The sequence below is a fragment of the Cupressus sempervirens genome, chromosome 11, assembly GCF_028749045.1.
Source record: "Cupressus sempervirens isolate cs-2001-9-10 chromosome 11, ASM2874904v1, whole genome shotgun sequence".
NCBI classification, from domain to species: domain Eukaryota; kingdom Viridiplantae; phylum Streptophyta; class Pinopsida; order Cupressales; family Cupressaceae; genus Cupressus; species Cupressus sempervirens.
Window position 1 is genome coordinate 698,981,206 of NC_143128.1, and position 72,089 is coordinate 699,053,294.

The window sequence follows — 72,089 nt, forward strand, 5'->3', positions numbered from 1 at the left end:
TAACCATCAAGTACCAAGCATGGATGATCTTATGGACTGCTTGAGTGGAGCTCAGTATTTCACAAAGATAGATCTGAAGAGTGGTTATCACCAGATACAGATTCGAGAAGGACATGAGTGGAAAATAGCCTTCAAGACCAAGGAGGGTCTTTATGAGTGGTTAGTCATGCCCTTTGGATTGACGAACGCCCCAAGCACCTTCATGTGGCTCATGAATGAGCTACTTAAGAAGTTCTTGAGAAGATTTGTTATTGTTTATTTGGATGATATTTTAATTTTCAGCAAGACTTTTGAAGAACATTTATTATATATTCGTAGTGTCCTTGAAAGGCTAAGGGAAGAGAAACTATATATTAATCTGAAGAAGTGTATCTTTGCAAAAAGGGAGTTAGTCTATTTGGGGTTTGTTATATCACTTGAAGGTCTCAAAATGAATCCAGAGAAGGTAAAAGCCATCTTGGAATGCCCTACTCCAAGGTCTGCTACTGAGGTAAGATCGTTTCATGGTCTGGTTAGTTTTTATAGGAAGTTTATTAAGAATTTCAGTGGCATATGTGCACTCCTAACTGATACAATAAGAGGGGATAGAAAAGAGGTCAAATGGACTGCAACAGCTGTGAGAAGTTTTGAATTGCTGAAGAAGAAGGTGACAAAACAGCCAGTGTTGGCACTTCCAAATTTTAGAAAGGTTTTCCAGGTGGATTGTGATGCCAGTGGCAGTGCTATTGGGGTTGTATTAAGCCAAGAAGGTAAGCCTATTGCATATTTTAGTGAAAAATTGAATGATGCAAAGAAGAAGTATTGTGTTTATGATCAAGAGTTCTATGCAATAGTTCAAGCCTTAAAGAAATGGAGGCATTATTTATTGCCAAAGAAATTTTTTTTGTATATTGATCATCAGGCATTATAGTACCTAAATAGCCAAGGTAAATTGAATCAGAGGCATATGAAGTGGGTAGAGTGCTTGCAGAGCTATACATTTGTGTTGAAGCATAGAAGTGGAAAATCTAACAGGGTTGCAGATGCACTAAGTAGGAGACAGTTGTTGCTTACAATAATGCAGGTTGAAGTAGTTGGGTTTGATGAACTCAAGAAATTGTACCCCAAGGATCCTGGTTTTGCTAAAGCATAGAAAGCTTGTAAAGAACTTGTTGCTGTAGATAGAACCAAGTGGTTAGACTATTTGATTCAGGATGGCATGTTGTTCAAGGGTAGTCAATTGTGCATTCCAAGGAGTTCCATGAGGGAAAATCTGATTAAGGAGAAACACAATGGAGGGATGGTAGGACATTTTGGTCGAGATAAGACCATTGCCATTCTTAGAGAACATTATTTTTAGCCTCAAATTTCACAAGATGTGAAGAAGTTTGTACAGAGTTGCCAGGTTTGTCAAGTTGCCAAGGGGTTTAGTCACAATACTGGCCTATATCAGCCATTGCCTATTCCATCAAGGCCATGGGAGGACATAAGTATGGATTTTGTTCTTGGATTGCCAAGGACACAAATGGGTAATGACTCAGTATTTGTGGTGGTTGATAGGTTCTCCAAAATGGCACATTTCATTCCATGCCACAAAACTCATGATGTTGTCCATATTGCAGACTTGTTTTTCAAAGAGGTGGTAAGACTACATGGTTTTCCAAGGAGTATAGTTTTTGATAGAGATACTAAATTTGTGGGGTATTTCTGGAGGACATTACGGAAGAAGTTGAGAATAGACCTAAAATTCTATTCCGCGCATCACCCGCAGACTGACGGCCAAATAGAAGTGATAAATAGAAGTCTGGGCAATTTGCTGAGATGTTTAGTTGGGGATAAGCCCAAGGGATGAGATTTGATTCTACCACAAGCAGAGTTTGCTTACAATAACTCTATAAATAGGAGTACTAGAAAATCACCATTCCAAATTGTATATGGGAATAGCCCAAGGACTGCACCAGAATTGAGGAAGATAGAACAAGGGGAGAGGACAAGTGTTGAAGCTGAGGAATTTGTTGAACATATCAAGCGTCTACATGAGGAGGTTCAAGCACACATTACCAAGATGAATCAAGAGTATAAAGCTAGGGCTGATCAAAGGAGAAGACATAAGGAATTCCAAGTAGGGGATCTATTCATGGTGCACTTACGAAAATAAAGATTTCCAGCCGGTACTTACAACAAGCTGAAAATGAAGAAATTTGGCCCTTGCAAAATTTTGAAGAAATATGACTCAGGAAATGCATATGAAGTGGAGCTGCCAGATGGTATTCACATTTCTCCCATTTTCAACATTGTAGATTTAATAGAGTATCATGATGATGGTGCAGATGAGGAGCTGGTGTTAGAGCCATGTCCAATTCCTGCTTCTAATAAGGAGGAGATAGAAGATATTCTAGATCATCATGTGGATAGGAGTACCAGAAACAAGCAGTATGAAGAGTATTTGATCAAATGGAAAGGACGACCGATCGAGGACTCAACTTGGATTTCAGCAGCTGAGGTTTCCCATTTGGGATTTCCTCTACCATTCATAAAGTGACAGAGTCACTTTTCAATCTACCTTGGGTGTCTGATGCAGGATCATCCAAAGGTATAAGGGAATTCCTGTTTCAACCAAAAAAATATACTTAGACTTAGTTTCTGTTTCATGTGTTTTCATTGTTGGATACCCATTTGGGTCAAATAAAGGTTCCAACTCTCACAGTTCCACTATCAGTGTTCGTGCAAATCTCAAAAAAATAGGAGTATGTAATTGAGCCATCATTTTGGTGAGCTAGGAGGTGTAAATTTTCTAGATGAATGTAATTGTAATTTAGAGCATTCCAGAAAAAGAATCAAGTCAAAAGGCCCCACGGTTTGAAAGTTAGTGCAATTTTTCAAGTTGTGGAGACCTCCTAAGAATGCTTCAAAGTCAGGTTAGGGGCATTAAATGACCTTGAAAAGGGCCAAAAAATGGGAGACAAGTGAAGCTTTTCTATAGGGCTATAGAGCGCTTCGAGAGCTTTCTGAAAATGTAAACGGTTCGTCAATCGGAGCTACGGTTCAAAAGTTATGCCTCCCGAAAGTTCGATTACCATTTTTGGATTCTTCTAGATTTGCGTCGACTTCTAACGCAGCTTCTGGAACCTTCTATTTGATCAGTGGATGCCTACTAGCACTTTCTAGAATGTACTCCTAGTCCTTAACCCTTTGGGGTCTATTTAAGGAGATTTCTAGCATTGTAAAAGGCAGTTCGGAGTGGAGTTTGAGAGGAGGCACTGAAAGGAGAAATTATCTCCACATTTATGCTATTGTAAGCCCTTAGGGCATGTTTTGAAGTTTATTTTCTTTGTACTAAATGTACTAGCTTATTTTTCAGTTAATACAATTTCCCCTTTTCTGTTGTGTCCATTCTGTTCTTGGGTTGTGTCTCCATCATTATCAAATCCTACCTCATCCCTATTAAAATATCCTCATAAATCCTATGTGGTTGTTGGTACTGAATTAGCTAACCAGTGCTATATGTAACCTCTTTCCATTTTATTATTATTTAAGGCATAAGTATTAATCATACCAAAATGGTGATTTGTAATCTTCATACAAATCCATACCAATCTATGCATGGGGTCCTCCCATGATCTATGATTTTATTTTCCCAACATGGTCATAACAAGGTAACCACCTCTCCTCAACTAACTTCATGGTTGGAGGAAAAAAACTAAGTTGTGAGACCAAATGACATGACAAGTAATCACAAGTAGAAAACCAACTATATTAATTTCTTGAAGATAGAGAATATTGGTTTGAGGAAATCTATGATGAAGATATTGAACCAAATATTTTTGTGAGAGTCCATTAAGAACCCTAAGAATCTAGGATAGGAAATTCATTAGAAACCATCATTCATAGCATCCTCATTTGCAAGAAAGGAGAAATTATTATGAAGGACATAAAATACTAAATGGAAATCTAGGTAAAGATCTTATGGGATCACCTACCTCTTAACAAGACCTTCTTCATCAATTCCCTTATGTCCAGAAGGTCTGCAAGATTGAGAATGAAAGGAACCTGAATTATTTGGAGTTGCTAAAGTTGGATGAGGAGGTTTAGAAGTATCCATGTTAGGATTGTGCAAAATGTTGGAGAATTCTATAGCTGATAGAGACTTCACCTAAACAATAGAGCTTCAAATGGTTCTTGTTGGAGATAAGGCCATGGAAACCTTGGGAGATGAAAGGTCTTGAGTTGTAAAAGATGATACATTTGAAAACTACTTAGGTGGAAAAAGAAGAGGATGTTTTCCCTTAAATACCACCCCAATCCACTAACATCATCTCTAGTAGGCTTTAGTCTACAACTAACAAATGACTATATAGGAGGTTTGGTCTTAGGTGCGACCATAGAGCAATCCTTAATTTTGTGATGTACATTGTAAAAATGGAAGCATACATTAGGCATGTGTAACATGAAACATTGAAAAAAAAACTATCTACCAACTTGAATATCTATAGTTTCTCTTTTAAGTCCCATGCTAGGCCAATTTCTATGCAAACCCTTTTTTAAGTGCAAGCATGATAGACACATTAAGATGTCATACACACAACCTAGCCTAAATTTTGGGTAATTATTTGTAAAAATGGCCAACATGGAAAGGGAATCATACTAGGAAACTCAAATTCAAACAAGGACTTAAAGCTTTTCCTATTACAAGCTATAGTTGTCATCGCACCAAAAGATTGACTTGCCAATGCCCGATACAATCATTAGACTTATAGAACACATGAGGTGGTTAAGCCATGTCACAAATCCAAAAGGGGAACATTGGTGGAAAGTCCAGGAATCCTCCCCTCAACGTTACACAAGGAGATTCAAACTTGTGACCAAGCTTTGATACCACTTGTTACAAGCTAGAGTTGTCGTTGCACCAAAAGTTTGACATGTGAATGCCTGTTACAACCGCTAGACTTATAGAACATAAGAGGTAGTTAAGCCATGTCATGAATCCCAAAGGGGAACTTGGCAGTAAGTCCAACATTTTCTCATTTGAGACAATGAATTCTCCTTACCATGGCTGAAACACAAGAAGGTAAGTACAAACAAACCAAGGGTCATTTCTTGAGAACACCCTCAACATGAGAGGGGTTCCTAGGGCATATCAGAAAAAACCTTTGGTTAGGTTTTGGACGTCGTCAAGGAAAACCCCATGGGGGACTGAAATCTTGGTCACCCAATCCTTTAGCACACTTTTAGAAAGGACATTAGCAACAAAGTACCAAATTAAAATTACTTTCTCAAATCATCCACAAGCTTTATCAAAATCTAGCAATGGTAAAATTACAAGAACTACAAGCTAAAAGTGGTCATGACCATAAATAATGGCTTCAATATTTCATGTAATAAATGCAAAATATTTGGATTTGTGCAAGAAAACAATATGATAACCCTAAAAGACATAAGCAAACAATTATGCAAGGATAATTGGAGAGCACTCAAATCTCCCTCATTTCAATTTATAGAAGATTATGTACATTGCTTTCCATTTCATTAGATATCATATTATAAGAAGGATTTCAAGACTGTGTGTTATCTTTAAAAGTATCATTTTCGTAATAATATTTTTAAATATCTTTTATATAAATATTTCTAAATATAATATATATTGATTTATATTCAAATCTTAAATAATATTTCTAATTATTCAACTTTATATAAATGACAAGACAAAATAAAACTCAATAATAAAGCACTATCTTATAAACCATCATATAATACTTGTTAAAAAAGATAATAAATGTTAAATAATACTAATGCATATTAACTCAAACTTTATTATATATATATATATATATATATATATATATATATATATATATATATATATATATATAAAACACAAGACAAAATAAAATAAAATAATAAAACACTATCTTATAAAACATGATATAATATTTGTTAAAAAAGATAATAAATTTTAAATACTACTAATAATTCATATTAACTCAAACCTTTTTTTCATATTATAATTAATTTAATATTTTAATAAATTTCCTTTATAGTGAAATTAGAAAGTAATAAATTTACTTTCTAATTAAGTTTTTAAAAAATCTTTGAATTATGAATTTAATTCTATAAATCCTAACATAAAGCTTGTTGAAACATAATTTAACTGATAGGCTATTTTGTGGGAACTTTGTTCCAAAAATTTGAATTTTTGATGAAAAAATTGTGAAAAAAGTTGTTAGTTTGGTCGGAAAATTGTAATCCCTTCTCGTTAATTATTTACCATTTTTTAAATCTCACTCCACTTTTAACTATTCTTAAATTGATATTTATTAGTTGTTATCTCCACTTTTAACCATTGTTTTTCTTTATTTATTTATTTTTAAAAATAATTATTTGTGCTCTCTAATGTTGTAATCTTATTTATTTAACTTTTGACTTTTAAAATTGATTTAGATTTTAGTTTTTAAATTATTTTAATTTATTTTTATATTAGTTTAGTTTTTTTTAAAAGTGGTTTTAAGTTTTTTTTTTTTTTTTAGTCAATAGAATATTTGTTAGAGAGGCTATTTTTTCATATTTTTTTTGTATTTCACTTATTAGTTTTTCATAATAGATTTTTTGATGGGTTTTTTTAACTAACTTTTTTTTAAAAATTTGATAAATTGAATTTAAATAAATAATATTTATTAATCTATTTAAAAGATTTTAATAAATATTATGTTATTTAAATTGAAAACTATTAATAATCTAATTTGTTCACATTTAAGTATTATTTTTCTTTTCATATTTTTTCACATTGAAAAATATTATAATTTAAGTCTCCACTTTTTAACTTTTTTTTTTCTTTTCATATTTATTTAAAAAATAATTACTTATGATCATTAGCTTAGGTTGCAATCTCTATTTATTTAACTTTAAATTTTTAAAATTGATTTAGGTTTTAGTTTTTAAAATATTTTAATTTATTTTCTATATTAATTTAGGTTTTATTTTAAATGTTGTTTTTTAGTTTCTATAATTTATTTAGTCAATAGAATATTTGTTAAAGATGTTATTTTTTCATATTATTTTTTTGTTGGGAATTTTTTTTTCATATTTCATATATTGAATTTAAATAAATAATATTTTTAAATCTATTTAAAATATTTTCATAAATTTTATGTTATTTAAATTTAAAATTATTAATAAAGATAATTTGCTCACATAAGAATATATTAATTTTATTATCAAACACCTATCGACTCATCGTTGTAAGCACAAAAGTATGCAACTACTAGCTAAAGTTAGTTTAAGAAATTTTTATTGCAATATCAAAGATTTTATATTTTATGTTTAACAAGACTAAAAATTTAAACAATAAAATAAAGTTTTTATCACAAATTTCTTTAATTTAGGAGCTCAATTTTTTAGTGTGAAATACAATATAAAAATTTAAAGAAAATAAAGATATTTTTTGTAACTATTTAAAAAAAATTAAAAAAATAAGAATGGTCGAAGCCTTTGGATATATTAATCTAATAAAATAAATACAACATAGTACCTCTATTCAAATGGGCACTGGTAGGAAAGAATGGAGAAGAAAACCTCCAGTCTTGCTCGGGACCTAAGTCTTTTATTATTACAAAATAAAAGGAGCATTCCCCAATTTTTACATTTGGTATTAATTACAATAGGGCAGACATGAGTCCTAATCTACATAAAACTATTATGAATAGTCCAAACTAGTTATTTTCCTATTCCGGGAGAGTCCCTCTAGCCAAAGAATTAGATTTTTTTAAGCATCTCTACTTTGTTGATTTATCTGTATCTCACAAACCTATCTGATCTACTAAAACAGTAGGTGGCTAAGAGGAAATTGTTAGTACTCTTAAAGAAAATATAAATTGGGCATCCCTAGTTAGATATTGCCATGCTTTGAAACCATATGAAATCTAGGGAAATCTGGATTATCCATAATTGATTAGAAATGCTCTTAGTCTTGACAATTTAGGCTTAGCATTCTTTTGATATGTTCTAATATAATTGAAATCCTCCTAAAACTAGGTTTTAAATTATCATTCTAGATACCACAGAGTATTTAATACTGATCAATATCACATTGAGGCTACCATGCAGAGTGCCTTAGTTGAGGCCCAATAAATAAAAATTGTTCTGATAATGGGAGTTTGATTATCTTATAAGGATACTTGATTGTATATCTTAAATTTATTTAATTACTAGTTCTTATCTAAGTAGACCTAATCAAAATTACGTATTAATCTTATTAAGGTCATGGACCTAATTACTGCCTCAAGCTATATTCTTCCCATCTTAAAAACTATCAATGCTACAACATTTAGACTAACTAGTCTACTTGATTTACCTAATGGAAAGTGAGGAATTTCAGATTCGTATCGTTTGATTCAACTAACAATTACTAAAAGCTAAACTCACTACCTTTGTTCTGCTGAAAAACTACACATACGTTCAATGTAGTGGGAGAGTGCAGAACCTCACAAGCATCAAAGACCGATAGAGACCAATAAATTGATAAAATGCCACAAATATAGTAACCATCTTTATATAATAAGCAGGATAATTACATATTGAAAGGACCAAGATGAGAATAAAACCCTATATACATCCTAATTGAAGAGAGGGGAACCAAACAAAGAACTTAAACCCATAACCATATTCCTTCCATACTCTATATCATGCTAGGAACAAAATGGAAGGAAAAGGAAGAGAAATCGGACATAGGCCCCTAAATACATAAGAAAAAATTATCCAAACAACTAGACTAGGATATCAACAGAGAACTGACATACCACCAAACTAAGAATAGAGGACACAAATAGGGTACACCCACACCCAACCTAACAGGAAACAAAACCAAAAATAAGACACCAACATAGCTCCTAAGAGCATGCCTACTTCCAATAGACCATGATGATCTCTGATATGTCATTGGGCTGCTCCAGCTGGAAGTTAGGTAGAAATTCAAACTCATACTTCTCCGTGCTAGACTTCTCCATGTTTGGGGTGCAGAAGTTCAAAGCCTCTATGTTATCTAGAACCACCCCAGGATGGATGTAGACTTTAAAAATGTTGAGGTAGTTCATAAGCCATTATTCATCCTCTACAATCCCTCTCCACTAGAGGAGGAGATGTATGCTGGCCTCCATGCTTGGCCATTCCTAGTAGAAGGCCAAGTTCTCGTAAATGACTAGAGAGGGGCGACAAAATACTACATTCAAGTTAGGGTTGCCTAGAGTGTGAGCCATATACCTTTTCGAGAGGGGAATCTGAAGCTTGTCGTTGATGCTTTTAATGGCTTCTTCCAACCCCTTTTTCCAAACTAGGTAGAAAATATTACAATAGAGCCTGATCATGGTCCACAGCTCCACCCTGGCTCTGGCCAAACAACCAATAAATGTCCCAATGATGTCACTATTGGTCCACCATGTGTACTCGTAGTTGAAAGTGCCTTCACTAATGGCTTGACTAACTGCTATCCTAGTCATGTCATTGATCAACTTCAAAATTCTGCTCCATCTCTCCGGTTTAACATTGCCCTGAAATGCCATTATCCTCACCTCCAAGCTATGAAAGAGATTGATATTTGAGTCCATCTAAAAAGTTAAGATTGATCACAATGCTAGAGAAGGAATGCAACAGTAAGGGAATAAATAGAAAGGGCTAACAAAGAAGGACCTAGAAACTCCTAGATGTTGTGACATCATCCATAGATGATACTAGCTTGGGCAGAGGTGCGAGGGAAGCCAATGACTTATTGATGATGAAAAATCAGAGAAGAGAGTTAGCAAAATAATCATGAAAAGAAGGGGAAAAATGTCAGACATAGGCTCAAAAAGGGGCAGACAATTATGCCCAAAAATAAAGCAAGGAAAAATAGAGGAGCACATAGAGGAAAGAAAAAAATGGAGAGAACAAAGCTTAAGAGATGACCTAGCAAATAAAACTCTGATCCCAACAAGTGGAGAAATGTAAGGAAAGAAACCCTAAAAAATTAAGAGAGAAGTTAAAGAAACTGCCTCATCGGTACCCTTAGAAGTTAGTGAACTATAGTTTAAATAAGGGGTGGAGAGGTAGTCCAAGACTTAGGTAAAATTACCTATCTCTAATAACCAGGTAGGTTTTGCCATTAGCCCCCTCATTTGCCAATAGGTCTACCTTCTTATTACCTTTCTGTTAGATGTGATTAATCTGAGTATCTTCAAACCTATCCAAAATATTAAGAACCTCTTATAATTTTGAATTCAAAACCTAGTTGGGCATAGCTCTTTTCCTTATAGCATTTAATATGATTTGGAAGTCTCCTTCAATGATGATTTTGGGTAGTTCTAATTTTTGGCAGAGTTGAAGCCCATCTTGCAAAGCTTCAAACTCAGCTAAGTTGTTAGTGGTTGGATCAATAGATTTGGCCCTCTTAGCTACCCAATTGCCTAACTTGTTGATAATGATGTAACCGATGCCTGCTGAGCCCGGGTTGCCTCTGGATGCTCCGTCAAAATTTAATTTAGACCAACCAATAGGCTGTGGTTTCCATCTACAATTTTCCCATGCCTCTTTATTCTTCTTTTTGTACGTGAGCATATGATTAATGATGTTAGTCCACTTTTTCTTGATGAAGCCATCCCAACTTGAGAATGATCCTTCTTCTTTCTGGGTCTTCCTGAGATGGGAGTTAAGTGTTTCAACTATGCTTGCTTCTACCTTTTTGACAATCTCTTATGGCTACATTTCTTGGTCCCTAAACAATCTTCTATTACTTTCTTTCCATACCTCCCACATGAGGATGGATGGGCATATATTCCAAATGCTACTATAAACACCTTTATAGATATTAGTGGGCCAACTTTTAAGAAGATCAACTAAGGAATTTGGCAAAGGGGCATACCAACCCAACATGTGTTTGAGCCAATCCCAACAGTGTTGTGTGTAAGGGCATCTATATAAGATGTGATTAGTGTCTTCATTGTTTTGTCTACATAAAAAACATCTAGAGGGACCTTCTTAACTTAGTTTGTGGAATCTATTTGCTGTAAGTATCTTGTTTTGCTATGCCAACCATAAAAAGAGCCCAACCTTTGGTAGACATGATAGGTCCCAACACATATTGAGTGGAAGTTCCATTTCATCCCATTTTTGGGAGTTAATGAGGGCTTTATAACTACTTTTAACACCATACTTGTCATCTTTAGATGCTGCACAAATCAATCTATTGTTCCTCTCTAATTGTTTGATTTTCCTATTTTTGATGATCTTTTCATATTTCTCTTTTGCTGAGGGTTCCAAGTCTAAATCATCCAAAGATTTCCATACCCAGCAAGAAGTGCCATTTGTTGTGATCTTAGTTTTATAATCACTGACCTTGCGACCCCATAGAGTGATTAACTTCTCTTTGAGCTCTATAGGGATCTCCAAGCTATCTATGGGAAGTAGCCCATCCCATGAGTCCTCCTAGAATAAAGCTTCATCTCTTTTATCAGTGTCCCATATGAGGTATTTACTGATGAGGGCTTTGCACCTAATAATAAACTTCTAGCTCTTTGATTCTTTAGGGAGAGTCTTCATCCTAAATATGGAAAAGGGGTCCATAGTATTAAGATACTTACAATAGATAATCTTAGCCCATTTTCTATTTCTATTTACAAAGAGACACCATATTAGTTTGGCCCCAAATGCTTTGTTTTGCTAAAGTAAATTTTTAACACGTAAACCTCTAGAATCCTTTGGTTTGCAAATGTTTTCCCACCATATAAGTGGAATACTTTTAGAGACCTCACCATTATCCCAAAAGAAGTTTTTAAAAAATGTTTCAAGCTTCTTATTGATGATCTTAGGAAGTGGAAGACAGGATAAAGGATATATAGGGATGACAGACATAACAGATTTAATCTTGACAATTTTACCCGCTTTTGAGAGCCATCTTTCCTTCTAGCTACCTAACTTGGATTCTAATCTATCCAAGATATTTTGTCAAACCTTACTAGATTTGCTTACTTTTTCTAGATCTATACCCAAGTACTTGTAAGGAAATTCACCCTTCTTATAACCCATGATTTGACAAATCTGCTTTTCTATTTTTGGTTTTTGGTTTTGGACTAATATTTAGTGCTGCAAATTGTTGATGAGTAATATTAGGAATTTTATCTATAATGATAATACCCTTGATATCCCCTTTGTTATAAGCTTCAGTGAGAGCTCTCCTGAAGGCTTTTGCCATAATGATAAATAGGAATGGGGAAAGTGGGTCTCCCTATCTAATCCCTCTTGACATTTCAAAGAAGCCCTCTGGGGTACTATTTACAAGGACTAAGATCTTGGTGGTTGAGATACATTAATAGATGAGGTTAATCCATTGGCAAGAGAAACCAAAAGCTTCAAGGGTTTTACATAGGAACCTCCAATCCACCATGTCATATGCTTTTTGAATATCTAGTTTCATGAACATGCTTGCCCTTTTATTCTTATATGTTGAGTGGATTGTCTCTTGGATAATAAGTATATCATCTAGGTTTGATCTTCCACGAACAAAACCGGTTTGTTCTTCAGAAATAAATTTTGGAAGGATTTGTTTTAGTCTATTCACTAAAATTTTAACTAATATTTTATAAATAGTGTTGCATAAGGCTATTGGTCTGAAATCCCCAGGATTATCAAGGTCCTCTTTTTTTGGGAATCAGAGTAAGAAAGGTATGGTTAATTTCAGATAGCAATGAACCACCATTTCTAGAAGCTTCAATAGCTTACGAGAGGTCTTCACCCAAGATATCCCAACATTTTTGGTAGAAAAATGTCTGGAAACCATCTGGACCTGAAGATTTATCAAGATTCATATCGAATACTACCAATCTAACTTCTTCATCTGATGAGACTACTTTAGGAATAACTTCAAGCATTTTTGATCAGGCTATCTTATTGGAATAGTCATAATTATTCAATATATTATGAAAGTGGTCAACTAAAATTTTAGAAATTTTAACCTGATCCTTAGGTGATCTTTAATTTTGACTATTTTTCTTTTAGCTTTATTATGGAGGGTGGAATTGTGGAAGAACTTTATGTTATGATCTCCTTCATCTAGCCATTTTTCTTTAGACTTTTGTCTCCAAAAAACTTCTTCCTTAGCCAAAATGTTTTCTTGTTTGGCGAGTAATTCTTCTTCCAATAGATAGCTCTTATTATTCATAACCTTTTTTATTACTTTTAAATTTAGTTCCTTCAGTCTCTCCTCGATTTCTAGTTTTTCTTTGAAGATGTTATTGAAATGATCTTTATTCCATTTTAGAATGTTTTCTTTTAGCATTTTCATTTTTGAGACAAAGATATACATTTTAGATCCTTTGAAGATACCTTGACTCCACCAATATTTTATGCGTTCTAGCAATTTTGAGTCTAAAAACCACATTTTTTCGCACTTGAATGGGTTTCTCACTAGTTTAAAAGGTTTAGATAAAGCCATTCTAACGGAAAAATGATCAGATCCAGCTATAGGCAAGATTGCAGAGTTGATATTAATTTCACTTAATTCACCTTTGAGGAAAAACCTATCCAACTTCTCAGTTATATACAAGAAATCCTTCCTTTTATTATTCCATGCATAATTCCCGTTATTAAGTGGGATATCAATTAGATTATTGGAATTATACCAATGTTTGCAGTCTTTAGAGGCTTGGGAGACTCGTTGAATACCTCCAATTTTTTCATCAATATTTAAAATCGTATTAAAGTCTCCTCCTAGAAGGATTAGATCATCCTTGTGGCTGTTAAAAAATAAAGTGATTTCATCCCATAAGCATTTCTTGTTTGTATTGTAGAATGAACCATATATGTTCACCAGAATAAACTAAAGATTGGATTTAATGCTTTCTAAATTGGTTTTCTTAACATTCGAGATGAAACTTAAACCTCAAGAAGCCCCTCTAGATTCCTGTAATTTAATATTCCAACTACCTATCCTCTTTTCTAACTTGGTTCCTTCTTCCTTATTTAACTTAGTTTCCTGTATTAGAATGATTTTAGATTCAAATAGTTTTAAATTTTGTTTTAGTAGTCTTTTTTTGCTAGGGGTGTTTAAGCTTCTAGCATTCCACGTAGTGATCTTCACGATTCCTTGGGAAGGACCTTCCCCTTCCCTATTTTGAATAGCTGGCTGATCTTTTGCTGCTCTCTGGCTTGACTCTCTACTTCTCTGAGGTCCTTGAGGGATTTTCTACCTCTTTTAGATTTCAACCTACCATAATTAGGGGATTTAACTCCTTCTTGATTCATTAGTATGCCCAACTGTTCTATTTTTTTTGTGTACTTATGGAAATCTCGGATTGATTACCTTCTTTATCATCCATGTCTTTTCTTTCCAGCTCTTGTAATATCTGCTCTGCTATGCTTCGCTGGTCCTTTATGGCTCTATCCTCTGCATTAGTTAACCTCCTGATCTCAATTTCCTCAGAGTCCTTGTCTAACATAATTTCTAAAAGAGCACTATTTGTATGTGGAGTTTCCTCTTTTTTATCATCATCTTCTATCTTTAATAGGTCTCTTTTAAGATTTTCATAGGTGTAATTATCTCCTCCTAATTTTAAAACTCTCTAGATCAAATTCTCCTTCTATGCTTCACTACTCTTATCAATGTTTTCAAAGTTGAAGACTTCAATTAATTCCCCAATTAAGGATTCTAGATTGTCTACTTCATTCTTGTCTAGATACAGGTCATCCAGATCTTCCTCCCTAACCAATTCTCCGTGCAGAAAATCTTGAAAATCTTGTGTTAGTAGTCTTTCTATTTTAGTTTGCTCACTACTCTTATCCTTATAATTGCTACCAAAGAGAGCAGTTGGATCTGATTTGGTTGGTAGCGTTTGTCAAAACTTGAAATAATAACTATTTTCTAATATTATTATTCTTTTTATAAAGTAAATTAATTTTTATAATACTGATAATTTTTTTATAATAAAATAATATTTTTATTGAAACAAAATTTTCCCTATATTCTTAGTTTTGAAATTATGATGGCTATAAATCTAGCTTTTACTATGTTTAAAATACTTTTTACAAAAAGCTCTAAATAAAAAATTAGAAATTATTTTTTTTAAAGAAAATGAATGCATGTTTTATCTAGCTGTTCCCCAATTTTGAAATTTTGTAAATTTTTTTCTTGATGGAGGGTTTAGACCTGCGAGGCACGGAGCTTGCGAGCTACCAACCAGCGAAGGCCACCACAAAGACATTTTAGGAACCTGATACGAGCCCACTCGTGCTTAAAACCTCTTTGGCTTAGAGCCAAAGACTGAGGGGCATCCATGCCGTCAAAATCACCCGAGGCATGATCCCGACCTCATCCCTTATGATGTTGGAGCCTTGCACTCAACAAGACTTGATCCGTAGTGGGCTTTTTGTGAGCCATTGAACTTCTCTAGTAGACCAAGGGCCCATTGACCTGTTCCCCAATTTATAAAAAGAGAGCTTTTATAAAGTAAATCAATTTTATACTAAAATATAATAATATTTTAAATTCAATTTTCTCCATATTTTCAGAATTCAAAGTCTATTAGGCAGGGGTCCCATGGGCACCCGCTTCCCTAAAGTAGAGTGGGTGCCGCTGAGATTTTTTAGGCATATTTAAAAAGAGAAGCAATCCTATGGATTTGTATGTGAATGCATTTTAAAAATTAGCCCCTAAATTCAAGGAAGATGATTGTCTTGTAAATTTTGAAAATAAAAAAATATATTTCTTCATAAATTTGTTTAGTGAGATTATTTCATTTTGGTGGGAAAACCAAGAGTAAGTTTGAAAAATGGTAGAAATCTTCTCTAAGCTAGTGGGGCTAAATTCAACCCCGCCCCATTTTCACCCGTTCAAATTGAGAGGGCTAAGGTTGGGGTCCCATGGAAGCTAGCTTCCTCAAAAATAGAGCTGCATCCGCTGAGATTTTTAAAGAAATTTGTAAGCTGAGAGGTCCTATGGATTTTGTAATTTGAATTTCAGCTCCCAAATTTAAGGAAAAATTTTCTAAAATTTATTTTATGATAAAAGACTTTTTAAGTTTTAAAGTCTCAGTTTTTGACAAATGGCTAGATTTTTCCCTAAGCTGGTGGGACTATTTCTAGTCCCACCCCATTTTCATCCGCTTCCTAAAAAAACGGGGCTCCTATTATGAAGGGAAACATTCTAATTAAACCTGTAGCCCCTCAAAAAAAATCTTATGGAACCACCTGTACCTAAAAAATAGACTTGTACCCCCCTCTCATGGGACCCCTGCCTAAAAATTTGAAGCTCCTAATTTGTAGTAAAAGATTCCAATTAAAGATTTACCCCCTCTCAAATATTACCATGGAACCACCCGCTCCACAAAAATAGAGCTCAAACCCTTCTTATAGGACCCCTACTTTAGTCATAAACCTAGCTTTTTCATATTTAAACTCCTCTACTTTTTAAAATACATTTGAAAAAGCCTTATAAATTGGAATGAGTTGAAGAGAATTTCTCACAATTTCTAATATTGTACGGAATTCAATCCAGATTGCGTCTGTTGGCTTATCAATTCGCACAAATTCTGGCATGGAACGCAGGAGTTGGAGTCTCGACCGTAATGCCAGAAACAAGATGGTCATAAAGATGTAATTTGTTTAACTCTCATTGTTCTTTTCTCCTTGCCTTCTCTGGGCTGCATGTTTTTGTAACAACTAGTTCTATTTACAACATTCTTTTCCCATTTCTGGAGAATACCTCTCTCTATGTTTCAGAATTTCAGTTGCAATCGTATGACATATATGGTTTCTCTATGCCCAACCCACAAAATCTGATCATTCTTTTTTGGGAGGATACCTCCGAATTTTCATTTGAAAAATTAGGTCTCCGCCAAGAATGATTTGAAATCGTGTTTTCTTATGATATGATTGTCCTTAAAAACTCGAAAATGGAGGTGCTGCTTTTTGTTGAACAATCTCTAGCAGAATTGTAATCCTAAACTGTTATAAACACAATTCTTTTCCACCTCTTTCTCATATTAGGTCTCTCTACATCCATGCACTTAGCGACGAAGTTTAAATCTGATATTTTTTAACAATAGAGATAGTCCTATTTGTCGAAGATCCATTCAAGGGACTAGTCTATTTGAATCAAGGTTGAATTCCCATGGATAAATTTCTGAGCTGACAGAAATTGGAAATTCCGTGTTCCACTAGGATGAGTCTCTACCATTTATCCCTTGCCCTGATTCCCTGTCCCCATTTCCGTGCTGTTGTCCTTTATATATGGTTTTAGGATTATGGGGGTATTCTTAGGCTTATCCTTTTCTTGGGACTTGGGTGAATGGATTATAGGTAATCTTAGAGTTTTTCTGTATTCAATTGTGTCACTGTTTTTTACATCAATGTTTCAGATCTATCATCATATTCTCTATCAGTCATTCTGAAGATGGATCACAGACTGTGATCCAAAATATTAATGAAAAAACAGTGACACATTTGAATCCAGAAATATTCTAAGATTATCTTTGGATTGTGAAGATCTGCTCTATTATGAAATATAGATGATTTTCTCCAAGGATTTTAGAATGTTGTTAAGATTTATTCTTTATAGAGGTTTGATCATCTTAAGCGGTTGTTGCTCTGTTTTATTGTCAATCCTTTTGGCCACACTGGTAAATTCTTACTTCTGTATTGATTGAGGTTCATCAACCTAAGCATAGAGCTTCTTTGAGTGTTGAGCCAGTGCAGAGCAATTCCTTTTAGTTTTTATAGGAGATAGATACAATGTTGAGGGCTAAGATTAATGAGTATTTTCAGTTCAAAATAATATTTTCGGCAGTATCTGTTTGTAGGTCAGCATCACTCAGATCTGTTGTTCTGATTGGAATGTTTTGTTTAGCCTACCATGCAGTCGGTTTTATTTCTCGATTGTAGAATTCGTTCATGATGGTCTAAAAATTTAACAAGCCAGAAAAAATGACTTTGTGCTTCCTAGTTGAAGGTGTAATTGGTGAATGGATGATGTGTTTTTTGTTGAAACTAGAGCCCAGAAACTAAAGATGAAATACAATAATAAAGAAAACATTAGAGAGAAAATAAACACTAGAGGATATCATGGGAAAGCCCTTTTAGAATGAAGGGAAAAATCCAGCCACACAACAAAAGATCATTTTATTGATAATAACAGCTAAAGTGTACAATATCTCTTGATTGATGCAAATATATAACAATAGGAGAGACTCTTTACATTATAACTGAAGGTCTCTTGAGATTCCCATAACTCCTATAATTAATTATAATTCTCCGGATATTCATGCCTCAATGCATGTGAATGACACATGCCATTTACATTTATTATTACAAATTAAACTTAACTGACCTTTTCAGCTGAATATGACAATAACGGTAATAACGTCAATATTTTGAGAGATAAAGATCTCGCAGCTACAAACTTTAACACTATGGAGGGAGGGAGGTTAAGCTCATATAATGTAGATCATTACTTCTACAGTTTTGAATTTAAAAGTTGGAGAGTAGTTTCAAAAATGCAAAACTATTATTGCAAATAACTTACATATGCAGAAGTATTTTTAAAGATCCAAGAGGCTAAACATCTGAGGTAGGTGTAGATAGCCTAAAATAGTTTTGAATAATGCTAGTGACAGGTTTAGGTCGAGAAATGGACTGAATGAGTCCTGTGGATGTATGCAAGTATGTACAAGACAATGGGTATAAAAAGGTATGGTGAAGATTGTGAGTAAAGTAGGCAGCTGTGCACTATACACTCATAGAACTTGTGCCCATGAAACCAACATACAAAAGGAACTTTAGGGAAGAGTACAGCCAAGTAAACAAAAGAACACACATAGAAGGACAGCCGTTGCCATGACTAATTTGGCTTGTCAAAAAGCTTGCACATCTAAGGATGTATACAATACATCCTTTATATGTGACAATAACCTGGCCTCTTTGTTAACAAAAATAAATAATGAACAATTATGGGTGTACAAACCATAAATATGGCTTATATCTCAATTTTTTTTGGTGAAACATTATATTTATATTAATAATAACTGGTTCAAAATAGCTCCCGGAGAAAAGAACCAGAAAAGAAAAACTTCGATCATTGCCTGATACAAAAAGGATGCAGAAGAAGAAATACTGCATCAAGAGAGTATCTATCAACACTAATGAATCTTGTACTCGTGATTCCCAAATCGAGAATATTCTAATTACAAAGAGGCCAAAACTCATATGAATACAATTCATTGTTTGGTGTCGGAGACAACCAAGAGCCAAGCCAAAATCTGTCATAAAAGTTTCCATCATTGATCTTCATCCAAAACTCCAATTGAGACCGTGATATTAGAAAGTCATCTGATGCAAGTGCAATCCAAGATCCTAAACTACATACAATATCTCAAATGAACAAGTGAGATCCATTAAAGTAAAAACATGTGAAATCACAGAGAAGCTGTGATTTACTATCAAATAATATATGAGGAGGGCTCAACATTATTTTAAACATATTCTTTTGTCATAATATTAACCAAGTTAGAGAAATCAAGGAGGTTAAGAGGGGAAAGTAAAGAGTTATCATAAACCCCATCAGTACCCAAATTAGCTAGACAATTAGCTAAAAGATTGTCTTCTCTATAAGTATGCATGATGTAACATTCAAAGATTGAATCAAGAAGAGACCATACTTGATGCAATATATACTGCATGGACCAATTATATACTTGATGTTTAATACATGCATTAATAATAATAGCTGAATCCCCTTCAACATGTAACATATGTATAGATAGTGATTTTGCAAGTTCCAAATTAAAAAGCAAGGCCAAGGCCTCAGCTTTGTTATTAGTACATGGATATGGTTTATATCTTATTAATTATTAGAAAAACATTTCTTTCAATGGTTTCCTAAAATATAAGGTTAACGCGGGCCTTCAAAAATAGAGTAAAAAATCAGCTAGTAATGCAAAAAGTCAGACTTAGGGTGGTGACTTGAGATTTAGAAGATCATACAAACTATCTTAAGTCACCTGCCTCTAACTTACCAAAGCTGATAACAGGGGTTGATCAACTCCAACACCGGTTAAAAGATCAGCAACTTTATTACATTCACGAAAGTATCTAATAAAAGAAGTACCATTGGAAGACTTGTAGACCATCATAGCTTTATATTTAATGACAATGGCATGACAAACTGAAAGGTTAAAGAGAAATTTAACTACATCTTGTAAAATTAAAATAAAACAGAAAATGAAGAAACATTGTAGTATTCATAAAAACAGGGAAAGCACTACAATTGTTTTTCCATGTGAAATGATGAAACTTAGAAACAATTTACAAACATCAATTATAAGACATAAATGAAGATTTAATGTTACCAGTTTTCCTCAATTCGCCTTATCTGTTTTTCAGTCAGAGTACATAGTCATATATAAAGATCGTAGAATACCAAATAGTCTCTAAGGCAGTGATGAGACGAGCACATTCATGGTCATCCCCAACCACATTAAAGATACCCAAATTCTCATAATTGATTATTAAATAAATGCTACTTCTGTTTGGCTGTGATTTGCTCTCAATTGCGATCAGGTTTAATTTCAGAAAATTTTATGTTGAAAACCTTACCTCTGTCATGCTGCTACTGAAAAATAAAAAATAAATGAAACAAGGATTTGAAGGAGCAGTACTGGATGCATGCAACTGTACCCTAGTTTGATTGTTGTTTATACCCCATTTCTAAAGGCAAAAATGAAAGACAAATATACAAGAAAGAAACTAATTATATTGCCTTACTGCCTTGCTGAATACATTACAATAAGCCTCTATTTATAGAGGTCTGAGAACTCTTTAGAATTCTACCACACTTATTACATAGCATTTAAAATATTAATATAATGCATTCATTACGAGCGGCTAAGTCAAGTGGTTGGAATGGCTGGGATGGCAGATTGTCTGCTACCGACGATGGTGGGAGGTGAGCAGTTATTGCGGAAGGTTGGTGGGCAATTGGTGAAATTAATACCACCAACACTCCCCCTTAATTTCTACCATTAACAAATTTTACATCAATAATTCCCATTTCCTCTCGTAGATATCCAGTTACTTTTTGGTAATGCCTTAGTGAAAATATCTGCCAATTGATCTTCAAATTTCCAAAACTCAAGGTAGATTTCTCCATTGTTGGTCGATTCTCTGATGAAGTGGCACCTTGTATCAATATGTTTGCTCCTTTTATGGAATACATGATTTTTGGATAATGCAATTGCTGATTTGTTATCACAAAGTATTGGTGTTGGTTCTTGTTGATTATGTTGTAGATCTGAGAGAACATGACGTGCTGTGGAAGTTGTAGCTACATATTCTGCTTTAGTTGATGAAATTGTCACTATAGGTAGCTTCTTTGATGCCCATGACACAGCTCCTGACCCAAGGTGAAAGATATATCCGGAAGTGCTCTTCTTATCATCAATGCTACCTGCAAAATCATTGTCAGTATAACCAATCAAACCAAATTTTTTAGCTTTGGAGTATAGGATTCCATATCCCATTGTTCCTGTAATATACCTTAATATCCTTTTTCTAACTTGCTAGTGAAAATTTTGTGGCAACTCCATGAACCTTGAAATCAAAATGACACTGTACATGATATCTGGCCTTGTAGCTTTCATGTACATTAAACTTCCAACAAGTCTTTTGAACATAGTTGGATCAACATTTGAGCACTTCTCTTCCTTGCTAAGTTTTGTTCCTGTTGCAATTGGAGTTGATGTTGGATTACAATTTATCATTTTAAATCTCTTCAAAACATCTTTTATATACTTGGATTGACAAATGAAGATACCTTTGTCACATTGAAAAACTTCAATACCTAAGAAATATCTCATCAACCCCAAATCTATCATTTCAAATTCTTTCATCATTTCTGACTTGAAGATGTCTATTGATAGATTTCCAGTGAATATCAAGTCATCAACATACAAACATACAATCAAAATCTGACCTTCTTTATTAGTCTTGACATACAACATGGGCTCACTGTTACTTCTATTGAATTGATTTCTTATCATGTATGAATCAATCCTCTTATACCAAGCCCTAGGAGCTTGTTTCAAACCATAAAATGCCTTTTCTAGTTTATATCATAGTAACGTGAATCGGAATTGTATCGGAATCGGCACGGCCGAATCGAATTGTGAATCGAGGGTGAATCGTTGGTGAATCGGCGATGAATCGACAAATTTGAAAAAACCCTTTAAATGTAAAGATTTTAACAATTTAAGACTTATTTCATGCACCCTTTATTGAATATAACTTAAAAACACTATAACATCATCAAATAGAATCTAACATACATAAACATGAAACATCCATCACATACGTAACTATGTTATCATTATGTACTAAAATGTAAATTGTATGCTAGCTGAAGTAAATAAAAATCAAATAATCATAATGATTCAAATCATAGAATCAGTAAGATGAAATCATGAAGATCTATAAGACATCAAATCATAAATGTATGTAATATGTATAAATCTAAGATGAAGATCCATGAAAGTTTGAAACATATGTCTATCAGTGATTCAGTATCACTATCAATATCTATACAGTGTAAACGAAATATAAAAACAAGGCTCCAGCTCAAGCCTCATCATCCTCATCATCATCCTCTAGCTTTGTTGTAGCCTCAACCTTAGCCTCTAAGTATCCCGTTTGCCTATGAGAAAGGTGTGTAAGGTAGGTCCTAGAGGACCGCCGAGCCATGTCCCTTGCATTGGCAATGGGCTCACGAATAACGTCTCTAGGGCCTGCGTCTGTGTGCGCGCGTGTGCATCTACCAATGCCTGAACGTGCTCTAGCTGCCTCCTCTGCCCTGGCCACAGCCTTAGCCTCTACATCCACCTGGTCAACCCACGCGCGGTCTTCCTTAGTGAGGACTAGGTCCACGGTCTCTATGATCCACTCTGATTCTGGATCAATCTCCTCCAGAATGATCGGAGAGGATTCAGCGCCCAAAATCTGTCTGATCCTAAGACGAAGGTTGTAATGAACAAAGACAAGATCATTCAACCTCTGCACTGTCAACCTGTTTCTCCTCTTCGAGTGGATGTGCTCGAACATGGATCAATTGCGCTCACATCCAGAAGCGTTGCTCGGCTGACTCAGAATGCAAATGGCAATTTTTTGAAGGTTTGGGGTTGTGGCCCCAAACATTTGCCACCATCTATCTGAAATAAGGAAAAAAACAAAAACAATTAGTCTCATTTACAAATTACAACTCTAAAATTAATGCATTATATAATCAACTTTAAGTTTAGAATCTAGATTCATGAACATTGAATATATTATTTAATTTTTACCTGGCTGTAGTGTTGTCTGAGCATTTATGGCCATCTTGCCAGAGAAAAGTGGCCCCTCCTTATTGTTGAATTGGTCTAGCTCAACAATCTCAGCAGCGCTATTTTCATCGCTACTCAATCTCTGAATCACTGTGTATAAGCCAGTGAGAACCTCCGCATCCTCCTTGAACTCAGGACGAAAACGAAATGCCGGATTCAGATAGTAAGTTGCTGCATGGATGGGTCGATGGAGCTGATTTTGCCATCTCCTATCGATGATGTCCCAAATAGGGCCATACCTCTCCTGCACTCCTGCATATTGGGCTCTGATGGCCTCCTTGGCCCTATCCATGCCCTCATAAATGTAGCCCATAGAGGGCTTCTCCCCATCAGCAGTTCGTAGCAAAGCTACAAGGGGCTCAGTGACCTACATATAAAGTAAAACGAAAAATTTGAGTCAAAACTTAAATATAAAATAATATAACTTAAAGTAAAAGCAAAATACTAAATGTTAAATTGCAATAAATTTACCTTAAGGATTTCTCTAGCGGGTTTTCAAAAACCATCCTCATCAAATATGCAATCCATCACATCTAACCCTATAGTGGTTGTGGCATAGGAAGAGCAAATCCACTCCTGACCAACAAACATGCTCCTCAATCCATCCCTTGATGTCAACAAGGACTGCAAGGTGATGAAATTCGAGGCAAACCTCGTGATACCTAGGCGAGCTAACTCCTTGCCTTCTGTGTACTTCCTCATTGTGCTAAGGACAAATGCATGATTATAAATGAATTTGCATATGTTTTTTGCCCTTTCCACAGATGACTTGACAAACTCAAGTTTGCCAATTTCCTCCAACATGAGGTCAATGCAGTGTGCCGCACAAGGGGACCAAAATATAGTGGGGTGCCTCTCCATCAAAAGTTTACCTAGAAAAATTTTAAGTCAATTAGAAACTCAAATTTCAAAATTCAAATAAATTTATTTTCAAAACTTGAAAAGTTAAAAGTTTACCTGTTGCAACATAATTTGTTGCATTATCCGTCACCACCTGGATCACATTTTGTTCTCCCACCTCTGCTATAACTTCCTCAATAGCGTCACATAAATATGTGGCATTTTTCACATGTGCCGAAGCATCAATGGATTTTATGAACATGGTATATCCTACAAGTAACAAAACAACGAATTATAATATTAAATGGATCATTAACGAATTAGCATTCAACAAATCAAAATTTACAATTATGTATGTAGGAAAGTAGAATGATCAATCACCTCCACAGGATACAAGAAAATTGAGGAGTGTTCTATTCCTCCTATCGGTCCAACCATCAATGATGATGGTGCAACCCTTTGCAATCCATTCTTTTTGGTTCTCCTCGAGGTCAACCCTCATGTCCTCTACCATCTCATCCAGGAGGTATCCGCTCAACTTAGCCGCAGTTGGGGCTTTAAACCCCGAACCACAAATAGCAACCGCATCTATCATATTCTGCCAATAAGGATCCCTGTCACAAATAAAAGTTTAGATGTCAAAGACTCAAATTATAAAACAAGTAGATATAATTAAAGTTTTACTTTTACTTTTAATTTTAACTTTAAAGAAAACAAAGAAAAAAGAATCAATTACCTGGCTGCAATAAATGGAATGTTGCAAAAGTACCAAAATTTGCATATCTCCTTTCTGGCAGCATCGTGAATCTCCTTGTTCAAACCCATGCCCTCAAGCGTGGGTTGGGAACTAGGAGTAGTGCGGGGCACAAAGTAACTATCCATTCTGTTTTTCCGCACTCTAGGCTGCAATAGGTTGGTGTGGGACTCTGTCTCAGTATGTGACCGACTAGCACTAGCACTAGCACTAGCACTAGCACTAGCACGAGCAGAAGAACTAGGATAAAAAGGAGGCCTAGAAGAACCCTCTCCAACACAACCTACGGATGCGGAAGTTGATGCAGATGTAGATGTGGATGCGGCTGCAGATGCGGGAACATGGGAGCCAATACCTCATAACCCTTCAACTTGCATTTTCCTATTTGCTTTGTCTTTTTCAATCTTTTCTAATGCCATTAAGCAAGTGCGTTTTGCCTCAAGAGTTTGGTGAGTGCAAACTGGAACATCGTGTCCAGGTATAGCAGCAATGTGGAATTTCAATCTATAAATAACCCTAGAAGTTATTTTTTCATTACAAAACATGCATTTTGTTTGATATTTGGTTCTTCCAGGAAACTCTTCATTATATTTCCAACATTCATCTTTTTTACCCATTGGAATTTGCGAAAAATGAGAGCAAAGGCTGCTGCAATAAATTTTTTTATGTAAAATATCAAAGTTTGAAGCTAATAAAAGTTAGAAAACAACAAACCCTAGCTTGCAACTTAGTAAAAATAAAGAACATTCAAGATTTACTCTAAATTTTTTGAAAACTATAGAAATTTAACAAAAAACGCATACTACACTAAAAATTTAACAAAAAATGCATAATACACTAACATGCAAGAAAAAAAAAGCACTTACCTCTTGCAAATGAGTTGAAGAGTGTTGATATTGGCTCCTTAATGCTCCCAAAGCAATTGATGGGCTCTCCAAATGGCCTGCTGATCTCTTTGGTGCTCTTCCTTCTTGCCGGTTGGAAACCTATGGCTTTTTTTTTCTCTTTTTCTCTCTCACTTTTCCTCTCTTCTACTTATACTTAACAAATAGAAGGCCCTTTAGGGTTATAACAAAGAGAATAGGTCAAAAACAAAGTAAAAAAAAAGTGATTTTAAAAAAAATTTCAACTTCCCTTTTTACATGCCGCGGGCGATTCATACTTGATTTTTAAAGGCGATTTTGGCAATTTTTCCATGAATCGCTTGAATTGGCGATTCAGGCGATTCATAGCCCAGAAATCGGCGATACCGATACACGATGCAAAAAAAATCGCACAGCATGAATCTTGTTGCGAAATCACCGATTCAGGCGATTCTCGTTACTATGGTTTATATACCTTGTTTTCATGCCCACAAACCTCATAACCAAGTGGTTGTTTAACGTACACCTCTTTATCAAGAAAATCATTCAAAAAAGATGATTTTACATCCATTTGATACACTTTTCAATCATTTTGTGTGGCTATTGCTAAATTAGTTCGAACTGTGTCAAGTCTAGCAACTGGAGCAAATGTTTTATTATAATCAACTCCATATTGTTGTAAAAAAGCTTTAGCAACTAGCCTTGCCTTATGCTTAACAATTTTACCTTTTGCATCAAATTTAGTTTTGTAGACCCATTTGACTCCTATACATTCTTTTCCTTTAGGTAAATCCATTAATTCCCATCTTTTATCTCTTTCAATAAAGTCAATTTCTTCACTCATTGCCTTGATCCGTTTATCTTCTTTAGTTGCTTCGTCAAAATACAATGAACCACAAGAAAACAAAACAAAATTGGAGCATATGTCTACATTCTATTCTTCTTGATCATATATATCTTTTAAGCTTCTTGTTTTCTTACCTTGGCTTTGAGAAATGTAGCATCTGATTTATCACTTACACTTGAACTTGGAGGTAAGGCTCCTTGCACAAATTTCCTTGGTGGAGTACTAGGTGGTGTTTGAGTACCTTCTCCTTTTGATTCATCTTCACTTTGCAATATTGGTGCTTCACTTGTGACTTTTTTGTTAGCATTTCCATCCCATGAATCTTCTTCAAAATTAACATCCTTGCTAATGATCAATTTCTTTGAAACAGGGTTGTTCTTCACCATAACCAATAAAAATACATTTTTCACTTTTATCATCCAATTTCCTTCTCAATTCAGATGGCATCAATGAATAAGCAACACATCCAAAAACTTTAAAATGAGATACATTATGTTTCTTACCATTTCATGCTTCTTGTGGAATTTTGTTCTTAACACTCTTTGTAGGACTCCTGTTCAAGATGTACACGCACATACTACTGCTTCTGCCCAAAAATCATTAGATAAATTTTTGGCCTTCAGCATACTCCTTGCCTCTTCCACTATGGTTCTATTCTTCCTCTCTGCTACACCATTTTGTTGTGGTGTGTACCTTGTGGTAAATTGCTTCTTAATTCCATGGCATCTGCAAAAGTCTAGAAACTCATTAGAACTGAATTCACCACCTCTATTAGATCGTAATACTTTGATGTAGAGGCCGCTTTGTTTTTCAAATAAAGTTTTGAACTCCTTGAATTTTTCAAAAGCTTCACTCTTTTGTTTGAGAAAGCATATCCAAGTCTTCCTGCTAAAATCATCAATAAATGTTAGGAAATATATACTTCCTCCTAATGATGGAGTTTGGATAGGTCCACATATATCAGTGAACTAATTCGAATGGTGTTCTTGCTCTATTTTAACCTCCTACCGGGAAGCTTTCTCTATGTTGTTTTGCCAATACACAACTTCCACATGAACTTGGTGGTTGCACTGTTTGAGGCAATCCTTTCACCATATTTTTCTTTTGTAACAAAGCTCAAAGCATCAAAATGAAGAGGACCATACCTCAAATGCCATAGCCATGATCGATCGGAGAATACTATCCTCAAACTAACTTCTTTTCCTCCTTGAATGCAATGAATCTGGAGGGGGAACATTCGATTTTGTGTCATCTTGACCCTTGCAATTACCCTGCCACTAGGATTTCTATCGAAGATTGTGCAAACATCATTATCAAATGAAACTTTGTAACCATTTTGTACTAGTTGACCAACACTCATGAGATTGTGTTTTAATCCAGACACAAAATACATATTAGGAACATATCTTTTTCCTCCATTTTCTGTCAAGACATTAATAACACCTTTTTCCATTACAAAGACTTTACTGTCATTTCCTAGCATTACTTCCAATTTTACAGAATCATCCAAGCTAGAAAAAAAATCTTTATTTCTAGTCATATGGTTACTACATTTACTATCTAGGAACCATATATCACTAAAACTTTCTTGAGCAACATTACAAGTTACGAATAAACTTCCTGAATTGTTATTAGATACATCTGAGTAGTTAGCACCATTCCTTTCAATCTCCTCTTGTTTCTTTGTACATTCACTTGCAAGATGACCAAATCTCTAACAATAATGACATTGAATTCAAGATTTATCAAACCTTGATAATGGATGCTGGAATGGACTTCTCCCACGTCCTTTGTTCGAACTTTGAATGGATTGATTTGTTATTTCTTCTTGATTTGGACTTCCACGTCCATCTATGCTTCTACCTCTTCGTCTTCCTCTATAGTTTGATCTTCCTCTTCCTCTGCCAAAAGTTACATGTGATCTAAAAGCATTCTTCAAAGAAGAACTATCATTTCTATTCATTCTAGATTCGTGAGATAAACGCGTCCCTATTAACTCATCAATATAGAGTATTGTCAAATCCTTAGATTCTTCAATGGCAACAACAATGGCATCAAATTTTTTAGGCAAACTAAGTAGTATCTTTTCAACTACTTTTTGATCAATCAAATCATCACCATATGATCTAATTTGATTAACCAAATTCATTGCTTTATTTAGAAATTGATCAACCGAGTCTGAATCCTTCATACACAAATTTTCAAAATCACACCTTAAAGTTTGCAATTTAGCAATCTTAACTTTTGATGCCCCTTGATATGCTGTTTCTAAAATATCCCATTCAATTTTAGACTTTTTAGCTGCAAAAACCTTAGGGAAAATTGATTCATCTAAAGATTGTTGAATTAGAAACAATGCTTTAGCATCCTTTTACCTATTATCTTGTAATTTATCTCTTTCATCTTGTGATAATGTAGACTCATCTTGTGGTTCATTAAAACTTTTTTTAATAAGATCCCATATTCCTTGAGAACAAAACAATGTTTTCATTTTTATAGCCCAAAACTCATAATTTTTACCACAAAATATTGGAATTTGTGGTTGACCTATACTATTCCCAAATGCCATATTAAACTCATAGTTACAACTGCAGTCAACAATTTTAAACTTTGCTTTACAAAGCAAAACCACCAAACAAGTCTAAGCCAATGACATATAGCTTAAGCAAACAACAATACAATACTTATTTTCCCCTTTTAACAATTTTGTTTGCTCATTAGACTTCAGTCCATGAAATCAGCTCATACCTTCTCTCAAACATTAAATTGGCATCTTTTCTTCTCTAGATCTTCGCAGCCACTAATCGCCAACTTTAGAAGCTTCTGATCTGCAATAAAAAAAACATTAGAAGCTCCATTCACTGCTACAGCAGTTATACATATCAGCAAATATTTCTTTTCTTCCTAGGCCCCGCTCTTCATGCTCTAATACCAATTTGAAGGCAAAAATGAAAGACAAATACACAAGAAACAAACTAATTATATTGCCTTACTGCCTTGCTGAATACATTACAATAAGCCTCTATTTATAGAGGTCTGAGAACTCTCTAGAATTCTACCACACTTATTACATAGCATATAAAATATTAATATAATGCATTCATTATGGGTGGCTAAGTCAAGCAGCTGGAATGGCTGGGATGGCAGATTGTCTGCTACCGATGATGGTGGAAGGTGAGCGGTTACTGCAAACGGCTGGTGGGCAGTTGGTGAAATTAATACTGCCAACAGTTTCACTGTTATTGACTGATTTATTGATCAAACCCAACATTCTGGTTCTGATGGGCATGAGGAAGTTGGCAGGTGTTGGGTGCCCTCAGTGCCTAGTTATTGCTTCTATGGTGCTTATGGCCAAAAAACCCCATCCAACGAACTTCTGTTTTCCAACTTGGACATTTCATTTTGCTCTAACCCTAGAATAATAGTGAGAATGACTATAGTATTTTTGCCTCCTAAATCTGAGGACAGAGAGAGGCCTTTGATTACTGCTGCCCTGTTGATCCATGATTACCTCTAGAGGCACCATCAAATTGAATGGACAAAAGCCCTGCTGGAGGTTCATCCAGTGTGAATAATTATGAAACTTCTTGCTTGTCTACACCCGATTAACGGGGGAGTATAGAGAAATATTATTGTCACATGCATACTATAATGGTGCAGGACATTAATTCATTCATGTGGGCTTGGACATTATTTTCCTTTATTAAAAAGTAAGGGTTTTGATAGGAGCATGCACCCAAAAACAGTAGTAGTCATACATTAGTTGAATAATAAAGCATGATAATGAAAAAGTGATATGACATATCCAAACTCACAAAAACCTAAAATAGACCAATGGCTCAACCAAATAAAATGACTGACTTTCAGAACCAACAATATAGCCCATTATATCGAAGAAATTGGGTAAATGCCACCTTTTGTATCGTCCTCTTTTGAAAAGGATCAAGTTTCTATATCCACAAATACAAAATGGACAGTATCAATGTATCATGAAAATATGTCATATCCATAGATAATAGATATAGTTGGGCTTAACAATAAATGTGAGGAACATGAAGGGTACTAAAATACCCAGGGGCCAGTACTAATGACCTTCAAAATAAAAATTGTGCAGTTTCTTGGCACATGAGTTCCTGGAAAGAGTACCAACTGCTTCTTAGATGGAGTTTCATTATTTTTTAAATAATGCTTTGTCTATCTATCATTAATGAAGACTAAGGTCATGCGATAAGAGTTTGTCAAAGGTCAATTAATATTTTGTTCGCCATTGAGTAAATAGTGAGGAAAACCCTCAATGACATATTTTTTCAATCTCTTTCTTGTTTATGTAAATATAAGTAGGTGCTATTGAATAAATGTCAGATTTGCAGGCATTTCATCATGTTTGAGCATTCTTTTGTATTCTGTCATTTAATACCTTTTGCTTTTGTTTTTCAGATGATTTATTCAGGAACAAACAAGTTGTATCCCATCTTTGGTTGATTCTTGTAGTTGCCTTTTCAAAAACTGCCTAGGCAGATTTATTGAAGAAATAGCTGTGAATCTTGACAAAGCAGGAACCAGAAAGATTTGTTATCTTCTGGTAAAAAGTGAATGAATTCAGAGTCAGAAGACGGTGTTAGCTATTGGGATGACTCTGATTTCATAAAGAGAGACCTGGAGGAGTAGGGAGAAGGAAGCCAATTAAAATCTTCTTTTAACTTATGGATGGAGATCTTGCAACATGACATTTGGAAGGAAGTGGAGGTCCAAACGTGGTTGGGTAAGATTCTTGCAGCATTAAAGTGCAAATTATGACCTTGAGGAGAAACTAAATGTGTCTTCCTACACATAGGGAGATGGATGGCTTTTGCCAAGTCCTAGGGATAGGTTTACCTAGTTTCCTGAAGCTCTGACTCAAAGAGCAGACTAAATCAAAGACAACTCATTTTGCACCTAGCTCGTGCATTTTTATTGAAATATCATTATATAGGAATACAGATGGCTTCAAAATTTAGTAGATGAAGGCCCTTCTGCTTGAACACAATATCTACATATCCAACTTGTCAGTATCCCATTCTGCAATGCTAAGTTTGGGCTATTTTGACACCTTCAGTTTTTTTTTGCATTGTAAGGAATTATTTGGTTTTGGTCATGTTTTACCTTGATAGGGCCTTTAATATTCTAGATTAGTAACAAGTTGTAGGTTGGGTCCCATCTAGAATTTTTTGAGCATTTTCCCATATTTATGTTTCATTGGATCCTTGGGTGTGCATAAGGACTAGATTATATTGCTGATATTGGAGGAGCACATGTTGTGTTGGGTATACAGTGGCTGCTTTCTATGTACTATTAAATCTTTATGCCCAAGGAAAATAAGAACTGATTCAATCCAAAAGAACAAAGTTCCAGAGAAAGGTTATTTAAAATTTATGGGCCACTTGTACATTAAGAGTTTGATCATTTTGGTCCACATGCAAGCTACAAAAATTCAGAAATACTTTGCATGTACAAGGTAGTGTTCCAAGATCAACCAACGTGTTTGTTCCAGTTACAGGTGATTATGGAAACTTATGAACAAGTAAGCACTAAAATGTGTGTTGACATAAGAGGATGTGCAAAACAATTGTGAGACAGCAGAGAAGAAAAATAAAGTTCTATTTGGTGTTTTTAGTCCTTAGCTTTGTGTTATTATACAAGCAATGTTTTATCAACACCATGGGTGATTTAGAGTTTCCTTACCCATTGACCATAGAATGAGTGGAAGCTGTCAAAGATATGTCATGAAATGTAGTGAGGAAAAAGATTCTTGTACAGATATGTCCGGAAGCATTCTAATTGTGATATCTCTTCAGTTAAAGCATATACAAAGAGTTGTCATTGTGCGAGTACTCTTTTATTGCTGCTGAATTTGCAGGTGTATTCTATATTCATGAGGGCGAACCTTATACAATCACACACTCAGGAAGAAATTAAGCTTGAAAAAATAAGTCAATTTTGACTATTTAACACATTTTGACTAGAAATCAAACCTTAGTGTGTGATGCTTAAGCTGTCCCATGGATGAGCAGCTGTTCCCATTCTATCGCTATTTTTGTCATCTTATTCAGTATTTTCTGCATTTGATTTTCCTGCAATTCATTTAGGAACACAACAAAGTATATTAATGGTTAGTACGTATATTTGATTAATGTTAAATTTTGAATTGAAAATGTATATTTGATTAATGTTAAATTTTGAATTGAAAATGTTTGTGTTCTGTGAATTCATTTTCCTCATGTGTTCATTAATTTCTCAATGCTGGCGGTATGACATCTTTGTCCATTCTGTGCTAGCGATTCCTCTCACCTGTTTATTTTTTCTTGCAAAGATTTGTTCCCACAAGCAATATATTATTGCAATTATTTGGTGAAAGTGCTTGCAACTGGCTTGTTTGTTAATAGAAATTAGATAAGGTTGTGTGGATATGTATGTGCAGAACGGATACTCTCCAAAAAGCCATGCCAGTCAGAGGTTCTGAAAGCGTGGATGAACTTAAAAATATTGCTGTGCGGTTCGAAGAGAAGATTTATGCTGTTGCTGCAGACCAGGTGTGTTTCTTCTGTTCCAGTATATCTAATTTTTTTTTCATGAGTTTTCTGCGGAATGCATATTCCATTTTGTCGCTTTGTCCAATTTTACTACAATCAAGATTTTAGTTTGTTTTAATGCTTTGTGTCCTTTGAGCTTTCTTGTTGATAATTAATACTGTACGGTTATACCTCCATCTTTTAGTTACCACTTTGCAAGGAATGGATATAATGAGTCTTAAAATCTATATATCATATAATATGAACTTTTTGTTTTGTATTGAAGAAGATTTGCGCTTGACACCATCTAGAAGCTTTGAACATGTACTTTGTCATTGAATCAAGTGCCTTCCCTCGTGAGTCATGTGATTAAATTTATCTCGATTCCAAGCTCAAAGCTCTCTCGACCTAATCTTCACATTGACTTTCTGACTTAATGTAATTTAATGTGAATTTTGATTTGGTATATCCCCAATATAAGCTAGAAAGATATTTCCCTTCGAATCATGATGGATATTTTATTGTCATGTGCATATGTATATGTGCTAATCCTTTCAATTCTGCAGCGCGATTATCTATGGAGAATTTCTACAAAGATGATATTATTCGAAACAAAAACCCCGGTTCCTCGAGGGAATATTCCCAATTAGTTTTGCTGCTAGCGGCCAGAAGCCTCTGGATCCTGGTGTGAAATCTCACAAAATGCTAATGTTTTAACACTTAGGGTTCTACCAGTTAATGCCCTTGAGGTTTTTGTACCATCACTCTGATATCTATAACAAAATGCACAGTTTCTTGTGTTTAACATAAATATTTCACTGAGGATTTGATTGACGTTATAGCTTTTTTTCCTCCTATTTTGACTATTTCAAAATTGTGGCAGGGTCTACAATATCATCCAAGCTGCAAAATCTATCATAGATGCAGCGACTCTCCTATTTGATTTTTGTACGTCTTCCCAATGGATGCAACATTGATGATCATGCTTTCTGAATGATTATGTTGTGATACATGAGTAGTCTACACCCTTGGTATGAGTAGGTTGTTTATGCTTTCGCCCTGATTTATGAGAGTACGATGTATTTGATGGTTTCTTTGAGGTTGTGCTAGTGGTTATGTGAAATTATATGGTATCATGATGTGTTTCATGAGTACCCTTGAGATGTGAAAGTGGTTTCATTGTGTATTATTTGGTCTATTGCACATGACTTGGATTCATGTAGCAATGTTGAGTCATGATGTTTTGACCATATTTGTATAATGGTTATTTATGATGTTATTTGGTGTATTTTACATTTGAGGTTTACGATGTTGCTTCAGGATAACTGTTTGAGATTCATGTAATATTGTGCCTTTGTTCTATTTAGTAATTTGGTTGTTATTTCCATTATGAAATGCTTAGAATAATTGGAATGAGTTATCAATATTATGTTCTTAAATTATTGTGCTATGGATATTTATCTTGTTTCTTTCAGTAGACTTATTCAATGGAATGCTTTATTAGGTGGTTACATGTATTTGTTGCTTTGACTAATTATATATTATGCATCTATACTTGATGTTGTTTTTTATACTATAGAAGACATCCTTGGAAGTGGCACATGGAGTTAGTGATATGACCTTTTATATCGAGCCAATATCATCCATGTATGGGCGATGTATCTTTATGTTGTTATTAATAACCCTCTTGTAATTGGTAAATCCAAATTTATAATGCATTATGTGATCAGACTTGTGAGTAGGTCTCTGCATTTAGGGTTCTACGGTTGTTGTGGAAATAATTAAATTAGTTTTATTATTTAATTTAATTTAATTTTATTGCTAGCTATCTAATTGATCGTAGTTGAATTCAAAATAGTTGAAATTGATTTATTAAATTTGGGAAAGAAGCCAATTAGTCTATTAAATAATTTAATATTCAAATTTATATGCCACTTTAATAAAGGTGTCTATATTGGACAAAAAGTGAGTTTTATATTCACTTCTCACTGTGTTGTTTCATGGTTTTGGAGAAGGTCCTCCAAACCCTATTTGAGTTGAATCTATGTTTTGTTTGTTGCAAGAGTTTGTATTGACGGATAGACAATGTAAATACTAGACATCTTGGGTAACCTTACACTATAATAATTAATTTAGCCTGGTAAACCACAATATAATATAAGATTCAAAATTGCATTCATTATATATATATATATATTTCTTTGTTTATAATTCTTTTTCTTTGTTTCTTACTCTTTTATTTATTTGTTTAGTTTATTGTCTTGCTTAATTTTTTGTGTTTTTCTTATTATTTGTCTTTTCTTTCTATCTTATTTCTTCCTTAATATTTTTTGCTTTTTGCCCCTTCTAATTTCCCACTTCTTATTTTATGTTCCTTCTCCTCTATTTCTTCTTAAGTTGCTCCTCCTTTGCATCTTGCATATTTTTCATCTCCTTGCTGCCCTCGTGCCTTCATGATGGTTCATAAAGTGTGATCCAAAAAGTTGGCTCAAAAGAATACTAGAAGCAAAACAACTACAACATTGTAGCCACCAAAATGTTACTGTTTGAAAAAAGACTACACAATTTCCCTAGCTTTATATTATTGTAGAATGCTAAAGAATGAATTCTTGCTCACTAAAATAGTATTACGTGGAGGAAGAAGAGATAACTTATAAATCGACAAAGTTAAGTGGATATTGATTATCAAAGGTTTGGGTAAGGCGGTTGGAAAAATAGTGGAGGGTTACTAGTGTTTATTCTCCCATCTTTTCATGATATTAAAAAGGAGGATACAAAGAATATGTTTGGGATAAAAAGGATATATACACTCAACTATTTGGAATATATAGTCAGTTGGAAAAAAAATCTAGTAAGGCTCTTAAAAATATCAGAAAATAAGGAAAAAGCAATATTAAAGAAAAATAATTAACAAACAAAGATTCTTATCTTCTTTGGGGAACAATTAAGAAGAAGGGAGACACGTTTTTATTACGTGCACTTCACCCATGAAGAGCATATTATAGCTATTAGTAGTGATAGACATATCTATTTAAGAATCAATTGGTTCACATCAAGATCAGTACTCAATTGATGGCTATGCTAATAAAGACATATTGATGAGAGATCTAAGCCACTAAAAATATGAAGGTTGCACAACCAGGCAAGACAACTATTTTTCTTAGGCAACTTAGGGTGACATACATCCTAGACTATAAATTATTAATGTCATGTAATACATATTTCACCCTAACTATTGAAGCTTCAAGCTATTAAGATCCCTTCATTCTTAGGTACTCACTTCCCCTTGTTGCAAATTAAAACTTTGCATTTGATGAGCCTCTTGGAGCAAGAACTGGAGACTCCATTGGTTGTTAGAAGTTTTTGCTCAAATAAGATCAGACATTCATAAAGTAGTATATATATACATAGAGAATGGTCTTATTGACCACACAATTTCCATGCTATTAAAGGAATTGAACAAACAGACAAAATATTTTCTTGGCCCACCAAACCATTAGGCATCCAAATAAGGGATACACTTCTTAATAACAAGACCAAATTAATGTAATTCCAATTGGGGACATCTAAGTAGATGTATGGTTTCAATGCTTCACAACACTATTCTACCGAGGGGTGCATGGTGTGGTAAGTTGATTTTTAGCACTAGGATGTAACACACAAAAGTTAGACAAGCCAAAATGAAATTCCTCACTATTGTTGGAGCAAAGAGTGATTATCTAATAGCTTGACTCTTTTTCCACTAAAGTTCTAGACTTTTGAAACTTGTTGAACACTTTCAATTTGTTCTTAAGAAAATAAACACACATTGTACAGCTGAATTCATCAACAAAAAGTAGAAACTCCTTGGACCTAGTGACTAATGGAGTATTTATTGGTCCAAATGTATTTGCATAGGCCAACTGCAAGAGCTCAGATGTCCTCCAAGTATCACCATTTGAAAGCAAAGCATGATGCTACTTTCTAGCTCGACAAGCTTTGGAAACTGCATGATTCTAAGTCTAAATCTTAGGTAACCCAACAACCAAACCCTCCCAAATTCACTGAGAGATATAGGAAATATTTAGGTTCCCATAATATTGATAAAAAATATTGTTGATGGAATTACTTTTGGCTACTATGCCTTACTCTTGAGAATTACCTTTATTAATGAGTCTATAAAGACCCTGATCCTTAAGAGAAATAGTGATTGTAGTGTGTTATTCTTTGGCAACAATGTTGCACTTGTGAAAATTGAAGATGACATCCAACTATGGAGAATGATACATAATCTGACTGACTGAGATGAGATGGAGCTCCATACTTAGGACAAAGATGCATTGAGAAAAATCAAATCTCCCCTTTCAGATGAAATTTGAAAGATGCCCTTTTCAACTACATACTCTTTGCCTCTTCCAAAGACTACAAAATTTATGAAAAGTGTGAACTTTGAAAACCAATCCTTATGTGTGGGAAATGTTAAGAACTTCTTGAGTCAATATACCAAGCATATTTTTCTTTTGATGATTGGATAGGCATTATGCCATGAACACATAGGAGGAAGACTCCTATTGATTTGAATGTGTAGTGGATGGGCCTTTTGCTAAGATCCTCCTTGGGTAGATTGTATGGATATAAAATGTGTCTTATAATATTTCTTCTCGTGGCCAAACTAGTGACATTAGTTCCACTTTACACTTTTGTTCATAAAAAACTCTTGAGGTTGAACTTGTCCTTTATGTTAAAAGGAGCGAGGATTACCTTTTTCCTTATTTGAGGCTTTGACTTTTAAGGTCTTTTAAAGTTTTGAAGTAGATTAGTGTAAACAAGATGAACAAAAAATTTCAAAGATTATCTTAGGGAAAACTCTCCTACTTGAAGGAGAAAAACTTAGCCACATAGAAAATTTACTTCTATTAAAATAAAAAAGAATGTCGTGATATACAATTTTCTTCTATGTTGGACTAAAATGAATAGAGCAATGTCAAAATGCCCTTCACTGCAAATGACAAATACTTGACTCTTTATCTTCTTCATGGAGAGTGAAGGGACTATAGAATATCGAGAAGCATAAAGAATAGATAGTCATTGTAAGAAACTCCAACTCATCCACCACTAAAATCAAACTATCTTGAAGAGAAATATATAGATCATTTCTAAAAGCATACACGATTCACAATTCCCAATATTAAATTAATTATGCATGATCATTATTCAAGGTACAAACAAAAAATATGTCTCTTTATTGCCGATCAATTAAGCAACGCCCTTTTGAATTTTAGTATTCATATATGCCTACAATAGGAACAACTACTGAATTGTGTTTCAACATCAATGTCCGCTTAGGAAAATTGGGATGGATTTTGTGTTGTGATTGCCTTGCAAAATAAAATTAAAGAATGAGAGAATCAAAGGAAAAAAATACTATTCCAAGAAAGAAATAGATCTCCAACTTGTAGAATCACATGAATAGCCCTTCACATTCTAACAACAAATAAATAGAAACAATTCCTAGGACAAGCTTCCATCTAGAAAGCTCCTCTCATTTGGGCACTAGTGCAACACACTAATATAATTCATCTTCAAATATGCATCCCATCTACGCATCTCTTGATCACATTGTATAAATGAATCATATTTTATTCTTGGACAAGGCAATTGAATCTCACTTTACAATACAGGGAACAACCTTGAGCCCATCACTTCAAATCCATATTTCTTCTTAGAATTATCCTAGTCATGAATCATTTTCTCTTCATCACCAATTACATTCGTACTCATGCATCAAAACCTTGAATTAGAGATGATTAATGATGTAATGATCCTTGTCCTATTCAATTACAATTCCAAAAGTAAACATAGTCCACTTTATAAAAATATAAAAATATCATTTTTCTTAGTACACCTTATCACAAAAAGATTGCCAATAATCACATTAATTTTGTACAAATCACTGGTTCTTTGCTTCAATATCTTAACCTGATTCTTATTTAATGACTTTTTGGTACAAAGGAAAAAAATCATTCTGATTCATATGAAAATATATGATAAGGTTTTGATTTGGCCACCCATGAGAAGCTCACCAATATCATCTACACTTTTTTTTAAAATTCCTTTTGGGGTCTCCAATATGGAAAACTATAATAACTTAACATACAACTTTAGGTAAATAAAATGCATAAAAAATAAACCCAAATAGTAAAATACCAACAAATAATACTCATATGTGAAGCAAATCTTGGTACCAGGGGAGCCATGTAACCTCAATATCGATGTCTAAACCCTCATAGCTAATGATATACATGACAAAAGATGACACAATAACAATCTCTTGAGTGACGTCTACAAGAATCTCATAAATGAATAATATAAATTGATCAAATTAGCTAATTAAAAACAAGAGTACCACACTACATGACACACAAAGTGATAGACCTTTCATTTTCTAATTGTTGTGAGACATAGATAACTGTCATGACACTTCAAATGCATGTCCCTCCATCTATCTTGAACTGTTGATTTTACAAAAAGAAGAATTTTGAGTTTCTTGAACCCAACATTTGTTGTGGCATGATTGTCCATAATTCTTGAACCATGAATAGAAACACAAAAATAAAGATCTTGAAGAACACTGCTTCAATGAATTTGGTTCTTGATCTTGCCCATACCTACTTTGATACCATGTAAGTTTTAAACCATAAAGCATAAACAAGACAAATAAAATCACATATTATTTCCTACCTGATGGAGAAAAACCCAATCACAGAAAAATTACTTGTATTAAAGTAAAACAAAATGTTTTGACATACAATTTTTTTCCTCATTGAACTAAAATGAAGATGAGCAATATCAAAATCTACTTACAAAACTTACCATATGAATAGAACCTTGAACTACATATAAATAATTCTCGACTCTTTAATGTCTTCTTGGAGAGTGAAGGGACAACTAGTTATCAAGAAGCATAAAGAAGAGATGGTCACCATAGGAAACTCCAACTCACCCACCATTGAAGAGTAAATGAATAGATAGCTACCATTAGGAATATTACATCAAAATTCACCAACAACATCAAAAACCAATAAGGTAAAATGAATCATCTTCAATAGGAGAAAAGAAGACTCCCAATGCTGCACTCATAATTGTAAAACATCAATAGGTCTATGTAGCAGAGGAAGACATAGCATTTCTTTGGAACTATTGCTTCCATCTATCCAGTTGTAAAAGCTTGTTGAATAGGTGAATAAATTTTAGAAGTGATATTGAGCATCTCAACTAAATGTTCATAGGATCTGGGCTAGCTCTTTGGTGTGATCACTATAGACTTTTCCTCCATTTTGCATTCAATAGCCTCTTGTTGTGACCTTTTCACACATTGCCCCATTACAAATGAGAATCCACTCTTCTTTTTTCTTGACATTTTGGTTTCGTTGTCTTGGTAGTTCTATCTCCAATCTCCCTATGTTTCCTTCTTGTTTCAAATGAGAAATGGTGATATTTGCTTTCTTTAAATAAAATAGTGAAGGTTTTGTTCTTGAAGAAAAACTAGAAAAAGAAAGGAGATAAGATGAGTCCAAGTTTGAGTAAATCCATCAAGAATGCCTAAAGTCAAATATTCATTAAGGTGGCAAAATGTTGAACCAAAGAACATGAAAATTTGGAAGTGGCTAATCGAAAAGTAGATCAAACATAAGATAGGATTGAATTAGATATCACAAAGGAAGGTATGAATTCTAAATCACAGTTAGGATACAAGGGACCAATCTCCATATCTACATCGTAACTATAAAATGAGAGCTATCAACACTTGAGTCCAAAATATCATTAGTAATGCTTGAGAAGTTGATGTAAAGATAGAACATACTCATTTAAATGGAAAATAATGAAAAAGAAAACATGTCCTATAGATACCAGTTCACAGTGTAATGCATATGATCATTATTTCAAGAGTTACTTTGAAAATTCATTGTAGGGAACATGATGAATATTTCTTATGAGTAGGTCTCTTCATCATAATTCAAGCTCATATAGGAAACTTTTTAGCTAGGAGCTACAAAAGGACCCAAAGGTTTAGAGAATCTAGCTAGCCATGAGGAAAGTTTTAAAATGAGAAATACTTGTTGAGTGCTAAATGATATTTGTTATGGGAAAAGATCAATGTTTGGAAACGTACAACATTAAAAGGTTTAAGTGTCTTTTACCAACTTAAATATGTGCTCATATTACATCGGGATGGATCATTTATCTCAAATCCTTGACTATACCTTTTATATGCACATGTTTAGGTTGGGACATGCAATTAAGTTTTTGGAGACAATTTTGTATCTAAATTATGAATTCAAGATGGATTTAGTCAAGTGTGTGATAAACTTCAGCTAGAGAGATGCAAAATTGCAAAATAAATTCATTTTTTTGGAAATGAAATGAATGTTAATTAAATATTGAATTTTATATTTTATATTTAATAATTAATTAATAAACTTTAGAAATTGGGAAATGACAAAAATGGATTATTTTGTTTGAAAAATATTGTATTTCAAGAATTATTGTTGAAAATAATTAAATATTCAAATTTGTCATCTAATATTTAACTAAATAATTATCTAAATAAATTAAACAACAAGACAGAAAATTAAGTGTTGTATGGTGGAAATGACTAAGGAAAAGAAACTCAAGTCATCATTGAAATTCAGATTGAAACATATTGATTTTGTGGAAAAGTATTGAAGTTGGACTAATTTTATTTTTAGAAATTTGGGATAATACTTTAAAAAATTGAAATTTTTTGATCCAAGTGGATTTAGAAAAGCTAAAGATATCATAGTCTCATAATCTCTCAAATTCAACATTATTGTAAAGAACTCAAAAATTTGAAGGAGCTCATATGGAGAAGTTATGCTTAGTCAAAGTTGTGGTCAAAGATAGAAGGAATGAACATCAATATTGTATATTTCAAATATAAATCATTCCACTTTGACAAAGTATCTTGTGTATAAAGAGGAATTCCAAGACTTAGTGCTTTCTTGATCCTAAACACTTGCGTATACTCTTGCACAAACTTCCCTTTACTTTTCTTTAGATTCTACCAATCCATAATGGCTTGTTACATATAACCCAAAGGATTAAACTATTTCTTTAAAGTAGAAGTAAACTCATACCAAGATGAAATGACTTTACCATGTGTAGCAAGACCATCCCAAATCTTACTCTCCCACCTAACCAATGCAGTACCTCCCATTCTAAGAGTAGCTAACTAGATTTTGGAAGGATCGTCCAAAATCTTTTGAACCCTGCGCTACTCTTCAATCTTCTTAAGCTAGTTATCTAGTTTTTCTACATCTAATAAACAATTATATATAGGCAACTCACACTTTACATTAAGTTTTAACAAAGTAGCATTAACTTGTACAAGTTGTTTCAAATGAGAAGAAGTAACAAACAAGAAGAAGAAGAAAAAGAGGATGAAGAAGATGGGGATGGAGATTTAGGAGGGTCACTACCCTTCCTACTCCTTTAGCTTTGTCATCTTTTGATGAGGATTTAGCTTCCTCCTTTCTATCCTTGTTTGCATTTCTAAACTATCATTCATGTCTCTCTTGGAGAAGAATGTCCACCAATGCCTTCATTTCTACAAAAGCTGTCTAGAAGGATTCTACATCAAATGTGGGAAGATTTTTTTCATGTGCCATCTCTGAATGAGGGAGATTCCTTCTTTTCCCAATCTCTAGATTGATCTCTACAAGTTCACTTTCTCTTTGTTTTGACCTCAACCTCATTACCATTCACCACCTAAAATTTCCTGCAAAACGAGCTCTAATACCAAACTTGATATGTAGCTAGGATTTACAAAATTTATAAATTAATCCAAAATATAGATTTAATCCTTGATCCAGCTAGTAATTGTGTGGCATGTAATTTAACCATTGAAATAACAAGAATATTTATTTTTTAAACAATTAATTAAACTAAATAGTTAATTAAACTATGTTTAATTACATAAAATAGATTAACAAAAACTAAGATAAAGGAGAGAATAAGTAAGAGATAGAAAAGATGCAAACACTTGATTATGATAGTGACCCTATTAGGACTATGTCTCTAGGTCCACTTCTCCATATGGGGACCACTTTGCTAAATTTTATTGAAGAAATTGTCTTTTTACAAATTCCAAGCTCCAAGCCTTCACAATCTCTTTTCTTACATTTTTTGGTGTATTATAACACCTTGTATATTTCTCACAAGGTAAAAATTATCTCTCCCTTTACAAAAATTCTCTCCAATAATTACAAAAATTCTCCCTAACGATTTCTCACAATAATTTTCTCCTCCAACACTAATTGTCTCCCTCTCACCCATCTAACCCTTCTAATACAAATTTATTTTCTAGGATGAAACCATACTTTTTAAAAATATTTCTATATCTCCTAATTACAACCATAATATTTCTTAATTTAGATTGTATCTCAACAAAACAACCTGTAACATATTTTGCTTTATAATTTAAGCCTTATATGGGTTAGAATTTGTTGAAGAGATTCAATTTAGAAAATATTTGTTTTAATAGCAATCTTGAATCCATGGGTGGTACATTGGTTAGGAGTGTTTAGTAGAGTAATGGAGGTTGGAAAATTTTCCATCCAAATTAGGCATTGGCATATATACCTAAGATTAAATAGAATAGTGTAATGGTAAGGGGAGTCTGTGGTTCAATTCACGTAGATCTTGTTTTGTCCTCGAGCCCCTTTTGTCTTATATGTACTAACATAAGAGAAAATTAAATATTGCCAAGTTAATAAAATGTATACAGAATGGTGTAATGGTGGAAGAAGTTAATAGAAAGGAGTGGGTTCACATTTTGAATTCCACCAGAAACTTTTTTTTGGAAATGTATGAGTGCCAACTAGGTGCCATGTGGCATCAAATGATTTGAACTTGGGAGGACACATGTCCTATTCTAATTGGACATTTGCACACATTATCATAGCCACATGCGTTTCTACATTGTTACCCATCTTTCACATTTCACTATAGAATTGGATCAAGATGTGGACCATGTTATTTATGTCATGCTGAGGTCGTCTAGTCAACCCTTTTCTTGGGTAACTTTGATTGGCCATAACTTTTGCATACAAACTCCATTTTCAAAACTGAAAATAGTTCTAAAATCAATGTGACGAGTACTATAGATTAAAATAAATTTTTCATGGATTTGAGAGAATTAGGATTTTGCCTTTTTTCTAGTCAAACCTTGATTCACTAGTTTGACCACAACCTTGACTAAGTATAACTTTTGCATATGATCTCTTGTTTCACCTGTTCAAGTTGCATCGAGTTCAAATTTTTGAGCTCTTCGCAATAATGTTGAACTTGAGAGATTACAAGACTATGAAATTTTTGGCTTTTTCCAAGATCCGCCTCAATCAATTTTGTTGTCCAATATTTTCTAATTGAAGAAATTCTACCCCTTTCAAGTTCACACCCATGATGAGAGTGTAACTAATGAAGATAAATATTGAGAAAATAATTTCAAATAAGACATAAAGGGCATAACATGTTTTTTTTTGAAAGAGGGGGTGTTAGAAACAATAGTCCACCAAGGTAATTGAGAGGGGGGGGGGGGGGGGTGTGGGGGGGGGGTAAATTATCCAATAACTAAAATATTTATCAACCTTAAATAATCTTAACCATTCAACCAAAGTAAACAACAACCATAACAAGATGCACATACACAATTACACTAGATATGTTAACTAGGGAAACCCTTGATCAAAGGGAAAACCCCAGTGGGAATGATGCCCTCAAGATGATGTACTAATATAAATATTTCTTGTGAGAGGATGGACCCTAATAGGAGTCTATTACAATATTTAGTATATATGAGTCCCTATTAGGAGACTTTGAATCCCTGTTACGAGATTCCAACTATGTTAGGAGTTGTGCCAACCTTGTTAGGAGTTGTGGAAGATAGAAGGACCCACCATCCAAACAACTTTTGGGGAAAGACCACTGAACTCACTGTCCAACTGATCTCTCAACTATTCCTTGCAAAATAATTATCTGTACTATACTTTAATTTCTTTCTTTTGTCTTGTCAGTCAGACCAATCACTATCAAACCTTGTAGACTAGGTCATGAACCTCAAATACAAATATCAAACCTTAGATCTCACAATAAAACTTTGGCAATGAAGTTCTTTCCAACTTCGCTCTTCTGAACTTATCTTCGGATTCTATTCTTCATGGTACTTATAATTATTTTCTTTCTTTATCCATAATAAAGGAAAATTTCCTTCCTTTGTACTGAATCCATAAAAGAATTCCCTGAGTCAGCTATTAAACCTTCTCAATTAATTATTATAGGACCTCATTAAGAACATGTTACACTTAGCGATAACATTAATCTTTCAGCTTGTAACTTGAATAAATTTCTATATGTGTAAAATTATGATGAGTGAGCTTAGCCACATTATCTCCAACATGTCTTCTACATATATTTAACTTCATCTTCTCATAATAATAGCTCTACTAAGAGATATGAAAAGTTTACCAAAACAAGCTTTAGTAAACTCTATCTCAGAATAGTCTTCACCGAAGCTTGCATAACTTCTTCCAGACTTCATATCTTATGCTTATGAGGTTAGTTGCATATACTAGACACTTAGTATAATCTCCCTTTAACCTCGCTAGTGAAAGTACTCAAAAATTTGTCTGTACGAACTTGATCTTTCCACTTTTCTTCTGTTAGATACCATAGAAAACTGTTTTGTTGACATCAATGACAAACACAATCATGAATGTAACATATCATCATGATAATGATCAAAATTCATGCTTCCAATAGGGGGAAGGTGTAAGAATTTTGAAAAGAGATAGTTTTTTTTTGTAGAGAAAAACATCTTATATTCAAGTTTTAAATATGATGTAATATGATATAGGAGTCTCCTTGGGTTGTTGGTAATCTTGCATCACCTAAAAATATATTTTCTAGTTTATGTTTTCTAGTTATCTATCTAATAGTTTGAGTTGGAAAACATGTGTTTGTTCTTTCTAGGATATGTGAGTTTGGCTTCATATTGTGGACCTATCATGGATCATTATCCTAAGTGTGCATATATAGTTTAATATAACAAGTGGTGAAAGATATGCTTCATCTTCTCAAGTGTAAATTTCCCAATTTGTTCTTCATATGACTCCTAGTAGTTAATTCAATGAGGCTCTATATTTAAGTATTATCTTATGCAATCTTGGATCTAGGTAGTTGGTTAACGTGTGGACCTATACCTGAGACTGCATAATGTTATGTAATGTATAATGTATCTAGTCATTAATTATTTGAGAGAAAATCCTTGTTAACATGTTTCCTATTTTAGGATATTATTAACTCAATGTCGACCTGTATATCATGGTGGTTATATATGTAATGCCCTTGAGTCTTAGAAGGGAGGGATATGATCAATAGTGATCAAGGATATACTTAAGGAAGCTTAGAATAATGATTGTTGGTCTGTAATTTGGCATATAGCCTAACATGTTGTTAATTATTTTGTATGCAAGTCAACTTATCAATCAATATTCAATCTTATATATGAAGATCTATTGTTTAATAGTGTGTTATTGGAAATGTATCTTGTTATATTTGTTGGGGGCTTCATCATCTCCTTTGAAGGTACACCTTCCTTGTACTACATTAGATGGTATCAAAGTTGTTGATTGTTTGATTTGGTTGAAATACCATAGAAGAAGGTTTGATTTTGGTGGAGTTTGATCTTGTAAAGCTAAAGGTTGGTCTTGTTAGTGACTTAACAAAAAGTGGATGAATCTGATGGTTGCTAATTTGATCTTGGCAAACTTGTGAAGATTTGAATTGCTTGGTTGTGGGCTGGTAGATTGGAGTTATGGGTCACAATTGTAGAGGAATTGTTGAAGTTTAGTTAGAATTCTAATACAAACCTATTGATCCTTGTTGGTGGAAATGTCACCAAAGTTTGAGGCAAATTCACATTGTTTTAATTCAATGTTCCACCTGAAAGAATGAGCCCTAGGATGTTGGAGAATAAATATTTGAAGAATTCAAGGCTTAGATGAGGAATAAGATTTTTATGTCTTGAATGGCTTGAGAAGGAATCTTGAAATAGAAGAAGAATATGTTAAAGCTAATGAAGATCTTGAAGTACTTGAAGTAGAGATACCTACAAAAGAAGAAATATTGTTACAAGCTATGGCACAAGTTGGTAAGGGAAATAGAATGGAAGTTTCAAATTATTCTATTTTTTTAGATAGTGAAGGAATTGATAGATTGGATTAATGAACTTGAGGATTACTTTGAGCTTGAAGATATTTTAGGTCCATAGAGAGTTAGGTTGGCACAAATTAAGTTGAAAGGTCATGCAACCTTGCGGTATAAATAATTATAGAAGGATAGAGAAGATAATGATGAATCTAAGATTAGTAGATGGAAACCAATGGTTTCTAGATCGAATGATGAATTCATCCTTGAATACTATGAACTTGAATTTTAAAAAAAAATGTAGAACTTGAAGTAGAAAGATATGTCTTTGAAGAATTATATTGAAGAGTTTTACAAGTTACCAATTAGATCTAGACATCACACATATTCTAAGGAAAAGGTTGCAAAGTATATTAATGGCTTGAAATTTAATATTTAGGATTAATTGAGTATGCTAAAACTTAGTTCAGTTGAAGATGCATATCAATATGCATTAAAGGATAAAGAAAATCTAGGAAGGGAAAAAGGTAAATAAATAACTAAAGTTGATAAGGGTAAGCATGTTGTTTCCAACAAGAAGTTTGTATTCAAAGGTACTTGTTTTAAATTTGGTAAGGATGGATGCTGTTATTTTCAATGTCCTTGTGCAAAAATTGACAAACATAACTTGGTAGTGTATGAAGAACATAAATTGGAATCTTTTGATATTTATTTGGATTCACCAAAAGTTGAAGAATATATTTTGATGAGAAGAATCATCTTGGCTAAGCATGATGTTGTACCAATGCAAAGAAGAAACTTACTCTAAACTATTTGTAAGTTTAGAGGTAAATTTTATAAAGTTATTATGGATGGAGGTAGTATTGATAATCTTGTTTATGAAGAGATGGTTAGGAAACTTGGTTTGCAAAGATTGAAACATCCAAATCCTTATGACCCATCAGTTGGTTTCAAGATCATGATCATTGGATTCATGTCAAAGAAAAATGCTTGGTTAATTTCAGTTTTGGACCTCTAAGGATGAAATTTTATGTGATGTAGTGGATATGAGTGCTAGTCATGTTTTATTTGGAGGAGCTTGAAAATTTGATAGGGGAGTTATACATGACTTTAAAAGAATAATTTTATAGTAGAGAAGGATAGTAAGAATTTTTTTTTGATTCCTTTGAGGGATGAGGAAGTTGTCAAAATAAAGAATTTGTGTGTTTTCAAAACTTTCACTTTTAAGATGGTACAACTTGTGGTTAAAGTTTTTATTTATCATGTGATTAAGAATAGAGGTAAAAGAAATAAATTTTCTAATTAGATGAAGGAATGCATGTATGATTCATTTGATCCTAGAAGTTGTAGCATCTATAGTAGATTTGAGATATCTAATCGAATAGTTGGTTGTAGTAGTAAGTTCAGATAAATCTCTGTGTTGATTGATGAAGAGAATTTGTGGATTAAGAATGGGCATGAGATTTATGTTCATGAATCGTTATGAAAAATATTTTTGTCAACTTAGGTGTTAGATGTAGGAGAATCCTTGGGTTTTTTTCAATCTTACATCACCCAAAAGGATAATTACTATTTTTAGTTTTCCAATTATATATCTAACAATTTGAGTTGGCAAACACTTGTTTGTTCTTTCTAGATTCCACAAGCTTTGCTTCATGTGATGAACCTATCATGGATAATTATCTTGATAATTTAGTGCAATGATAAATTAACCCACAAATGATGTGACCAAGCCCCCAACAAACTGTTGGATACAATTGACTAATTGTGTGTTGTCTTTGATGTCACACAAATGTCATATTAGTTGTCAGGTAGTGTCTATTGAGCTCACTCAGGCATCAAAGGAAATTATGGGAGAAAATAATGTTAACTGAGTTATAATGGTTAACAAAGAAAAGTTGGTTAGAGTTGGTATTAACTGAGTACACTCGGTTGCCAAAGGATTTGTGCAAAGTTTGTAGTGTTAACTAAGCTTCTATTGGTTAACATAGGGAATCATTTTAGGACCAATGTTTACCAAGCTAGGTCGAGTATCGAAAGATTTTATGTAGTGCCTCTCCCATTTGACTTTTGTAAGTCGTCCTGATGGATGCACCCTTGCTGATCTTTTGTTGTGATGGATTATGATTGTGACCCTGAGTGGTCTACACCATTGAGGTGTTTGGATTTATATTTCTTTATCAGTTGCGTTGATTATGCTTTTGACTGATCTTTGAGATTATGATGTGATTTTTGGTTCACTGAGGTTTGTGCCAGTGGTTACCAGGATTGATGTGGTATTATGAGGTTGTTCCATGATTACCCTGAGATGTGTGCAGAGATTGCATTATGTTCTTTTACCATGCTACACTGGACTGGGTTCTTGTAGCAGTGGTTAGTCATGTTTATTACTGTGTTTGCTTATGTGTTTTAAATGCCTTTTTAATGCAGAGTAATCAATCATTATTAAATGCTTAAGTAATTAGAATGGATTGTTCTTGTTGGATTATTTGGTTATGTGCTGCGGACATTTACCTTGTTTTATTTTGATCTGAGAGATATCTGTTCTTAGGTGATGTTTTACATTTGAGATGACCTGTGGGTCAAATGTTACTCTTTGATTCCAGTATCATAGATATTAGACTACTATGCTGTTCAGTTAATCATATTGCATGATGATGCTATTTTGAGATGACAGTGTGTTTTATGAGGATATCTAGTTATCTGGTATTTGGACATACCTCTGATTATGTTATGTGATGGATTTAATGCTATGGTTATTTACTTCATTCCTACGTTGTTATGCTTTATGTTAACATGAGCGATGTAAATAGATCATTTTAATATAATTAATTAAATGGCTAAATTAGGTGATTTAATGCATTTATTGCTTCGGCTATGTTATTATATGCAATTGCACTTGATCATGTTGTTTAGTGTGCAAGATTTATATCCCTGGCAGTGGCAGATGGAGTTAGTGATTCAGCCTTCCATATTTTACCAATGTCATCCTTGTATGGTCAACGTATCCTTTATTAAAATATTTAATTTAAACCTTTCGGTGATTATTAAATCTGAACTCATTGCATTATGTGATTAGACCAGTAAGCGTGTTTATGCATTTAGAGGTTCCCATTGTCGCGAAAGTTGTTAAAGGGGATTTATGTGTTTTTGGGTTTTCGAGCTTTTTAATTGATTTATTTTAATTTTTGGCAGCTTTGCCATAGATGAATTCCTATTTATAGGAATAGCCTGTTTTCATTTGGGTCGATTCGGGGTTTAACTAGATTGGCTGTTTAAATGCCCTAATCGATTATTCACCCGAAAAGTGAATAAGTATCTAAAGAGGAATTTAATTCCTCACTTCTCACTTTCAAATTGGAAAGTTGGAGAGTAAAACCCAAAATCCTCTTCATGAGGATTTACTGTTTTGTTCGTTGTGGGAGCTACGGGCGTGGGATCGTCGTGAGGTTGGGCTGGTTGGATCCAACTCGGAGAAACTTTGGATTGCCGCAATTTTTAGCTACTTTTGCGAGATATTTATTTTATGGTTCAGATTCCCGTTTTGCCCTTTTGGCTATGAGGCATGCTTTCTTGTTTTATTGTTTCTGCTCCGTTTCTACTTCTGTTTTTGGTAGCCGTTTGTTTGGAGGCTGAGAACTAGTGTTCCCCTCCGTTTCTATATGCTAGTTCTACCCAGTTGGGCGGGTATGAACATTTCCCTATTTTTTGGGATGAGGGTTTGGAATTTTACACCGTTATGCTGGCCATTTTTGCATACGGTGTCCGATTCCATTTATTTTTGAATTTTTAGGGTTTTTGAACCCAAAGGCCAAATGGGTTTTAATTTTAAAGTTTTCCAAATTTTTGGAGTTTTTACCTCGTTTTACATGCCACCCTATTTTCCCAGGTTTTCTTGGCATAATGTGGGTCGTGGACCTTGATGATCTGTTTGGATATCAGTCAGACCATTTTTGCAGTTTTATGTTGCATTGGGATGCATGTTGCATTCGTACTCCCGACATTGTGTTCGGTTGAGTGATTTTATTCTTGTTATGGTTTTTGTTGGACCTTTGCTTTTGTTTCGTGAATGCTAGGATTCGTGTAGAATCCATACTCTCGAATTGAGGCCGGTTGAGTGAGTTCACGATGTTTGGTCTTGTTACATCATTGGGATTCATGTAGAATCCATACTCTCGGATTGAGGCCGATTGAGTGATCTCATGATGTATGATTTTATTGGCTTTGGGATTCGTGTAGAATCCGTCCTTCCCGTGTTGCTTTCAGTTGGATTTTTTTTTGCATTATGTTCTCATTCTTGTCCTTGTGTTATGATCTTCGTGATGGTGGTGCGCCACACACGAGTACGTGTGTGTACATTTGTTGGGTGACTTGCGAGGCCCAATCTTTCGTGGATTTGTCGAAAGTTATGATCATTGGGGTTGGTATGGGAGTATGCATGCCCATGGGCACTTGTCATAGGATGAGCATGGGTAGGGTAGGGTAGCATATGGAGGGGGCTTCTATCTCGCAACTCGACAATCATGATGCCATGGATATGGCTGAGAGGAGCTTGTTTAAGTGATAACTAAAGAAAATGTGTGACTGGTAATAAAACTTAAGATAATAAAATATTTGGGGTGCAAGAGCCTTTCTGTTGAGGGATGTTGAATCTGCGCAAGTCCTAGCTTGGGCTTTGTGATGCCAATCGACTCTCCATGATGTTAGTCCCTACATAGTAGCCTATTGAGTGTCTGACCAGGACCTGTACTCCTTGCATTGTCTTAGGTTCTTGGTTCAACCATCATACTGTCTGGCATGAGTGTTAGCCATGAATGTTGTGATTTTTGTGTGTTTGTGGTTGGATTTTTATCTCCATCAGCATGGCGGGTGTGGACCTATGAGTGCCACGTGGTTGGGAGGCGTAGCTACCTTCACCACTGCTAGGGATCGGTGTACATAGACGATCTTTTGTCCTAGTGCGACTATTGCTAGATGCCTTCACTTGGTACTTCGAGTTCTGGAGTATGCTTTCTTGTGATTTATGCTTTCATTGGGATGCTTGTATATCATGTTTAGATGATGATATTTTATTTGGTGCATTCCCTTATTATGATGTTTAGCATATGATTAGATCATGTGATTTGCTTTAGTAGTATATCTGTTGCTTACTGTTGTTTAGCATGTGATAGGTGATGTTATCTACTGTAGGATTATCTTATGCGTTATCACTAGCATGCTAGATTTTTTTATGCTGTTATTATGCATGTTTTAGTAGTGACATCCCTATTACGATAGTACTGACGATTTGGTCGGTGGCTTGGGATGTTACGCGCGGGGGATGGCTAAGATCCACGATGGTCTTATGATGCTATTGACGGTTGGGAGGAATCACGTACTTAGTTTGGTTGTTTTGTTCCTGAGATGTATTTATGTACATTGCGATGTTGCTTTTGTTCTCTGCGATGTTTATATTTAGTGTGTTCTTTGCTGCTGTAGCTTAGATAGTTTGATGTTCTTTTTGTGTTGTTCTTGCACTCGAGTGTTCATTCCTCGAGCCTTTGTGGATCTGGTACTCCTTGGTGTGGAGGTTCGTTGCTCTAATTTTGGTCCTTTTTGCTTTTGGGAGTGTTTTTGTGTTTCTATGGGAAACATTTGTTCAGCATGGTGCGACACTTTAAAAAGTATCGCACGCCCATGCAAACTATGTTGAACGACACTGTAAAGTGTCGCATGCCTTCTTGAAAAATGTCATACGATGCTGAAAAGTGTTGCATGCCTTCTTGAAAAATGTTGTACGACACTAGAAGAGTGTCACACGCCTTAAGGAGAAGTATCGCCCTCCCTTAGTAAAAAGTGTTGCACGATTTTTGTGAAAAACCTGCGTGTGCCATCAGCGGGTACTTTTCTTCGTGATCCGATCTTTTTGAGAGTGGTTTTGGATACCCTTTTGGGTGTTCTTTGACCCTATGCTGTTGCATTTTGAATTCTGTCGATTTCTCTTGAAATCGAGTTTTCATGTTTCTGTTTTAGTTTCTTAGGGTTTAAAATATATCGTTTAAGTATAAGTTAATTTCTTATACTTAAGATATATTTTGATATATGCGAAAAATCATTTGAGATAGGTTTCGGACCTCTCGGAGATAAGTTATGGATTCTATCAAATTTCAGGGCTTCAAAAATCCAAACTTAGCCAATTTTCAGGGCTTCAGGATTTCAGGCTTAGCCAAATTTTGAGATTCTACATTTTACCCCAGCTTGGTGTTTGGTTAATGAGTGGTCTTTTCTTGTGCCCTCATCTTGTTGTGGTGGTTGTTGGATTTTGTTTGGGTGTGTCAGTTGGGTAGTGGCGTTCAGAGATTCATTGGTTGCCGAGATTGTGTTGAAGTCTTCCATTGCGATCTTTGTGATCCCTGTATGATGTTGTCTTGTGCATTCATACTTGTAAAAAAAAAATATCTTGGCTTGATTTGAATCCTTGTTTCCAAGGATCTTCAAGTGGGGCATTACATTTTATTGATTTGGGATATGAAGTTCAATTATTTCAAGTACTGATTCCAGCTGACTATGGTAATGATTATTGGTCATTGTAATATGTATTGAGCCGACTTGACAATCTGAGCGATATAAATATAAGGTCAAGTTGTGATTTTTAGTAGTATGCAAGTGTATCGATTGATTGCAAAGGAAAGTGTGTGAGCGAACTTGAAGGATGGTCAGATATCCTTGTGGACCAACATGGTAATATTTGATTAGAAAGGATCTAGTATGAAGCATAACAAAGATCTGTAATCAGCAATTCAGTTGCATCTCAATCAAGTCAAAATTTGTTACTTGCTTACCATTGTAGCAGTGATCCAAAATCTCTTAACAGAGTTGGTTTAACAACGAATTGTAAATTTTTTAACAGGGTGATAGTTTCATTGAATTGTTTTGAAGACCTCTTACAAGGCCACTCCTAACAGGGTGATTAAATCCTCTAACAAGGTCACACCTAATAGTGTATTTTGTAACCTTCAACTAGGTTGGCTCCCAATAGAGCTCACTTTATAAGAGTGAAAAATAATAACTAGTTACATTGGTAGTTTTTTTGCATATTGGGTTTCCACGTTAAATCTGGTGCCTCTTGTGTTTATTTCTTTTCTCTCATGTTTGCAAATTTGTGAATATATTTTGTGGTAATTGATTCACCCCCCTCTTAGTTACTCCATCTATATTTCCAACAATTTTTATTAGAGATTTTGGTGCTTGCAAGAAGGTTTCAAGGACCTAAGCTAAAGATCAAGATGTCTTATAAGAGACAGATCCCAAGGATAAACAAAGATAACTTTTCAGCATGGCAAGGACTCATGAGGCTTCATTTGGCTACCATTAGTGATTTAGGATGCAAATATCTTGATGCATAATACAAAACTCCTATTGGTACATTATCTGTTGAAGATATTGCTGAGAAAAAGAATCATAACATCATGATGATTGATATTGCATCTGCTCTTAGCTATGAAGAATTTGATGAGGTTAAAGATTGTACAACTACTTTTGCAATGTGGAACAAACTCAATGACATCTATGGAGGTGATGACAATGTAAGAAGAGACAAAGCTGAAAGTCTTAGAGGACAATTTGATCAGATGAGTATCAAAGAAGATGAAAACATTTCCAAATATGTGGAAAGAGTCAAAGCCAGTGTTAGTGCAATCAAAGCTTCTAGAGGATAAATCAAGGATGGAACTATTGTAAGTAAATTTCTCAAAACATTACTTCCTATCTATGCAATTAGAGTATCTTCTATTCAAAAAAGGAGGTGTGAGACAAATCATAAGATAACTTTGGATGCTTTGGTAGGAAGATTGACAACTTTTGAGCTAGACAATTATGACAATTATGTTCTAGCTTCCAAAAATATTGAATCTACATTTGAGGCCAAGCTTTCACTTAAGGTGAAATTCAAGAAAATAAAGGACATTTAGTTAGAAAGTGAAGAAGAATCAGAGGAAAGTTTTGATAGTGATCTTGAAGTTTTTGAAGCTTTACTTGCAACGAAATATTCAAGAAACAGAGAAAAAATACAAAGGTAAAGTTCTCCTAATCTATTTTTCATGTGAAGAAGTTGGTCATATTGTTGGCAGGTGCCCAAATAGAGAAAGAAAGGATGAGAAGAAAAGTCACAAGTGCAATGGCAAGAAGGATTTCAAAAATCACAAATCATTCAAGGACAAAGGTAAGAAAACTTGTTTTATGGCTAAGGGTTCTGATAACTATGAAGATGAGATAGTTTACATTTCTGTAAAAGATGAATTTGATGATGAAGGAGATAAGATGGTAGTTATCTCTCATGTTAGCAAAAATGATACATGGATCATAGATAGTGGATGTTCACATCATATGACTAGAGACAAAACAAAGTTTGAACACTTTGAAGACTATGATGGTGGTAGTGTAAGGTTTGGAAACAATGAACCTTGTTGTATAAGAGGGAGAGGCCAAATCTCATTAACCAAAGAACTTGTATGTGAAAATGCCTATTGGGTTGAAGGACTAAAACATAATCTTATGAGTGTGGTACAACTAATCAACATCCAATTCAAGGTGGAATTCATGCATGGCAAGGCAAGACTACTAGATGACAAAAGAAAATTGATTGGATTAGGCAAACAAACAAAAGACATCCTATTTTATGTTGATCTTATTCATTGCTCATGTTTTATTGCTCAAGTTGAAGAAAGTTGGTTATGGCATAGAAGGTTATGTCATGTAAATTTTGATAACATGGTGAAAATAAGAAAATTTAGGAAAGTAAGGGGTATTTCTAGTTTGAAGAAACCAGATGTTGATTTATGCAAGAAATATCAAATTGGCAAAATGGTAAGACTAGTTTTAAAAGAAAAAACAATCAATCTAAAGATCTAACTATTGAAGTAGAATGCTATAGTGGAAAACAATTCTTTATTCTTTTTGTTGATGACTACTCTAGAATGATGACTGCTATGTATTTAAGAGAGAAGTCAGAAGAATTTGAAAAATTCAAATGGTATTTGGTAAGAGTAGAGAAAGAAATAGGGAAAAGACTGAAATGCTTAACATCAAATAGAGGTGGTGAATTCATCTCCAATGAATTCAACAACTTTTGCATTGAAAGAGGAATCAAAAGATAGGTATCAACCCTTGGAACTCCCGAACAGAATGGAATAGCTAAAAGAAGAAACAGATCCATCATGGATTATGTAAGGATTTTGATGATTGAAAAGAATGTTGCTATCAAATACTGGAAGGAAGCTATCAACAATGCAGTTCATACTTTGAACTGAGTTCAGTTGAAGAAGGATTCAAACAAGACTCCCTATGAATTGTGGTATGGCTAAAAACCCAATTTAAGTTACCTAAAAGTATTTGGAAGTAAATGTTATATCTTGAAAGATTCTAGAAAAGGAAAGTTTGATGTAAAAAGTGATGAAGGTATATTTCTAGGATACTTTAGCAAAAGCAAGGCATATAAATGTTTAAATTTGTCTACTAAAAAAAACATAGAAAGCGCACATGTGAGAATTGATGAGTTTGTAGAAAAGGTTGAAGAAGAAAGCAAGAAAGAACTAGAAGACTACAGAAAGTTTGTCTACTATGAATTTGACTCTTTTCCAGATATATTTGATAATAAGGAGACTACATCTATCGATCCTAGTACAATTACTAAGTTGCAAATAGTTTAGACCGAGTCGTAGGAATCCAAGTTATAGTCTGAAGCTACTGAGCTAGTACCTACCGAGTCTGAAGGACCCAAGTCGCAGACAGAACACCCCGAGTCTCAAGTTGAAATTCAAGAGGAAGACAATGCAATTCATTAAAAAGGCAAGGAACCTGTATTAGCCAAGTATGTCAAAATGCATCATACACCTAATCAGATTGTTGGAGATAAAATAGAAGGTACTATGGCAAAAAGTAAGCTAAAAGGTACATGTTTACTTGCTGAATTTGAACTTAGAAGTGTTAAATATTCATTGGAAAATGAAAGTTGGATTGAGCCTATGAATGAAGAAATTGAACAAATAGAGAAGAACATAACCTAGACTCTTGTACCTAGGCCCAAAGAAAAAATGTGATTGGCACAAAATGGGTGTTCAAGAATAAGTTGAATGAAGATGGTAAGGTATCAAGAAACAAAGCTAGATTGGTATGTAAAGGCTACTCTCAAGTAGAAGGCATTGATTATGGTGAAACTTTTTCTCTTGTTGCAAGATTGGAAGGTGTCAGGACCTTACTTCCATATGCAACACATAAAGGATTTAAGGTATATTAGATGGATGTTAAATCTATATTTCTCAATGGTATTCTTGACGAAGAAGTCTACATTGAACAACTAGAAGGTTTTGTTGATCCAAATAAAAGGGACATGGTTTGCAAGCTACACAAAGCTTGATATGGTCTAAAACAAGCTCCTAGAGCATGGTATGAGAGGTTGCACAACTACCTTATACAGATTGGTTTCTAGAGAACTAATGATAATAGTAGTTTGTACATCAAGGAAGGACTAGATAACAAGATTGTATTGGTAGAACTATTTGTAGATGATACTTTATTTATAGGGAATGATGATCTATGCAAATAATTTTCAGAGCAAATGAACAAAGGGTTTGAAATGTCTATGTTTGGTGAGATTAAGTTCTTTGTTGGATTGCAGATACAATAGAGCAAGAATGGTATCTACATCACTCAGTCTAAGTATACCAAGGAGATAACCAAGAAGTTTGGTATGGAAGATTCAAAACCAGTTGGAACCCCCATGTGTACTGGATTAAAGCTTACCAAAGATGATGGCTCAAAAGAGGTAGATCAAACCTTGTATAGATCAATGATTGGAAAACTACAGTATGCACTTCATACAAGACCTGATATTGCTCTTGTAGTTGGTATAGTGGCAAGATTCTCAGCAAAACTCAGAGAAAATCATATGATGGCAATCAAAAGAATCTTGATATATCTGAAAGGCATTGAAGACTATGGTTTATGGTATAAACTTGGAGGAAATCTGAACCTAAAAGTGTTTATTAATGCTGATTAGGCATGAAATATTGATGACGAAAAAAACACAAGTGGTGGAACATTCTTTCTTGGTAAAACGATGCTATCTTGGACAAGCAAGAAGCAAAACTGCACATCCCAATCCATGACTGAAGTAGAATATGTTGTAGCAGTAGTAAATTGATCTAACATTGTTTGGTTTAAAAAAATGTTGCAAGGTATGAAGGTTGAAATCAAGGAACCAGTTGTCATGTTTTGTGATAATACAAGCACAATAAACATATCAAAGAATCCAATGATGCATTCCAAAACCAAGCATATTGCTATAAAATATCATTTTTTCAGAGAACTAGTGTAGGACAAGAAATCAGTTTGGAATATGTCCATACAAAAGAATAGATTGCAAACATATTTACCAAGCCATTACCTAAGGATGCATTCTTGTATCTAAGAGGCAAGTTAGGGGTCATTCCCCTATCTGAAGTTCACTAAGTAAAGCTTTAGTGATGCATCAATAGGAATCAAGTTGAAGATCAATCAGTTGATGTTGCATAGTCAAGAGAACATTGCATATGAATCAGTACTCAAGGTACATTGATACTCATTTGGTATGTGTTGTCAAAGAGGGAGAGTTTATTGTCATATCCTTCTAATTTTTTTTTTGAGAAAGAAGCTATGTAATTCCTTCATAGAGGGAGATTACTGTATAAAAGAAGCTTGTGTTATAAAATCTAAGAGGGAGAAACTTTCTGTCAGAAAAAAATCTTGTTCTCAAATTTCATTGTGCTATGACATGTTGTGTTGCCATCAATGCCAACAAGGGAGATTGTTGGATACAACTGACTAATTGTGTATTGTATTTGATGTCACACAAATGTCATATCAATTTTCAGGCAGTGTCTACCAAGCTCACTTAGGCGTTGAAGGAAATTATAGCAGAAAGCAATGTTAATTGAGTTCTCATGGTTAATGAAGGAAAGTTGGTTAGAGTTAGTATTAATGGAGTTCACTCGGTTGTCAAAGGATTTGTGCAAAGTTTGTAGTGTTAACCAAGCTTCTATTGGTTAACACAGGGAATCATTTAGGACCAGTGTTTACCAAGCTGGGTTGGCTATTGAAGGATTTTGTTGATTTGGGATATGAAGTTTAATTATTTCAACTACTGATTCTAGTCAACTATGGTAATGATTATTGGTCATTGTAATTTTTATTGAGCTGACTTGACAATCTAAATGATATAAATATAAGGTTAAGTTGTGATTTTCAGTAGTACGCAAGTGTATTGATTAATTGAGAAGAAAGTGTGTGAGCAAACTTGAAGGATGGTCAGATTTCATTTTCTCCCATTTCTTTCATTGGTTTCATTCTCTATCCTCAACAACATGTATATGCTTTCTAGAAGGTGAAAGCTTTGCTCACTCTCCTCCTCAAAATGCCTCCTCATCGCTAGAGATCAAGATCAGGGTCATCAAGTATGTCTTCTAACCTTTTTTTTGCATTTTTTGTATATTTTTTAAGTTTTGCTTCAAGTTTGTTTACTTTTTAAAAATGTAATTTCTTTCTTATTAGGAAATATGAATAATAAACCACCAAATTCCTAACATGATGAACAAAATCCTCCAAAAAATTAAAATGAAAACCCTCCACAAGATCAAAATGAAAACCCTTGCAAGGAAGAGCAAGAACCTCTGAAACCTCCACTAATTGCATGACCTCTTCGTAGCACCCAAGCCAATATTATGAATTAAATAGAAAGAGGTAAAAATCAATTAGAAGCAATCATTGGTAGGTTAAAAGCTTGTGGAAAAACTAATTCCACGAGAGCATAATTGGCATCCTCCCTTGAGTCTATTGTGAGCTAGGCAACTTTTGTTAGTGGTTAGTTGGATATTTGGTATGTTAAGAGAAAAGAACAAAGAAGATATTATGCAAAAATATTATCCTATGAAGATGTAAAAAATAAGGACATAATGAAAAATGACATATGTGAATTGTTTAAAAAGCCAAGAGAACAAGAAAGTGTTAAAACTACAACTAAAAGGTTCCCCATCCACTAGTGCATCCATGATGATATTAGAAATAACTTTTGGTATAGATGTTGGATGGTCTTTGATATCAATCCTTGAAATAATCACGAGGTTCCAATACATTTCTTAAGGAAATTGTATTATGAATTTTTCCGCAGGGAGATCCCCAATTATTTTGACATGTTAGATTCTCAAGGTAGAGGTGTGGGGTCATCATTTGAGAGGTTAGGGGCACATCATGACCCTAATGGATCTAGGGCACCTACTGTCAAACCATAGGGAAAACATATAATTATTATTTCAATTGTGAAGGAAAATGCAGAGACTGGTATTGTAGGGACTATCAATGCTTTGACATAGACCCTTATTCATTCTATGAGTCCATTAGTTGAGAATTCTTCTTTGCATCGCAATTACATGTGTACATAATGTGGATCCTTATGCATGTTTGGTAGTCATGTTGGAGACACTATGGATGATGGGCTAGTCACTAATGACTTCCCAAGTGAGACATTTGGCATTGACACACATGTAAATTACAATTATAATAAACTAATTTGATAATATTTCATATATAAAATTAATGACTAATCAATTTGCATGTCTTGACATTGTTCAAAATTTAGGGTAAGAGTGTTGATGGCCCTAGTATAGATTCCCTGACCCCATTTTATGCAACGTTGATAGATATGTATCGATTTAATCATTTCAATTAATACATTTATTTATTAAGTAATCATATGAAGGATTGACAAAAAATTTATTCATGTTCATTAGTTCTCTATTGGATCATCAACATTCACAATAGACTCTAAGCCTAGGCATAATATGAGCTTTATAGAGTAAGGCAAGGGTATTGTAGATGGATGAGTGAAAAAGTACATGAATTATAAATAAAGGTATCTATTGACACAAAAGTTTATACCCTTTCTTGTGTTATGACCCTTAAGAGACCTTGTGTAACAATGAAACCCTCCAAGTGTGGGATTTGTTGTTCAAGGCTGAATCTATGGAGAAGGTTGGCTTCCTTACTATCAAGATGCACCTACACTATCACTTTCAAAGAAAAGGGAGAAGAAATGCATAAAATAAAATGTTGAAGGGAAAGGGAGGTGATGCACTAAGATTGAACTATGGTTACAACCTTGCCCATAATTGCACTACACATCAATGAAAGAACTAGACTATACTAATTGAACTCTAATCCATCTTCAAAGGAATCACATGCAAGTTTGGACCTAATTGAAGTGTTGAAAGGAAAAGATATTTCACTATGCAACAACTGCTAATAGACTTGACATAACATGTGGATCTGCGAAAATGGAAAAGAAGCATTCAAACCAAGGCAATAAACATAGTCAAATTAAGGAATGACTAGAATAGGTAAGAATAAGTTTTTTTCATTGATGGAAGGAAAATTTTTTGGGGGCATAATGTTGCTACAGAATACAAGTAGAAAAGAACCCTTTGAAAATATTTACAACTTTCTTTCATAGATCAAGCATAACTATGATGTTTACATTGAGTTCAAACCCAAACCAAGGTGGAGTCAATAGTTTCAAAGAAGCAACAATAAATGAATTAGAATGAAATATAATCTTGAAATCAAGTTGTTTCGAAGTGACAAGAAGGGAAAAACAAATGAAATCAATAGTAAAAGGGATCAAATATATAAGATCTGATCATTACATGTAATAAAGAGGTATGTAGGTGCATTGGCAATGTGGAATAAGGCCCCAGATGTTATTTTGTAATAAAGAAACAATCCTTGTAATGTGTCATGGATGCAACAAATCAATATACACTGCATTAAAAAAATATAGGGTGGGATAACATGCATGCTAACCACTCGAAAAAAATTCAAAGTTGACTCGCGTGAAATAAATCCAATTTTCTCTAAAACTGGTGAGTTTTCAATGAAGATCTTCATTCAAATATGGATAGCCTAGATCCTGAAGAAATCTCTCAACAAAAGATAAAAACACAACCATAGATAAAGATCTTCTTCATATCAAGTGAACGACTGAGATGCATTAAGAAATCCCAACATGAGATTAAATCTAATGGCTATCACATCTTCATAAGAGAAAAAGGAAGAGATGCAAAAATGCAAAATCCATCAGATTTAAAGAAACCTGTCAAAAGAAGAATCCACCACATGGCAAAAATATGTTGGTTGCTACATTCCCCAATGCATGATGAAAGAGGCAACATGCAATTTTGCAATTTCACAAAAGAAAAAAATGAGACTTTCCAAAATGGTGAAAATGGGATAACATGCAATTTTTCCCACTTCCACATGGCACAAACCTATTGGTTGCAAACTTGATTTCTGAATTTCTTAAAGGCAATCAATGAAGCTTTCTAAAATAGAAAATTCTTCTATTTTAGAAAGGCAAAAAGATAAGTCTTTTGAAATAGTGAAATTCTCTATTTTGGAAAAAGCATGAAAGTGCCTCTCTGAAATAGAAAAAATACTTAACACAAAATATTAACCTTGACAAAAAACATGTGTTAGCCTATAGGTTGGGCAAAGAAGAAACCGAACTAGCTTTGTCAATTAAGGAATTGAACCAACTTGGAATGTTAGTTGCCAACCAAATTGTGTGTTAAGCCAGAACATAGAATCCAACCCATTGAATATATCTCAGATCATTTACTAGTGATAGGGTGAATGGGGGAAAAAATGGCCAATGGTAACTTAGAATGTTTTCAAGGTTTGTTGGGTCACCAAGGGCTATAAATAGAAATGGGAGGACATGGTTTATGAAGGCTTGAGGAATGGATATGACAATGATAGGAATTTGAAAATTTTGGCAATGGATGACATCTAATGCATGCAGATGGACATGTCAAGAGAATTGTTTCAAAATATGTTGTGCATTTTGTGTGCTTAATTTCACTAGGACCAAGATAGGGATTGCAATAGGAAAATGATAGGAGGTGAATAGGATAAGAAAGATCAATAGTGGACAAGGGGATATGGACTAGAAGTTATGATAGGATAGGGGAATATGTAGCAAAGGGATTATGATGATATAAGGTGGATAGGATGTGAGCTGCTTCTAGGGGGATTTGTATCCTTATCAAGATCAAAGTTGAGAAAAAGGAAATGTGATTGCTAACAAGATAAGGGATATAATGAACATGAAAATGCAACAAATGATAGGAGATAACATGAGTAAAACCTTCCCCAAATTATGGAATGGAAGATGTTCATATACTACACATTACACATGTTTTCTAGCTTTTCATCATGGTACTTTCCAAGGTTTTCATTTTGGTACTTTCCCAAAGTGTGAGTTTTCCAAGTTTTTAGTATTGGACAAAATTATTTCTCTTTATTCTCTTTTCTTTTCATGCCAAGATGCCTATTTTCCATTTTTTCATCAAGGCATCTACTTTTTCACTTTTAATTTTTATTTAATTTTTACTTTTTGATACTTTTTAGAACCTAACAAACACATGACATAGATAAATGACTCAAGAACCTTGTTCTTTGAATGGTTTTCTTGAAAGGTATGTAATAATGGACCATGACCATGTTAGTATGCTCAAAGAGGTTGGTTGCCATATGAAAATGAGCATGAAATATGTTTAGGAAAGGGATTGGATAGGCTAGATGAAAGTATAGGAAAAACATATAGGAGGATGGAGGGAGTGGAAGAACACTTGATGTTTACTGGATGAAAATGGATGCAAGAACAATATTGGCACACAACTTGAAGGGTGATGGAATGTTGAAGGAAAAGGATATCTTTTATTTGACAGAGGAGAGGATGTGGATTTTGGGAGATAGGGACCCAAAATAGATTTGGATGATGGAAGGATTTTCAATGGAGGGATAGTAATTTTGGATGCCAGTTTTGGTCTTTCCTTAGGACTTTGTGCTTGAAGAAGATTCTTGGGAATCCATATATGTTATGAATTTTTATTTGTTTTTGGGTCCTTAAATTTCATTGATTGCAAAAGAGGTTTAGAAACCCATATTTCTTTTGAATTTTCTTTTTTATTTGTGGGATGTTTTTACCTTTTTTTATATTTGTCTTTCCTTTTGGATCATATTTTTCTTTGTCACAAGTCTATTAGACTGAATATGTTGATCCTTGATTTCATGTGGATTGCTTGACTTATAGATCTCATGCCTAGCATCCAAATTACTTAGAGAAGGAATATAATTAAGGGATAAAAAACAATTATATGTAGGACTTTTGGATAGGTGGAAGGTTCTCCAATATATATACCTTTGTTGACTTGTATATGGGAAAGGGTGAGTGGATTGTAAACTAGTGAATGGATGAACATATGGACCTAAGATGGATGGAAGGGGTGAAGGAGGAGGTATACATTTGGATCTGAATTTGAAAGAGATATTGACACCTTAAGAGTGATCTTTAAGACCAAGTTCATGACCTTAAAAAATTTCTTTGACATGAAAGGGTTTTGACATACTTTGTTCTATAATTTTGGACCCTTTAACTTGATAATTCTTTTGAACAAGGTGATACTTACTACTAGATGTGAGTCCATTATAAGGTGTATATGATATGCAATAAATTATAGGATAATGAAATGGAATAGACTTGATAAAAATAGGGGAACCCATTTGAAGTGGAAGGGGTCCATGAACATCTTGCATAAGTGCATTTAGACCATTAGGGCGATTAGAAGGCATAATAGAATCATTTAATGGAACAAGAATAATTATATGAATATCTAGTAGGATAGGATCTTGTGGAGGATCTTGAGGGATGGAAAGATACTATGGTGGACATGAAGGACTGATAAGATCTTTTGGGTGATATAAGGGTGAAGGGATACTCTGATCTTTACTTGGATTTGGATAATTAGGGAAACTAGAAGGGTGATCTTGATCTTTCTTAGGAAGTGAAAGGTCATTGGAAATGAATTATCTTGGATAATGTGGTTATTGTGAGGCTCAAGGGAAATGAGGTCTTGGTAAAAAATTTGATTAGCTTGGACATTAATAAGATCTTGATCTATATTTATTTTAGGACTCATTTTTTGTTTTCTCTTAATCATCCTCTTGACATGGGGTGTGAAAGTTTTCAAAGGGATTAGTGTTTGGATATGATGGATTTGGACTTTGAGTTGGACTATTTGAAATAAGATTTTGTAGAGATGAAGGAGATAATGTTATTGGATGTAGGACTTGGGAGTCATGAAATGGACTTATGTCAAGGATGAGACTAGTTTGAAGTTGTTTTATGGATAGCCCTTGGTACGTTTCATCAATAGAAGTGAGACTTAAAGGTGATGAGGGAAAATGTTCTTGTGATTTTTTGGGAGATGAAGGGCTGAGTGAGACATGGATGTTTATTGAAGGTAATTTTTTTGAGTGAGACATTGGTGTTGCATCAATGTGAATATTTTGGGATGATCCATTCTAGACATGTGTAAATTATTAGTTTCATCTTTATGCTTTTCAAATAACTTATGAAATATTTGCTTAACTGTATAATATTTGGATTTTCTTATCTTGGTTATTCGTGTTTGTGATGTAGAATTGATATTTACATGTTTTACAAGTTTTGTGGGTTTAACATGTTCCTCAAAGGAATCTCATTTATCATGTTTGTTTGATGTGAAAAAGTTGGCATGTTTGATTTTCTGTCTATTTTAGATAAACTTATTGTATTTGTTGACATAAAGTGTTTTTTATCAAATGTTGTTGATGGAAAAGTTTCTTGTGGTCTTTATGTTGGTTGGATTTTTTGTACAAAATATTTTGAAATTTTTGGAGGTTCACTTGATTCAAATGGAACGAAAATTTGTTCAAAATTAGGATGTAATCCCCATTCGATCCTTCCATGTGTTATTGAAGTGTTTGGTGGAGAAACTATGTTGCATGTCATTTGAAGAAGATGAGGCATATTCTGAAATAGGACTATATTAATTGATCATATTCAAGGTCTTCATTGAGAAGTATTTAGTTCAATTTTTTCTTTGTCTCTGTGAGTTGTGAAATAAGTTTTGGAATATTTGATTTGTCCTATAATGCCCCACCCAACGATCCTTGGAAAAAGATGAATAAAAGGAAATACATTTTTTTAAAGGTAACAAGCATCAATCGGAATAACATCAACATGCAACCGATCAAAAGATCACAAAACAAGACTTAAACAAACAACCCAATCAATCAACAATCTCCAAGCATCACTACCTATGAACGTATTCAATAACCAACTATGAAAGTTAAACACACAAGAAACACATAATCTTTGAACTAACAAGAACTAGGAAAGGGTACAACCCCATAGGATATCCAAAAAACCATTTGAAACAAGTTCAAAAGTCCAAAAATACTTGTTTTTTTCCTGAGCAAGTTTTTGCACAAACCCCCTATGATACTTTTCCAGTAGCGTATGATACTATTCATTACTACCAAGAGATACCTTTCTAGTATGGCATGATACTTCTTAGAACTACCATGTGATACCTTCTAGTATCACACAATAAACTTTCCTATTACCATGCAATAATTTACCAATATTGCACGATACATTTTACTACTATTGTATGATACTTTCTAGTATTGTACGATATTTCTTTCTATAGTTGTGTGATACTTTTCTAGTATCACCTAATGCTAAACCAATGTCACTCAAGTTTGTGAGAAAAAGCTCGACAAATAATTTTGAAGGGAAATTGAGTTAGAACCTTCACATCGAGGAGTACTAGAACCACTTTAGTTGATGAGTAAACACTCAAAAGCATAAAGAAGATCAAATAATTCTAAAATTTAATCCATAGCATCTAATGTAATAAGGAATAAAGTATCATTATAGTGAACATACATGAGCATAAATCAACTATCTCAAAAAATGGAAATAACATAATCATAAATGAACACACTCTAGAATGGTATGTAGAACCATGTGAACATCCAACTCCAAAACCAAACATGGAGGAAGTTCAACTCTATATGCCAGTCCCTAATAATGGTATAGGTATCTATGCCTCCCAACTACATGGAACCCATAGGCCTACTCCTATTGTGCTGATGGAGATAGTGTTTTGACCATAAACACACACAATAAAATCATCAATGGCTAAAACTCATGCCAATTAGTACAAAGTATCGAAACCAAGATCATGAGACAATTCAATACAACAAGTCCTAGTCAAACGCTCTATGGGTCTACTATTGGACTAACTGCCAACATTCCCCTTTGAGATTCATGACATGGCTTAACTACCTCATGTGTTTTATAAGTCTAGTGGTTGTATTGGGCATTAGCAAGTCGATCTTTTGGTGCAACAACAATCCTAGCTTGTAACAAGTGGTATTAGAGCTTGTTTATAGGTTTGAATCCTTAGATCCTCAAGTAACACTAAAGGGGAGATTGTTGGAAAAATGTTTAGTGGGCACTTGAGATTCATGACAAGGGATTTAACACCTCCTTTGTTCTATATGTTGAGTGGTTGTATCAGGCATTAATAGATCAATCTTTTGGTGCAACAACAACTCCACTCTACCAAGTGTTATTAGAGCTTGATAATAGGTTCAAATCTCCTTGGGTAATGCTAAGGGGGGGATTTTTGGACTAACTGCCAATATTCCCATTTGAGATTTGTGACATGGCTTAATCACCTCTTGTGTTCTATAAGTCTAGTGGTTGTATCAGGCATTAATAGGTCAATCTTTTGGTGCAACAACAACCCTAGATTGTAACATCTACTATGTAGGGACTATAGCAGAGAGTAGATCTGTAGAGACTCCCAAGCTATGTAAAAACTCACCGTCAAGACTCCCTCAGAAGGCCATCACACCATGTCCTTGGATCAAACCATAAAGACTCATACCCTCAGATCAAATCATATAGGTATTCCACATTTTATTACCCATTTATTCATTTAGTTATCACTTATTTAGAAACTTCTTCATGTCAACCTTGTCAGGAACATGACCTAGGGTTATGAGAGAAGCACCTCTGCATGTCTACCCTACATACCCGTGCTCATCATATGATGAGTTCCCATAGGCAATGTAGTTTCCCAACCCAACCCCAATGAACATAACTCAACCAAAAACAACTAGGAGTTTGAGTCTCATGAGAACCTGACAAGTGGTCTCTCACATGCTCATGTGTGGGAACACCAAGTACATGAAGATCATAAACAATAAGGGTTGGATAAGAAACAATAAAAACACCAAGTATCAAATCACTCAACTAAGCACATAGTTGACATTATGGATTTGATACAAATCCTAATGCAAAAGAACAGTTATGGTCAGATTGAATTCCTCATAGACACTCTAAGTCCATGACCAACATCGGTGCCAAGAAAAACCCAAGAAAACTAAGTGGTGTGCAAATTGAGGCAAAATAAAAATTTTCAACAACCAACATTAATGAAAATCAATAAAATTGAAACCCTAGTTCCAATCAAGTATAAAAACATCAAATATTCAATAAAATTTGGGTTCGAAGCCCATATGAAAATTTGACTAGCATAATGGTCCAAAACCCCAAAATGCGACACCATAAAGCAACAAATGCTCATACCCACCCAACCGAGTAGAGCCAACATATAGAAATGGAAGGGAACACTAGTTCTCTATCTCCAACATATTGGTACTAGAAATAGACTTAGAAATGGAGTGAAAACACAAAAATAGAAGAACACTACCTTGTAGCCAAAAAGAAAAAAGTAGGAATGCTCGCAATAAAATAATCACTCCACAAAAGCTATCAAAAATCTTGGCAAACTAAGGTCTCCTCGAGCCAGATCCAACAAGATCAATCTTGCGATGATCCCATGCTTGTAGGTCATGCAATGAGTAAAAAAATAATACCTCCTAAAGAGGATTTGGATTTTGCTCTCAAATTTCTAATTCAAAAAGTGAGTAGTTAGGAATGATTCCCTTTTTGAGACATATAGTCACTTTAAAAGCGAAATATAAAAATAGGAAAACAATTGGCTCACTAATATAAATCCCTCTTTAACCTAGGCCAAATTGGGTAATTCCAATTAAATGGAATTCAATTACGACAAAGTTTCTTGTAATTAAAATAAAAAAATCAAAATGCAAATACCCTTAAAACATTAAATTTCAATCTTCCTTAATATTTTCCATGAAAAATGTGTATATCTAAATACACAGACACAATAATGGTCTCATCACAAATTCAAATGAATCTAAATTTATTAAATCACTTGAGGGTTTAATTAAAAATTAAACAAGATATGTCACTCATATAGGAATGTCATTTTCTAGGTATTTTTGTGGTAAACAATACCTCCTAAAGAGGATTTGGATTTTGCTCTCAAATTTCTAATTCAAAAAGTGAGAAGTTAGGAATAATTCCCTTTTTGAGACATATATTCACTTTAAAAGTGAAATATAAAAATAGGAAAATAATTGGCTCACTAAAATAAATCCCTCTTTAACCTAGGCCAAATTGGGTAATTCCAATTAAATGGAATTCAATTACGACAAAGTTGCTTGTAATTAAAATAACAAAATCAAAATGCAAATACCCTTAAAACATTAAATTTCAATCTTCCTTAATATTTTCCACGAAAAATGTGTATATCTAAATACACAGACACAATAGTATTCTCATCACAAATGCAAACGAATCTAGATTTATTAAATCACTTGAGGGTTTAATTAAAAATTAAACAAGATATGTCACTCATATAGGAATGACATTTTCTAGGTATTGTTGTGGTGTTCACAACACACACCCCATTCCTTACTAGGAATGGGGACCCCCTATTTTTTTTCGACTCCTGGACTCATAGTTTGGGAGTCAGGAGAAGAAAGTTTGGTTAGAAGTTAGAATTTTAGAGTTAAAAAAAAAATAAAAAATAAAAAGAAAAAAAAGAAAAAATAATTTAAAAATAATAATAATAATAATAATAAAAATAAAATAAAATTTTGCGCCGCAGATGGAGGCACGCCACGCGCACACACCCTTCATGAAAGGCGCCGCACCTGCCCCATAGTGTGCACGCCCAAATAAGTAAAATAAAAGGTCCGAAATTTGTCTTTCAGAGGTGTTTGTATTAATTAAACATTTTCAACTCTATGGACTAATATTTTCTTATTTGTGTAGGTAAAAAAGATATCCTTAACTTGCTAGGGTCATAACTTTTGACTCGGGCCTCAGAATTTAGGACCGCTTACACCGTTGGAAAGAAGAACTGAAGATCTAATTTTAGTCCCTAAAATAGTAAGCCTTCAATTGCCCAATTTTAGGGACCAATGAAAGTTTCAACTTGAAATTTTGAGCAGAAGACCTCCAAAAAAGCCATTAAAAAATGCCTAGAAAAAATATGGAAAAAGTTTCAAACATTTGATCATCTAGATCACTTGGTTTCTTGCCGGGAAGGATAGGGTAGTTGTAGAGAAAATAAAGGTTGAAGATACAGAGGTTGGACCCATGAAGCAAAATAGACTCCTCATCTTATGCAACTATTAATGACGAGATTCAACGCAAGTGCCTTGGGATTTTAGATTGAAAAAATAGGAGTGCAAGTTTATGAAAGTGATTGGCTATAAAGAGGGTGTAAATGATCAAAAAAGGGCAAAGAACGTATACAAAAAATGATCTAAAACCCCATTTGAGCAAAACCCAAAAATCATTTTTAAAATTGAGAACTTTGATTTTTTTGGCAAATTGAGCTTTCGAGGTCCTCAGCTCCACAAGTCTGTAGGTCTGAAGCTTCGTAGGTATGCAGGTCCGTAGTTCCACATTTTTGAGCTTCGTAGGTATGCAAGTCCATAGCTCTGCAGGTACACAGGTTTGCATTTTTGAGCTCTATAGCTACGCAGGTCTGCAGTTCTACATTTTTGAGCTCTGTAGCTCCGCAATTCAGAGGTGCACTGACAATTGATTGCCAGTTCCAAAAATAGCACTTTCCATGCATTGGGAGCACATTTTGATGGCAAATTAACTCCAACACATGCCTAGTGAAGGGCTAGTTTCCATTTTTGATGCCTTCATGCACTTCCACTTCGACTGATGGCCTCCTCCTACTTTCTCTCTCATGTTTTCTCTGTTTTTGACATGTAAAGGGCTCATGCATCCAATTAATAAATAAAATATGGATGGAGTCCCTCTAAGCACCAGTTAGATTGTTAATTTGTATATATTTAGTTTTTTAAAATATTTTAAAAGTATTTTATTGCATCAAGATATCTCTCACTCTCAACGGAAATTAAGGAGATGATTTCTTATAAATACCCCATTGTAAAATGTAAGAAGGGCCACCATTATTATGCAATAAAGTTATGCTTTTGGTGCTAGCAGTCAGAGTGTAGTTATTCTTGCTTGGATGTGTCATTATTTTTTGAATTTTTTTCATGAGATTGTGATTGAGTCAAAGGTTTTATTGCATTGTTTCTAGATGTGTGATATTTTAGTTCTGGTGTTTGCTACAGATATACGAATTTTGCTAATATAATGAGCTTGAGAAGAGATCACCCAATTGTGTCTACATAGATTTTTGTCTCACATGAGTGCACTTTTCATAGCCTTGCAATTTGATGAAGAGTGAAACATCATTCGATTTGTTAAAGATTCTTACCGACGATTGCATCAGTGGATTCTAGGAAGTGCTGCTCCTATTTTCATTAGTTTCTTGCCAATTTCTTCGAAGGTTTAACTCGTAGCATGTT

General features: G+C 34.1%; 1 protein-coding gene across 2 annotated transcripts; it reads left to right on the top strand.

The window, feature by feature from the left end:
* Window positions 1-16,408: 16,408 nt before the first annotated feature.
* LOC149531608 (mediator of RNA polymerase II transcription subunit 15a-like) lies at window positions 16,409-34,515 on the top strand. Of its 2 annotated transcripts, none has more exons than XM_089810908.1 (4): window positions 16,409-16,587; window positions 33,119-33,230; window positions 33,776-33,894; window positions 34,093-34,515. In XM_089810908.1, the coding sequence occupies exons 1-3, from the start codon at window positions 16,529-16,531 to the stop codon at window positions 33,857-33,859; spliced, it is 255 nt and encodes an 84-aa protein (XP_089667034.1). In that variant the 5' UTR covers window positions 16,409-16,528; the 3' UTR covers window positions 33,860-33,894; window positions 34,093-34,515. The 2 variants fall into 2 exon arrangements, 1 of the variants encoding a protein (XP_089667034.1); XR_016359028.1 differs by having other exon boundaries at window positions 16,414-16,587; window positions 33,776-33,958; window positions 34,093-34,264.
* The last annotated feature ends 37,574 nt before the right edge of the window (window positions 34,516-72,089 follow it).

Coding starts and splice junctions, on each gene's coding strand:
- LOC149531608 (XM_089810908.1), top strand. CDS start 16,529: ATGGAACGCAGGAGTTGGAGTCTCGACCGTAATGCCAGAAACAAGATG. Junction 16,588..33,118: donor AACAAGATGGTCATAAAGAT/GTAATTTGTTTA, acceptor ATGTATGTGCAG/AACGGATACTCTCCAAAAAG. Junction 33,231..33,775: donor ATGCTGTTGCTGCAGACCAG/GTGTGTTTCTTC, acceptor TCAATTCTGCAG/CGCGATTATCTATGGAGAAT.